The sequence below is a fragment of the Dipodomys merriami genome, unplaced genomic scaffold, assembly GCF_024711535.1.
Source record: "Dipodomys merriami isolate MVZ:Mamm:240054 unplaced genomic scaffold, mDipMer1.0.p SCAF_21, whole genome shotgun sequence".
In the NCBI taxonomy this organism is placed as follows: domain Eukaryota; kingdom Metazoa; phylum Chordata; class Mammalia; order Rodentia; family Heteromyidae; genus Dipodomys; species Dipodomys merriami.
Genome location: NW_027203493.1, coordinates 2,623,920 through 2,680,310, shown reverse-complemented (window position 1 = coordinate 2,680,310; position 56,391 = coordinate 2,623,920). Strand labels below are relative to the sequence as shown.

Below are 56,391 nucleotides of genomic sequence, written 5' to 3'. Positions count from 1 at the left end.
GAAATTCGATTGCCTGTATTTTGAGTCCTAGAACACATTAAGCACAAGCCTTCTAAGTTTGGATGCTTCCTAGACATGCTTCTGCATTTTCAAACCATGTAAATGAAAGATAATAGAATTGGTATATACATTTTAGTAGTGCACAACAGAAGTGCCCTGGTGTCTGAGTAGATGTAAAGGCTTGATCTCACTATTGAGAGTGGACAATGAGAGTAGGGAGGTTAGAACATTTCACTAACTGCTACTCTAAAGCCTGTAGGTGTGGCCGGTGTCTTCACTAAAATACTGGCATCAGTATGACTAAAATGTTCCAGTTTCCAGGATAGTTTAAAGTGGGAAAGAATAATTTGAAATCACTAGAATTTCACCCTTTTGAACTTGAGGGAAGCAGTAAATGCTTCCAGGAAAACTGCATAGGCATTCAGTATCGGAGCATGTAGGGCCTTGCTGAAGTCCAGTCACAGGTCCCAAATGAAGACATTTGAGATACTGTATGTTCCTTACAACTTGGGTCCTTGACCAAGTGAAAGAGATGTTATATGTGGCTTCAGTAAGGACACTGGTAGTTACTGAAGATGTTATGTTTGCATATATCTTTGGCCAGATGAAACATCAGGGCCTGAACAAAAACATCAACCTGGACTCAGTGGATGGTGTGCCAACGGCAAGTACTGATCAGTGGAGTGAGCTGACCGTAGCAGAGAGACTCCAAGATAACCTCCAAGCTTACCGTACCTTCCATGGTATGCTGGCCAAGGTTTTGGAAGACCAGAAGATACATTTTACCCCAACTGAAGGTGACTTCCATGAAGCAATACATACCCTGCTCCTCCAGGTTTCTGCCTTTGCCTACCAGCTAGAGGAGTTAATGGTGCTCCTTGAGCACAAGATCCCCCCAAATGATGGGATTCCTGTCACTGTTGGAGATGGCCTCTTTGAGAAGAAGCTGTGGGGCCTGAAGGTGCTTCAAGAGCTTTCACAGTGGACAGTGAGGTCCATTCATGACCTGCGTGTTGTTTCTTCTCATCAGATGGGAATTCCAGCACATGAGAACCGCTATGTGGCTAAGGACAAGAAAATGTAGCAGCTTTCTCCCTTTCTTTCTACTCTAAGGAAATACACATGGTTTTCTGGCGTTCATTTTCCCATCTGCAAGTTTTAAGATGACTACAAGTATTTTCATCACGTAGGGATGGAGATCTAGACAAATAGACATAAAGCTTAATCCCGTATATATGAGCATGTGTTGAGCATGAGGAACTGGCTACAAAAACATCAGCTTGGTACTGTAACCCTTCTACTCATTAAGCACCTTCGTTAACCATGTAACAGCCTTACAGACAAGAGGTAAACATTCTAACTGTAGTTTTGGATGACTTCTGAGAAGACTGAACCACTAAGTTGAAAATCATGGACTCTAGCCATTCAAATTCTTATGATAATAAAAATAATAGCTAACATTTATTGAGTATCTGCTATATTAAGGCATTGTGCCAGAGGTGTTCTGGGTATTACGGCTTTTATAACAACTTTGTACTGGTGGTAATGTTACTCCCCTCGGGAAAAGGAGAAAATAGGCTCATGGAGACTTGATTAAAGTTACACAGTAGCAAGTGGTTTGAATCCAAGTCCTTGCCTTAAGCCTGTGGCCCACCAATTGACAAGGATGATTGTGAACCCTATTATTGTGTCTATTTGCATCAAAAGGTTGGAAGATTATCCACTCCAGCCCCCATTATATGTCCTAATACGTCCAGCAGCAAACAACTGTTAAAAACATTATTTGATGGGGCACTAATAGCTCACACCTCTAAGCCTAGCTACTTAGGCGGCTGAAAACTGAGGATCATGGTTCAAAGCCAGCCTGATCAGGAAAGTCCATGAGATTTATCTCCAATTAACCACTTAAAAGCCACCTAAAGTGGAGCTGGGCTCAAAATGATAAGAGTGCTAGCCTTGAGCATAAAATCTCAGAGACAGCATCCAGGCCCTGAGTTCAAGCCCTATAACAGACACCCCCCCCCAAAAAAAAATGTTGCTCATACCTGGCAAAGAACATAGTACCTGCATTTAGAAGATAAGACCCATCAAACTTTCAAATCTTGGAAGCTGGGAAGGTGCAGTAATACAACATGGCCTCGGTGTATGCTAATGTCCTTAAAATACTGTATTGAGCATGGTTTTGATCAGGTGACCTCACATTTACCATAATCAGTAAATTTACATTCAGTGATAGAGACACTGTGACTAACACATTCAAGGATGGCCATGAGTGGAATACTACTCAGATTAAAAGTCACAGATCTCTTTATCACCTCACATTCTCTGGGTTTAGTCATGAGGAGAGGGTGAGGCTACACTGGTCCAGCTGGCACGGCCAGAGATTTTGAAACAATATGCAGTAAAGCCTCTGTCCTGCACACTCAACTGCAAGTAAGCTTGGAAGGTCAGGAAATGTGGATTTCCCTAAGGCCAAAACGTCGCTTAGTTTACACTTACCTTTCATTAAAACTCAAGATCTTAGAGGGCCTACATCAGAGTTGAATGAAGGCACTTTGAGTAAATGAGCCGTGAGTCACAGAGAGCCGAATCCCAAAGGTCGTATGAGGTGGGGATAGATAACATGACTGGAATTCCTGTAGTAGGTCATATCCAGGACTAGAGTCACTGTTACAACAGAACTGAGATGAATTGAGATAAGGTACTGCTTCCTGGGATGCTAGGATGCAGTTGTGAGATTTGATTGCATAAGAGGTCAGCTGTGGGTTGGAATCATAAAGTTGGGGTGTTGATACTTAAGAGATAATAAGGGCAAGAAAGAGTTTTGAGAGAGATGGGAATTATATGTGAGAAGTTGGCTGAGTACAGAATAGAGGGAAAAGGTACATGATAAGCATGTGGGCCAGCTACCATTAGAAGTGTATTGTTTATTTTTTAGTTTTGGAACAAATACATACTTTCCCGTTAAGCATTTAAGAGGCCTATTTTACTCATACTTGTCTGATTTATATTGTTTCTTCTGCTTCACAGGAGTATTTTGTTCATTAATCAGAGATTTCTGATTATTAATGTAAATAAAGCTCTTAGATTTATTAGGATAGTTCTGGTGTTCAATGGAGAAAGCTAGGATTGATTATAAGCTCACTGGACCTGAATTGAATGACCCCCAGTCCAGTGTCTAAATATTCCACAAATGTGGCAGCTCGGACACCTGTAGAAGTTTCAGAAATTAGTGGAGCCTGCTGTGAGCTTTGTTCAGCTGTATTTGAAGGCATATTCATGCATATGAGACAGGTTTAAGGCAGAAGCAGGAAATAGTACAAGCTCACTGAAGCAGCTAGTGCTAACACTGCTAAGAAGTGTATGCTAGTTTCTCCTTCAAGAAAGTAGCCATGTGCCTCAAAGTGGAAACTTAGACAAAGATAAAGGCAAAATGGTCATTTAGCCAGATAACAAAAACACCAACACATGTCAGACCTGAATGTGCAGACACTGCATCGTATTTTCCTGAAATGGACACATTGAATGAGAGACTGACAATGGGTCAGTGTTTAGCTATCTATCCTGATATGAATATGGTAATAGCAACACCACAGAAGTATATAACCTTGCTTGTACTTTGATGTTCTGCTTTTTTGAAGGCTAGAGATGGAACCCAGGCATTCACTTTATTTTGTTTTGTTCATTCTTCATTTGTTTGTGGTACTGGAGTTGTATCTCAGGACCTCACACATGCTAGGCAAATACTCTGCCACCTGAGCTATATCCCCAGCCTTTGGAAGTATATAAGTTTTAAGGGGACTGGGAGGGTGGCTCAGTGGTAGAGCACTTGCCTTGCATGCATGAGGCCCTGGGTTCGATTCCTCAGCACCACATAAGCAAAAAGAAAAAAAGCCGGAAGTGGCGCTGTGGCTCAAGTGGTAGAGCGCTAGCCTTGAGCTGAAGAGCTGAGGAACAGTTCCCAGGCCCAGAGTTCAGGCCCCACGACCGGACCAAATAAATAAATAAGTTTTAAGGATCCATGATCCAAAAGAGATATTTGTTCTTTAATTTTTTTTCTTTTTATATTTAGGTCTCCCATGGATAGAACATACAGGGAAATCATCTATTAACAGAGTCGTAAGAAGGTGCTTAAAGTTAAATGCCGGGCCTTTACCTTTACTTTGTTTTTTAAAAATGAATACTTTTATCCCACAGCTTCCAGGAAAGGTCTTTCTGATCTGTATAACTAATACAAGCTAATTTTTTAAACTTATTTTAAAAACTTCTCTCTACAGGAAGAGAGGTTCAGTTTTCTCAACTCTATCAAAGCATTGCATGGATGAGAGGTGAGAAACTTGTTTTGTTGGTTTTTCGTCTTTATAAGATGAATTGGAAAAGGCTGGCAAGTTAGTACAAATGTGAAGGGCAAGAATGGAAATTGAATTCGCTCCTAAGGGAATCAGGATTGAGGGAAGTCAGGGTTTTAGTGAAAATGGAAAGTGTAAAGTCATTGCCCTGGTATGGCTGTTATTTCAGACTGCCGTGGATCAAAGCCCAGAGGATGACTCATCGTTATGACCACTGGTCAAATAGAAAAGACAAGTGAATATTTCAGGGAGACACATGCAGGTTTAGAATAACTTGTCTGTGAATCCTCAGCTCCTTCTTGAACACTGAGGTCTCATCTCATACTTACCAGGAGTAAAATAATACTGCAAGAGCTGAGAGAGGTCAACCTGCCTGGCCAAGGGACCAGTAGAGAGGAAATAAGGAAGCAGAATGGGGATTTTGATTGATATACTGGAGGATGTCTATGTCGTGTTTAAGCCTAGGCAATTTTTTCAAAAAAAGAATTTGGCCTCCTGCCTTGTCCCACCCTCCACCTCGAGTGTCAGACCTAAGAATGAACCCTCTGACTGTTGGTGAATTTACAAACCAAAAAGTGATCTAACAAAAACTTGGAGCCGGGCAGCAGTGGCTCATGCCTGGAATCCTAGCTACTAAGGAGGCTGAGATCTGAGGATTGTGGTTCAAAGCCAGCCTGGGCAGAAAAGTCTATGAGACTCTTATCTCCAGTAAACCACTAGAAAACTGGAAGTGGCACTGTGGCTCAAGTGGTAGAGCACTCACCTTGAGCTGAAGAGCTGAGGGACAATGCCCAGGCCCAGAGTTCAAGCCCATGACCGACAACAACAACAACAAAAATTTGATCTCAGCACACAGTGTTTAAATAGGGTAGTAAAGACTAAAACTACAAAGATTAAAAAAAGAATTTAATCTTTTGATGAAATGTGTGAGGTATGAACATCTAAGGGCTTGAAATTCTTAACATAAAATATATTTTTTTAATCTAACTGTTTTGGACACCTAGAAAAATAAAAGATGCAAAAATGACTAACAAAGTTTTCAGCAAGACCACAAATGGCTTCCTTTGTTTTTGTGTCTCTGGATGAGCAGGGGGAATTTCAAGTGATTTCAGCAATTGGATGAAATGTAATCTCCCTAAGCCAGGACCAGGCTCAATCAAGCATGCTAGGTAAATCTCTGTGATGCCAGGCCACTGGGCAAAACTCCTAGGATCCATCTAGAAAATGTTGACTGCTTTGCCCTCTGTGTATGTAAGCCCTGCTAACTACCTGCAAGTGAGGATAATTTCTAGTTAGTTTGGAGGTAGAAATGAAGTCATGGAAAATCATTCATGAAAAATATGAAAACATACTAGGAGAGTTTATACTTCTACCCATACATTTAAGGTAGTATGAAAGAGAATAATGGATTTACATACTTAGCCTGTCAGACGAATCCATACCATTATAGATCACTTAATCCTTTGAGATTTTATCTCTTCTACAGATAAGCGAAGTGGCATTAACATTAGTTTGTCAAATTCATTACTCTAGCCTATGACAGTTTCAATTCTGGCCTCAAAACACTTTAGAACACCCATATCGTGGACATACTGTGAACACCCAATAATCAACATTATCTTATCCTGAAATCCATTCTCCATCTCTGTAATTCACATTCCTTCAACAAGCTAGTACAGACTTGTGCCAAACCTTTCTTCTAGCCAAACATATAAACTTCCAAATGAAGAAAACCCACTTTTCCTAAGCTTCCTTGTTTACGAAATAGAAATTATAACAACTAACTTTACAGGATTGTGATAGTTTAGACACATCAAATATATAAAAATACTTGTAAATCATGCGAACAGCAAGAACATCAAATGTCTCAAGGTAAGTTAGATTCATGCTAGTCTCTGGATTGAGTAGCAAGCCATGTAATATTTTATTTCCAAGCCTAGACCTCACTCTGTAGGACTTTAGCCACAAAAGGCCAACTTAAGTCTTACAACCTCCAGGAATAATCCATCTTTGTGTAGAGTAGAGGGTTGCTGTTCACTGCACCCAGATGATGGCTTGCACAGCTGACAGAGTCAGACAAGTCCTAGAGAAACCTAGCAGGTTCTCCAGGGAGCCAAAAAAACAGGGCACCACCCTGGATATGTTATAGCCTGCATTTAGACTTATAATCGTCCACCATATATCCACACCCTCCTTTTAACACAGGAAGAAACTCAACCTTCATTTAGTTCAAGCCCTTTGTTAAACATATAACACAAGGGACTCAAAAAAGTCCATTCAGAAATCTGCCCTGGGATTCCAGCTACAAAGTGAAAGAAAACTACAGCTTAAGTAAGTTCATGCGTGCATGCACGTGCGTGCATGCGCACGCGCGCCCATACACACACACACACAAGCATGCACGCACGCACGCACACTGCACCTGTCTGCGTCTCCATTAGACCAACCTCATTAGGAGACATCTGGTATTCCTGTATGGCACTAAGACCCCTCTTCTAATAATTATCTTCTTATCTTAATGGTCTCTTGATAAATAATGGTCTCTAAAGCTCCCTATTCTTGGGGAATCCATTGGAACTTTTGCAGCTTATGATCCTGATTTTTTCTGAGCCCTCAACCTCTACTATAATGGCCCTATGTCCCATCCATCCCATAATAAAAAAGAATTTAAGACTCGTTCTGGAGTAACTGCTAAATAAATTATAACAGCTGGAGTAACAGCTAAATAAATACTTGTGGATAACTCATTTAGAGAAGGGATCCAGGGAGGTTTTTTTCTTTTTTCTTTTATGATATTTTTATTAGTGTATGTTAATAGTAAAGTAGGTTTCCATGTGATATTTCCATACATACATACAGCATATCCCCTACACTTCCTCCCCTCTCCCACTCCCCCTCATTTTCCCTGTACTTTTCTCAAACAATTTCAACTGGGGTCATTGTTTTATTTTCATAGTTGCATAAAAATCCTTTGACCACATTCACCCTTCTCCATTCACTTTCCTCCCCCCTCCCACTGATGCTAAGTGAGCATTTGAAAAAAATCTCTTGTTATTGTAAAGGTGACCTATAGTTATATAAGTCAGGTAAAGAGTATATTTCTTTTTGGACAATGTCCCCCCTTACCTTGCTCTCTTCCAGCTTTTCCCCCCAATCCCCACCCACAGGTTGTATAGTTCATTTTCAACATCGTGTCTAGTTAGTATCACTAATGCATTTGTTCCCCACTATTTCTGTGCCCACCTTATGAACAAACAAGACAAAAGGAAAAGCAAACAAAACAACAAAGAAAAAAATCTCTTGTTTCCATTTCCTGGAGTTCATTTTGATAAATACTTTATATGATCAGATGCACATAGCTATTGTGCCTTTGTGATTTTCTCCTAAAAATATCCTCCTTTGGTCTTATTGTGGAAATGATTAGAGACTGATATAATTTATCATGTCCCCGTGTATTTTTTTCTTTTATGGTCCAGTTTATTTACTAGTAGATATAGACACATTCTAGTTACCACAAATGAGGGAGCATTTTTTATAAGTGACCAAACAGAGCCTATTTTCCTCTTCTATCATTTTTTTAAAAAAACATGGATTCATTATACCAAGGGTTTCATGGTGGTATTTCACATGTGCATTGTTTATATTTTAATCAGAATAATGACCTTTTTGTTTCCTTCCTATCCCCTACTGCCTGTCTTAATCAGCTTTAGTCAGATTTCTTAAGTCATCTTCATTCAATATTATTCACCTTCCATCATTCTCTTTTCCTCTTCCTTTCCCCTTTATCTTTTCCAAACATCTGGGTATGATTTTTTTCATTTTTCTTTTTCTTTCTCTTTTTCTTTCTTTTTTCTTTTTCTTTTTTTTTTTTTTTTTTTTTTGGTGTCAGTACTGGGGCTTGAAGTCAGGGTCTGAGTGCTGTCCCTGAACTCTTTTAAAGACAAGCACTCTACCGCTTGAGTCATAGCTCCACTTCCAGCCTTTTGTGGTTAATTGGAGGTAAGAGTCTCATGGACTATTCCTGAGCCTCAATGCTTGGGTCTCAGTCTACTGAGTAGCTAGGAGTACAGGCATGAGCCAGTAGTGCCCAACCCAGGGAAGATTTATAAAATAGTACACCCAGAGATGTTTCTTCAAATCAGATCATCATATATGGTCTAAGAGTAGTATATGGATATGATTTGTTTCTCTTCTCTTGCTCAACAATTCCTGATTTCTATTTCAAAAGGTTGGGATGGTTACAAATAAATAGGATGCTGGAGAAGATGCCAACATTGCCACCCTGTCCTGAGCTTGAAATTGTCTTCCTCCCTCCAATCTAATTCAACAGCAGTGTATACCAATAGCACTCTGGTCCTGTACAAAGGATACAGAAGTGAATAACAGTAACAGAAAACATGGCATTTACGGGGTATTCATTGTCATTGCTTTACACATATTTACCCATTTATTCTTTATAAGAACTCTGTGAGACAGGTGCAAATACTCTTACTTTACAATAGTTACTCAGGCTTGAAATAGTCATAAGCAGATACAGCCAACTATGCCAGAAGTCAGCTGTGGTTATCAGTTCACGCAGATAGCAATGATCTGTAAAAACATCAAGGGGAAAAGAGGACTGGAGAACTTTTGTTTTGGAAATTAGGCATTTTGGCTGTTAGGCACTGGAGAATGATTGGGGTTTTGCCATTAGGGAAAAACATGAAAGAAAGGGATGGGCAAAAATGTTACAGTTGGGTTGGGCACCAGTGGCTCATGCTACTCAGGAAGCTGAGGTCAGAGGATCCCAGTTTGAAACCAGCCTGGGCAGGAAAGTCTGTGAGACTCTTACCTCCAATTAACCACCAGAAAACTGGGAAATGGTGCTGTGACTCAAAGTGGTAGAGCAATAGCCTTGAGTGAAAAAGCTCAGGGAAAATACTCAGGCCCTGAGTTCAAACCGCACCCCCCTTCCCAAAAATGTTACAGTTAGAAGTAGCATTTGTTGGGGCTGGGAAGGTGGCTCAGTGGGAGAGCACTTGCCTAGCATGCATGAGGCCCTGGGTTTGATTCCTCAACACCACATAAGCAAAAAGAAAAAAGCCAGAAGTGGTGCTGTGGCTCAAGTGGTAGAGCGCTACTAGCCTTGAGCTGAAGAGCTGAGGGACAGCGCCCAGGCCCAGCATTCAGGCCCCACGACCGGATCCTCCCCCCCCCCCCAAAAAAAAAAGAAGTAGCATTTGTTAAGCAAGACTTGGCTCTTCTAGAACCTATGACTGAAGATTGGGTCTTTTTGAGAGTTAAAAAAGATGAGACTAGAGGAGGGAGGTGAGGACATCTTATAGAGAGAATCTATAAAAGCTTTTGAAGATAAGAAATGCTAGCATCAACCCTTTGCTTTAGAAAAGTAATTCAGGCAGCTCTGTTTCTATTGGAGATGGAGGTGGTTGAAGGCAAAGGAATCCGTTAGGAAGATGCTCATGGGAAGGCATATTGTAATTACTCATGGAAATGTTAAAGAAGAATTCGATAGGAAATCAAAAGGTCAGCAGGAAATGGAAGAGTGGGAAGGCCACAGGGAGGGGACCTCACCATTGATACCTGAACCATCAGCTGCTCAGCAACTTCTAGAAATATCCTAGTCCCTGAAAATCCACAGAGAAACGGGAAATGGAGAGATTTTTGTCTTCTGCAGTGTTCTCGTTGGTAAACAGCCTCAGTCTGAATTACAACCATGTGGCCCTGTGCATGGGTTTGTACATCATATCATGACTCTTCACCATTTTCAAAAAATCTTTGCCATTATTACGATCATTTTCATTCTCAAGGGGTTGCATTTCCTCTGCTCTAAATAATGACAAGGAGTTAAACGAACGTGGAGCTGAGTAGGGGAAAGATTCTGGTCAGCAGAGAACCCAAGGTGAGTGCACACTTCCTGTCTTGGAGGAAATGAAAGAAAGCCCATGGGCTGAAGCCAGGTGAGCAAAGGAGCAATGCCAGTGTCAAATCCAGACACCAGGAGAAACATCAGCTGCTAATCAATTGGGCTTCTCGTTTCAGAGAAAAGCCACATAGCAATGGGAGCTGTGGCATGTCTCAGTAAAAGCATAAGTTGCTTTATAAGATTTAAGCTATGAGGGGTAGGAGGATGGGAAGGGATGGGAAGGGGAAACAAAGGAGGAGGCTACAGTGCTTGATAAGAAATGTACTCATTATCTTGCCCATGTAATTGTAACCCCTCTGTGCAGTATTTTCACAATTAAAAAAAAAAAAAGATTTAAGCTGTGTTGCCAGGTGCCTGTAGCTTATGACTGCAATCCTAGCCATTCAGGAGGCTGAGGCCTGAGGACTGTGGCTTAAAGCCAGCCCAGGCAGAAAAGTCCATGAGACTCTTTTCTCCAATAAATTAACAGAAAAAAATGGAAGCGGAGCTGAGGTTCAAGTGGTAGAGCGCTAGCCTTAAGCAAAAGAAATTCAGAGACAGGTCTCAGGCCCTGAATCAAGCCCCAGCACTGGCAAAAGAAAAGAAGCTCTTTAAGCTGTGATGGATGGTTGATGAAGGGTTGAAGGGAGCAGAACTTTACTCTAGATTTAACATTGTCCTAAAGTGAGAGGAGCTCTTTCTCAGCCTCCACTGTTATGTAAAGACAGAGGTGGGTCACAACTGAGATTGGGCTTCAGCTATAGCCAACTTCCATAGCCCAGGAAGACACCACTGCCAGAGGTTGCCTGGACATGGTACTGTTTTCTGAGAGATACAGCACAGGACGGCCATCCTGGGCTACATAATGACCCTGTGTCTCAAAACAGAAGAAGATGCTAAAAGAATGAAGTAAAAGATGCTATGGACTGCCCAGGCCCCACCCACTGAACTTACAAGGATGTCAGGTCCTCAGATGATCACGGACACCATCTTTGTGTTCATACATACATCCAACCATGATGGATCCACAGGGTCAAGCTGGTGGCAGCCCTTTGTGCTGAGCACCAAATTAACCAAATTAAGGTTGGTGACAAGACCACAAGAAAAGAAAGGAATGGGTAGGCCTCTGTAAAGCTAAGAGGGAGAATTCTGTAAAGTGGTTGGCTGGGGCTGTGTAGTGGCTTCCAGGCTAATGATGTCATCAAAGAGTACTTCATATGCAAAAAAATAAAACAAACAAAATAAAAATATGGCTTATTTTCTCAAAAAGTACATGAAAGCCGGGTGCTAGTGGCTCATGCCTATAATCCCAGCTACTCAGGAGACTGAGATCTGAGGAACTCAGTTCAAAGCCAGTTCAGCGAAGGAAAGTCTGTGATACTCCTATCTCTAACAAATTACAAAAGAAGCTGGAAGTGGAGCTGTGGCACAAGTGGTAGAGGATTAGCCTTGAGCAAAATGTTCAGAGATAGCACCCAGGCCCTAAATTCAAGCCCCATAACCTATCCCTCCTCCAAAAAAAGGACATTAACAATAGTGAATGTTTTGCTTTTTATCTGTGTGTAGACAAACTTACGAAGTCACCTGTTCTATTTCACTTTGTCAGGGTCTCAGGATCATTACGAAGTTGTTACCCTATGAAAGTGTTTAGATTGCTCTGGTTCACTGTGAGCTCTGCCCAGCTTATCATAATATCACAGTCTGGAAGCGAACATCAGATCAATCCTGGATGTGAGGGGCTCCATTTTTCTCTCTTCCTAGTGACCAGGTAATGTATGTGCAGATGTGAAGATGTATTTCATCATAACTGCTGAGCACAAACAACAGGTATCATTGGCTCTGACAGAAATGTCAATGTGTGACTAGTACTGGATTGGTACTAATCCATCTGGATAATAAACAGCAATTCCTACAAAATAAAAAAAATTGTCCAGACACCAAACTGTAGAATCACTTTTTCTGTCTGACAATATCCAATGCAGGAAAACTCATGCTTATTGTGCCCTTCCTCAGATCCCAATCTTATAACAAAGACCTCACATGTCCTTATCGGGGTACCTCAAGCCTCATTGTAACAAACCAGGTATCCTGACTTGATTTGCATTCAAGCACTGGTCTGGTTATCTCTGCCTCAGAGGTCAACACCTCAGAGAGAAACATAATGTAGTGTAGGCTGTATTGGCAAAGTGAGCACTCAAGCTCCGACGGGTTTATGAGGCGAAAATGTGGAAGCAACAATTCATATGAGGAGAGCCTGAATTAAAATGTGACCATGGACTCAGGTGCTAGCCTCCCATAGCAAAGCAGTGCGTGCGCTCTCCTCAGGAGCCCAGGAGAGCCCCGAGAAGCCAGTGGAAAGGCCTGCACAGGGCCGAGAGGCCTGTGAAGAGTGGAGAGTACTGCAAAGAGCCGAGAGGCCTGCAAGAGGCCTGTGAAGAGCAGAGAGGCCTGCACAGAGGCCTATAAAGAGCAGAGGGTCCACAGAGAGCTGAGAGGCTTATCCAAAGCAGAGGCCTGTGGAGAGCAGAGAGGCCTGTGGAGAGTGTGGAGGCCTGTGGAGAGGAGAGAGGCCCGTGGAGAGGCCCATGGGAACGAGAAAAAAGGAAAAAGGAAAAAGAAAATTTGCCCCCTTGGAGATTGCAGCTGCTTCTAGTTCTGAGGTAACCCAGGACAGGGCAGTTGCAGACCAACTAATACAACTCCTTTGTCACCTTTAAGCCGGCCTCTGTGGATTTTCTCGCTCATAGGTCATTACAAGACCAGAATTCCATTGCTGCCCTTCCCGGCCATGGATCAAACTCTTGTCCTTACACAACTCTCTCTGTCTCTCTGTCTCTGTGTCTCTCTGTCTCTGCCTCTCTCTGTCTCTCTCTGTCTCTCTCTCTGTCTCTGTCTCTCTGTCTCTCTCTGTCTCCCTCTCTCTCTTTTAGGCTCAGCTGACACCTCCTCTTTTTCCCTCCAAGAAGCCTTTCTAGCTCTCCCAAAATGCACGCCTCTAGTTCATTCCCCACTCTTGCTTGAAGCTCTGTTGCCTCTTCACAATGAATATTTTGGAAACTTTTCTAGTTTGTGTGGATCTGCTGCTACTCAACTGTGAGCCCTGGTTAGACAGCTGTGGGTTCTTCAAGCGACCTGGAGCTCTGCTGCCTTTCATTGGGCACGTCGGCAGCAGCATGATCAAGGCAGCTCAAGGTGACCCAACTGGCATGTGAAAGGGATTTCCTTGCAGTATCCTGTTTAATCATGGCAGTAATCTTATGACATCAGCCTGATGACTAACCCCTTGGAGTTACTCACCTTTCTGTTACTATAACAAATACCTGACATAATCATCTTATGAAAAGGTTTATTTTGGGGGCCCCAGGTTTTAGAGGTTCTAGCCCTGTTGATTTGGGTGCACAGTACATCATGGTGGAAGTGAGTGGTAGAACAAAGTCAGATACCTGGTGGCAGGAAAGCATACAAAAGGGAGGGAAGGATAATAATGTCCCATAATCCTTGTCCAGAGCTCCCCATAGGACCTCTTATAAGATCCCACGTCTTAAAGCTTCCCCGAGACACAACATCAGCCTGGGGACCAAGCCCTTAACACTTGAACTTTTGAGACACAGTCCAGATCCAAGTATTCACACCCACTTACTTTGTACATGAGGTCAACTCTAAGAGCGTTGGGACAATTCACACATGGTCACAAAGCCAGGAAGCCATGGTGTTGCAATGGGGCCCAAGTCTGTGACTTGGCTCTTGGATTTTACTCTTAGCATAATGCTCAAAGGATCATAGATTTGAATGCCCACGTGGAGAACATCCAGATACTGTTTGTTTCATATCCATTAGCTCCTCGAATGTTCCCATATAACCTAAGAATTTGACACACTAAATCTATTTGCTAGAACAATGAATGAAGGTACAAGGAGTTATCAGAGATCTGTATTTGACTCAGCCTCTAGTGTTGCTCTGATGCTAAGCTGCATATCTGTCAATGCTGTATAATGTCTCTGAGCCTCTGATAAAAAAAAAAATAAAAAAGAATATTCTCGGTGCCTAACTACTAGAGTCATTTTTCATAGCATGTTGCAAAGTCATCCTTGCAAAAGTAAATCCTAAGTATTAAGTAGTAGGTATTATGATTGTTGATAGATAAGTAAGAACAATCTTTTTATTATGTGACTTTGGGCAAGCCAGTTAGCTTCTCTGGGCCTCAGTTTTCTTGTGTCTGCCATAAGAATTATTGTACTACTTTAGAGTTTGTGAAGATGATGAGGAAATACAATGGAGGAGGTGTCTATAGATAAAAATGATCTCGTTCCAAAACAAGTAAGGAGAGCACTCAGTTCTGTTGGTCTTAAATAGGGCTCAAGGATACATGCTCTTAATTGTCCGTGTGTTGTTTGATTTCAATGTTCTCTTCCTTTCAGTGTTCAGAATTTGCACTGATACCTGGCTGCCAGTATCCTGAGGAGAATCTTTGATACATTCTAATTTGTAGTTAGAGTAATTGAAATACTGAGAATGAGTTTCTTGTTTAGGGCCACGCAGAAGGTCAGGGAACTTGGATCAACCTTCCTCAGCCAGGCTTCTCCATCAGCAGCACTACAGCCTCTCCATGTGCTTCTAACCTGGCTCACAGCCAGGAACCAGTACCTCACACCTGTCATCCTAGCTACTCAGAAGGCTGAGATCTGAAGATCATGGTTTGAAGCCAGCCCACACAGAAAAGTCCATGAGACTCTTGTCATCAATATATGACCAAAAAGCCAGAAGTGGAGCTCTGGTTCGAGTGGTGGAGTGCCATTCTTGTCTGAAAAATTCTAAAGGACGGCACTTAGGCCCTAAGTTCAAACCCTAGCACTGGCACATGCGTGTACCACACACACACACACACACACACACACACACACACACACACACACACACACACACACACACACACACACACACACACACACACACAGCTCCAAATCACACATCTCCTGAACCCATTTGGACTAGGTCCTGCATACCTTGTGGTGTGATTCTAAGGTTGGGATTAAATGAGCTCCCCTCAGTCTATTCTGTGACAATTAGATTAGACTCAGGTTAAATTGTGATACACCTGAGTTCTAAGAACATAACTAAATGACTTCCCCCATAAACTCCTGCCTGTAGTTAGAAGATGCATTTTGGCGTACTCCTGATTTGACCTGGTTATAGCCATGTACTTGAACAGAAGGCTTTTCTGTCCCTCATGTTTGAAGAGAGGCACCTGGTTTTGAACTCTGTCTTGACTTCTGAAGGTCTAAACTAGAATCTGCGCTCTTTCACTGTGTGAGTCAAGCCTTCCAAGTCTTATGGTTTTACCTGAGCCTCACTCCCCCACTGTGTGTTACATCATGAGAACAATAAAAATCTCTTTAGGCTTGAACTTTTGGATGTGAAATACCCAGGAGGATGTTTGGTACAAAATGCTAGTATTTCAGTGAAGTGAGCTAATAATTAACTTGTTTTCTCCTTTCTTCCTTCCTTCCTTTCTTCCTTCCTTCCTTCCCTTCTTTCTTTCCTTCTTTCTTTCTTCCTTTCTTTCTTTCTTTCTTTCTTTCTTTCTTTCTTTCTTTCTTTCTTTCTTTCTTCCTTGCTTGCTTGCTTCCTTCCTTCCTTCCTTCCTTCCTTCCTTCCTTTTTTTTTTAATCAGTTGTGGGGCCTGAACTTTGGGCCTGGGTGCTATCCCTCAGCTCTTCAGCTCATGGCTAGCACTCTACCACTTGAGTTACAGCGCCACTTCCCGCTTTTTCTGCTTAAGTGGTGCTGAGGAATCAAACCAGGGCTTCATGCATGCAAGTCAAACACTACCACTGAGCCATCTTCACAGCCCAATAACTAACTTGTTTAAAATCTAGGTTTGTACCCAGATTTCTCTAAAACCTAGAGCCTACTACTTTTTTTTTAATGCCAGTCCTGGGGTTTGAATTCAGGAGAATTCTGTTGCTGCATTATTTTGTTTTTGTTGTTGTTGTTGTTTTGCTCAAGGCTAATGCTCTCTACTTAGGCTACATCTTCACTTCCAGGTTTTTGGTGGTTCACTGGAGACAACAGTCTCAAGGACTTTCCTGCCCAGGCTGACTTGGAACCATGATTGTCAGATCTCAGCCTCCTGAGTAACTAAGATTACAGGCGTGAGTCACTGATGTCTGGACTATGGTTCTTTAAGTCCAAAGCGTCCCTCCCACCTCTATTTTCACTAGAAGTGATTTAAAAGTGTGATTGCTTTATTCTAAGATACCTGTGACGGGTTGTTTCCTGTAGAGAGGGCTGCCATCTGGGGAAACAATAAAGCTTTCTCCTCCTTTCTTGGTGTTCCTTCCTATGACAAGGTCAAGGAATCATGCGGCTCCCCCATATCCTGCCTGCTCCCTAACCTAATGCTCTAGGAATAAGTATCACATGATCCTATACATCCAAAACAGTCTGGGAATTCTTTGTGTTTGCTATCGTTCTTTCCCAGGACCTGGGGCGAGCTTGTGGGCATACAAGAGAAAATAAATATGCTTCAGCTGAATGGTGGCTAAACATTTGCTGACTTGGATCAGATGCCAACAGGAGGAAGGGCAAACACAAATGTGAAGATGTTTTGTTACCAGCCCTGGGCAGCATTTGCTGAGGGTGGGAGACTAGGATGGAACAGCTGGTGCCCGGAACTCACATGGCCTAATTGTTCTAAGGTAGTTTAAGGGCCATGTGAGCTGGACGGCATTTAGAGTCAGATGCTAAAGCCCCAGATAATAAGTGGCACTTCCTCTTTTTTAAAAAAGGAACAGACAGGACTTTCAAGCTATTGACTATGAAAAGTGACAACAAATACTTGTTGTGAATTAGTAAAGACGTTATATAAAATGAAAAGGACCTCTTCCACCCAGCTGCCCCCACCCCCAGAAACCCTCCATGAACAAGTGGGTATATATCATGCAGGCTTGCATGCAGAGTTATACACCCAGTTCTAGACAAAGGTGGCACCTGGCTATGCAGTTTTATCTATAGAAAAACCAATTCCCAGAGAAAGGAAGGGATGTCTACAAGATCCTACCTAGATAGATCGTAGCAAGGCTGGGGCTGGACCTGGATCCCTTTGTACTCTGATTTTTTATCCATCCTTATGCTCCATTGCATCTTTTTATCTGTGCTCTACACTAACCTCCCAAATCACTCCCCAAATGACCACCTGTCCAAGATCAATACTCCCAAGATGGCCTGTCCTACAGCAAATCAGTGTTGGCTCTGTGACTCATTTTAGCCAATTCAAGATGGCAGACATAAAGCTGTCTCTACACCTAGGAAGGCCTGGGAACTTCCATTTCTGAGAATCTGAGTCATCCAGTGGCACTGCGGATACAGAGATAATAAAACTCTGGAGAGAAAGAGAGTTCAGTGTTGTGGTTTATGCCAGTCTTTGTGGTTTCCTCATAGACATGTGAGATTTGTAACAGAGCCATTTGACATTGGAACCCAGTTGGGTTCCTGGCCAGCATACCATAGAATAGAAGCGGTGGCCATCTAAGTCCAGTGAAACCACAAAATAGAGAGTAATAAAGGATTGTTTCAGTCCACCAATTTTTTCTTCCTTATTTATTTGTGTAGTGTTGGGGATATAACTGAGATCCTTCCACATAATAAGCATGTGCCTTACCATTCCCAATTCCTAGACCACCAAGTTGTGTGGTAGTTTGTTTGTGCAGCAATAGATAATCAAGTACCCAGGTTCAAAGGCTATCTAAAATCTATCCCTTTCGTGGATGTCCCATGATCCCTCTACTGTCCATTTCACAGCTAGAGGTGAGAAGTTCTTAGTTCCCTGCTGAAGTCCAACAGAAGACAGGCAAGTTCCTGAATGGAAATTTCCATCCCTTTCAGGCCTTACCATGAATAGTAAGTATTCTGCCAATTCAATGTGCTTTGTGGGCAATGGGTATTTAAAGATGAGCCTGGAAATTTAGAATTTCTTCTTTATCATCAAGGATATACATCTGCCTAACGTAGACACCAAATTTACTGCCTGCAGAGTTAAAACTACGTATAAATATTTGGTAACCCAGGTTATGGTTTATTTAGTAGACATGATGTAACTGTGAAGGAAACTGGAAAGTCTACTGGAAGGGAAAGTGGAAAGAAAGGAGTCTCTTCACCCTTCTTAGTTTACAGTTCAGCTTTTTTTTTTTTTCATTCATGGGTCTTGAATTCTGGACCTGGGCTCTGTCCTTGAGCTTTTCAGCTCAAGGCAAGTGCTCTACCACTTGAGCCACTTTGAGTTTTCTGGTGGTTTATTGGAGATAAGAGTCTCACCAGCCGGGCGCTGGTGGCTCACGCCTGTAATCCTAGCTACTCAGGAGGCTGAGATCTGAGGATCGCGGTTCAAAGCCAACCCGGGCAGGAGAGACCGTGAGACTCCTATCTCCAATAAACCACCAGAAAACCGGAAGTGGCGCTGTAGCTCAAGTGGTAGAGCGCTCGCCTTGAGCTGAAGAGCTGAGGGACAGCGCCCAGGCCCAGAGTTCGAGCCCCACGGCCGACCAAAAAAAAAAAAAAAAAGAGTCTCACCGACATTCCTGCCCAGGCTGGCTTTGTACCATGATCCTCAGATCTCAGCCTTCTGAGTAGCTAGGATTACAGGCGTGAGGCACCGGCGCCCAGCTACAGTGCAGCTTTTTGACTAAGTTATTAATAGTGACCATGCCCTTGCTTGCTTTAAAAAGGCATAAGAAGATAACACTAAAAGGCTCCCCTAGTGGCCAACAGTTGATTTTAGTCTAGAATCCAGGAGCTCCTCTCTGTGCTTCCCACACTGACCAGCAGAGGGCGGAGCAGACACAAAAGTTGCCCGAGAAGCTCCTTCCATAAAGCTTCCATAAAGCTCCATTAAGAGGCACACTTTGCTGGATGTTTTATGAGAGGCAAGGACTATTTTTGCCTCTAACATAAAATCCACACGGCTCAAGCCTCTTCTTCCTTGATAAGAGCACCTCTTGTCTGACATGCATTATGCATTTGTGAGAGGTATTCATGTGTCCCTTCAAACGCTTATAAGCAGGTGCTTCATACCTGGGGCCAATTAAAGGATGGGGAAGGAGCCATATAAGCAGCACACTCATTCACTGGGCAAAGCCCCAGTAAAGGGCAAACTAGTTCACTGCAAGAGCCAGGCTCTTCCTTTAATCCACTGACTCCATGTCTGGGAATCACTCACAAGGGATGATTCAAAGGGGGGAGGGGGGAAGATGCATTCAAAACATTTAGCCTGGTTTTAAGTGCAGTGCACTGCCATATGTCTTCCAAAGGAGACACTCACCTGAGGAAGGTCATCAATGGACAGCCTCCAGCTGCCATCCCTGCAAGACCAGCCACAGCATTTGCTCCCAGGAAGCGTCTGCAGAACTTGAAGAGGCCTTGGAAAAAAAGTGTTTCAACTTAAACCTGAAGGATGAATGAGACTTACTCAGCCAAGAAGTGCAGAGGGGTGTGTGCTCCTGAAGAAAGGTTAGTCATAAGATAGCCTAGGAGTAGAATTCCAGTTCCCTACCTCGAGCATCAAGACGTGTGCTCCCACTAAAACCATCTTTTTAACAAATGGTCCCCAAATGTCCATAAACCTTGAATCTGGAAATGTTATGTCCAGTTGATGGAGCTTGGAAGGCCAAGGTCCTATTGTAAATTCTCTGAATGTTGATGATGATGATGATGATGATGATGATGATGATGATGATGATGCCAGTTGTAGGCCATGAACTCAGGGCCTGGGTGCTGTCCCTGAACTCTTCTGTTCAAAGCTAGCACTCTACTACTTGAACCACAGCTCCCCTTCTAGGTTCCTGGTGGTTAATTGAAGATAAGAGTCTCATGGACTTTCCTGCCTGGACTGGCTTTGAACCGCAATCATGAGAACTCAGCCTCCAGAGTTGCTAGGATTACAGGTGTCAGCCACCAGCAGCATCTGGCTAATCCTTTGTATTATTACAGTAGACTTGTTTGGTGTTTGTATACTGAACAAGGCCACCTGTACTCTCCTGGATGAGTTGAAAAGGAAAAAGGTTCTCATTGAGTAATAAGTAATACCAAAAATATAATACATCCATGAGTGAAATAATATGGTCAAACTGTTTTGTGCCTTCAATATCCACACACTAGGCAAAAATGAATGATAGCAATGTATGAGGTTCTGTAGGTGAATTGCAGTGGGAAGGAAGAGGTCAAAGGAAAAAGGTGAAAGGTTGCAAATGTGATCAAGGTCTTTTATATGCAGGTGTGAAGATAGAACCATAAAACTAGTTGAAATTGTTTTGAGTACACTGATACGGTTCAATGATAGAGGAATTTGATTAGGAGACACGGTATATGAAAACATCATAATAAAACTCCCTTGTACAACCAATAGGTGCTGATAAAAAAAAAATGACAAGAAAGATCATTTGTTCTTTTCGTCTTTGGTGTAATTATGCCAGTCCAGACTGGAGGGCAGTCTTCCTGCTTGCACTTCTGGCCACCTTGATGACTGCTTACCTGTCCATGGGTACCTGAAGCTTCAGTGGGTTCCTTCCATGGGCACTGGAACCACAAATCAGTAGCAGCTCAAAAAACAGAGAGTATCGGAACATAGGGAGAAGGCAGTAGAATTGTTGGAATACACTCACATAGGTTCTGAGACCTGCCAAAGTTAGAGTCTGTATATTTTAGCACATTTGACCAAATGGCACCTACTTGAACAGTTTGAGTCAGAAGGATCTCAAAGAAAATCTAATTCTGCGCAGTAAAGCCTAGTCACAACAATGATTTCATGTTCTACTATCAGTTGGGGAATCAGTAAAAGTTCTTTCTTTTGTTTTCACCTGACAGAGCTTCAAGTGGTTGAAGAATATTTAATTAGAATCATCATCATCATTGTTACATGTGAAATTCCATTAGACATTTAGTGCTTAATGAAATCTTTACTACCATTAGGAGAAAGGTCTGACAGTTCTCATTGTAGAGTGAATGGCCCCTATTACATGCGAAATACCACAAGACATTTAAGTTATTAATTAAATCTTTACTATCATTAGGAGAAAGGTTCTACTGTTCTTATTTTAGAGCTAGCGATCCTGAGGCTGGGAGAAAATATAAAACCCATTAGTGAGTAGCAAATTGGGATTCCATCCAGAGTGTGCGAGCTTGTACTGCTCTGTCATTGCCCGCACATGTAGGATGATTAAAGTTGGAGAAAGGGGATGCTCAGGGAAAGATTCATGACATTAAAGAACACATGCTAAAGATGTTTTAGTTGGTGAGAAGATTTGAGGTTAAAAAAAATAATTGTGTTATGTTTGTAGTTGAACTTGACTTCTTCCTTCCAGTCTAGAAGGAGAAAGCTACTGAATTTAAAGGGAAGTGTGTGGAGGAAATGGTGACCTTGCCATGCAGGACTAAGCTCCTGATTGTTCTAGAAATAACACAGTTCTTTAAAGCCCCGTCTGGAGTTGGACCTCAGGGGTTAATCTTGGTTGGCCACCCAGGTATTAGCCAGAAGCCCTTAGGCAGCTTACTAAAACTCCTTTTGTCTCAATTTCCTGGTCTATAAAACGTGGAGCACAACAGTACTTCTTGTTATAGGCATTGAGATAATGCAATTAATTAATTGCATTCAGCACATGGTAAGCTCTCTATAAATGCCAACTGTCATTATTATGGCTCCAGTAGTAACAGAGCAGGTGGGATTGAGTTAGAAGCTATGATGAGTAGTGCCTCCATGAACAAGTACATACAAACATCACACTGAGACCTTTGCCAGTTCTTTGTGTTACACACCCAAGAGTGGTATAGCCAGATCATGTGCTAGTAATATTTTAAAGATTATTATTATTATTGTTTGGCATACTGAGGATTGAATCTAGAGCCTCTCAAATGATGGTCCATATTTATTACTTAAGTCATGCCTCCAGCCCTTTGTGTCTTTTTTTTTTAGGATGTAAGAGCATCCTAAATTTGCCCAGGATGCCCTTGAACTTGTGACCTTCTGCCTTTGCCTTTTGAGTTAGTGGGGTTATAGGCATGTGCCACCATACTTGGCTTATTTGGGGGGGCTCATGCTGGTATTGTTTTATTTGATTTTTTTTGTTTTGTTTTGTTTTTGTAATTCTGTACTGTTATCCATTTTGGCTAAAACATTTTTCATTTCTGTGTGGTACACAATGAATCCAGTTTCTGTATATTCTCAGCAATACTGGTCAATTTCTATTTTTTCTTTCTTTTTATTTTGGTCGGTCTGGGCCTGAACGCTGACCTTCAGCTCTTCAGCTCAAGGCAAGCACTCTACCGCTTGATCCATAGCACCACTTCCAGTTTCTATTTTTTCTGATAGAGTCTATACTGACGAGTATGAAATAAGACCTGACTGTGGTTTTTCCTTAATGATTAGGGATATTGAACATCTCTTTTTTTTCTTTTTTATTGTTTCTATAGAGGTGATGTACTGGGGGGAGGGTTACGCTTTTGTATGGTAAAAAGTATACATATTGTTTTCTTTTTTCTTTTGCTAGTCTTGGGGTTTGAACTCAGGGTCTGAGCACTGTCCTTGAGCTCATTTTGGTCAAGGGTAGCATTCTACCACTTGAGCTACAATGCCACTTCTGGCTTTTTCTGTGATTAATTGGACATAAGAGTCTCGTGGCGTTTCCTGCCCAGGCTGGCTTCAAACTGTGATCCTCAGACCTCAGCCTCCTGAGTAGCTAGGATTACAGGTGTGAACCACTGGTTTCCAGCAAGAGTACATTTCTTTTTGGACAAGGTTACCTCTTTCCTCACTCTCTCCCTAGAACATCTTTTTATGAGCTTTTTGATCACTTGTTTTTCTTGTTTTTGGAAGAAGGCCTATTCAATTGTATTGTACATTTTAAAATCAAGTTGTTAGATTTTTGTCACTGAATAGTTGGGGTCATATATATATATATATATATATATATATATATATATATATATATATATTCTTAATATTAACCCATTACCTGATATATGATGTGCAAATATTTTCTGACAGATTCCTCAGAAAATGGTTTCCAATAGAGGTCAAAGGGGCCGTCTTTCTTCTTGAAGTAGGGCATGGCAGAAATCTGTGATCTACTCTCTTCCTTACTTCACTCTCGATTATGGTGTCCTTTTCTGCAGGTGTGTGGCAGGGAGCAGGGGAATAGTCCTCAAAGAGTTCTGTCCTGTCCCGGTAATATGGCAACACCGCTGGTCCAGGACACTGTGCAGTACAGGGAGTCTCTCTGTTGTTCTCATCGGGATCATCATAAAGACTTCTGAACCAGGTCACTCCAGAAGGAGTGTGGAGAATTAGCCAAGCGAAGCGGGTATATGAACAAATAGAAGAAAATAGACTCGGAGGGAGGTTGACACCCAAGTCTTCCAGCTGAGCAGACAGAAGTTGGGAAAGGTCCGAATACATCGCTCGATGAACCTCTGGCTCCTCTCATTGCCACCGTAACTCCAGACTTTATTCACCAAGGCAGCATGGGTAACATCCAGTGAAGAGAGTTTAAACATCTCCGGATTGCTGTTGGAAACAAAGGAGAAGATCATCTCTAAACATGACACCTATCAAGGAATATTGTATTTGTTTTTTGTGTGCTGAGAAGAAAAGGAAGCACATCTAATGATGTCTACTCTGCTGCCACACTGCCTGCGTTCCTAGCAACCCTGTCACCATCATTTGAGGCTGGGTGAGCTCTTACTTTCTGAATTAAGCAGACCTGCCTTGAAGAACCATTGTGAGACTCGAACGGGACAGCTGTGGTAGGTGCTTAGAATTAGACTCTGCCATCGTCAGCACCACATAAAAATTATTTACATGTGCTGGGAAGGTGGCTCAGTGGTAGAGCGCTTGCCTTGCATGCATGAGGCCCTGGGTTCGATTCCTCAGCACCACCTAAGCAGAAAAAGCCGGAAGTGGTGCTGTGGCTCAAGTAGTAGAGTGCTTGCCTTGAGCTGAAGAGCTGAGGGACAGCGCCCAGGCCCAGAGTTCAAGTCCCACGACCGGACCCCCCCCCAAAATATTTACAGTTGTTTTAGTTTGCTTCCAGCATGAGTTCACAAGTCAGACAGCTCAAGTGTGATTGTTGGTGAATATTTTCAGTGTATGTGGAAGTACCACATTTCTTAGGGATGTAGCTGGGAAGGTAATCATGAAGCAATAGGGAATTGCCCTAGCCTTCTCTAATCAAGCTGAGATTTAGGGTCCTAGCATGCACTTCACCCCAAGAGAATGACAACCAGAAAAATGTAAACAGACAGAAAATTATAAGAGCAAAGAACTTCACACACAAGGATGGAAAACTTCCAAGTGCCTTTCCCCCCAACCCCCATCCTGCGCCCGCAGCACGGCTAAGCCTCGACAGTGGTCCGTGCCTGATGACGACCCAACCAGAGAGGCTGCAGCATCCCGACGCAGAAAGCTTTCACAGTGCTGCCATTCAGTCCAGACCAACGCCAGGAACTGTGTGTGCCCTGCCAGGGACACACTTCCCACGGGAGACCGAGAGCCCGGACCCCTCCCTCTCAGTTGAGAAGGAACACCATACTTGAAGAAGGGAAAGAGGCCAGACCCCTTCCTCATCTACCCCACCCCTGCTTCCAGAAGAAGGCCCCTGGGACCAACACTGGTTGGGCAGTAGCACTCTGTATCCTCCTAGCTGTGGAAAACCCTGATCTGCTAAGAGACAGCAGGGACAATGTCCACGCACCTGATAGAGCTCTACCCGGAGGTCTCAGCCCAGATGCCCCCTCTACCCCACATCAACCAGGGGCCAGGCGCGCACCAATCCACTGAACATGAGCCAGCCCAGGACCAAGAGTGCGCCAGTCCGGGGCCACAGCCCCTCACCTCGGGGGAAGTAGATGCTAGCCCCGACCAAGAAGGTTCCAAGCCGGGATTCCAGTAGGGACAATCTCCCATGCCATCTTGTGGGAGCCCATTGCCTCTGAGGCCCACACACTTGGGCAGGGTCGGCCTCCCCATCCCAGGGCTCAAATGAGACCCAGGCGCTGGAACGCTGCTCCTGGCGCCTCTGGAAATAGATGCTAGTCCAGGACTCATGCCAGAATGAGATCCTCCTTATTACTAGTAGAATTGGCCCCACCGCAGTCACAGAACAAGGCCAAGACTGCTGTGTGCCACATAATCTAAATCTAGACCAGAACACCAGAAAGCCCGCTCACCATAGAGCCCTAACAACTGACCCAGACGCATTACACTGTCTGTACCACCCAGAGTTAAGATTGCCAGATGCAAAGACCAACAGAGATCTATCCAGTGAGCCACACTCCACCACCACACTTCACCAAAACCTGAATGACCTTGACAAGCCCTGAGCTCAAACGCATAAATCACAACTGAAGTTATAAGATTCATGAACAATTAAGACAACAAACCAAATCCAAAAGCCGACAACAATCCAGGGAAGGATCTAAAGGAGAGTGAAGAAGAGATGGAAGACGAAAGAACCATCAAAGAAATAGTAACAAAACTGTCTGTCAAAATAAAAGGGGATAGCCAAAAACAAATAGAAGAATGCAAGGAGGACATGAGAAAGAATACATAGGTTTCCCCAAAAGATATGGAGAGAAAAACACATTTCATTAAAAGATGAAATTAAGATCATGAGAACTGACCTCAAAAAAGAACTTGGAAGCTAAAAGTTCAATTTCTCTATTTCAAATCACAGTGGAAAGCCTAAACAATAGAATTAATGAAACTGAAAATAGAGTATCAGGAGTTGAGGCTAAAAACAGGAATAGAACAAAAAAGCAAAGTCATGGAATAAACAATGAGAACATAGCAAAGGGAAATCCAAGTACTTACAGACTCAATCAAAAGATCAAATTTATGCATACTTGGGATGGATGAGGGGGAAGAATTCAATACTAAAGACATTGCAAACCTATTCAATAAACTAATAACAAAAAACTTCCCCAATCTTAACAGGTAAAATCTACAAACTTCCAGTTCAACTCACTATTACACTAAATGTTACTAGTTTAGAACTAAATTAGTTCTAAATGTAAATGACAGAAGATTTGTAATTTGCTCAAATGTTTTGTTGAAGAATTGTTCTGTGAATTCATCAGCCACATATATATTAGACACACACTGTACGTTAGGCATGATTTTTAACTCTTCAGAGAATCTATTGGGAATAAAAGAGAGAGGATTACTTGAAATATTATTGGGTGAGGATGCAACCACTCAAAAAGAAAATCAAAATAAACTAATTTCACATCACCAAAAGTGTGAAGAATGACTTGGGACTGACCTTAGGTGTGGTGGTTAATCATTGAGTCTGATAATGCAACATTGGACAGAAAGAAATCAAGAAATCGAGTATGTGAAAATTGTGTAGGGTAGCAGGTGAGATATTTCAGGCAAAGGTGAGTTAATCCGAGAGTCCTGAGCTTGTCATAGGAAGACAGGAAGAATGTCAAGTAACATTGCAGAAGATGTAATATACAGGTGCAAGGAAAAGAGAGAAAGTAGGGATAGAAGAGAGCAAGGAAGATTATACATAATCAAGTGATAGTGTATAGATGCATGCAGGGAAAATGTCATGGGGAACCATTTACTACATGCAAGTAATATACAACAATTAAAGCATTGCACGAAAGCATTGTTGTGGACCAAGATTTGCACATCACACAAGCATACCATACTGAACGTCAAAATGGAAGTCCTAATACTAAAGTTCCAGTTCATTAAACTGAAAATGAATTGTCCTCTGACCTTTGGAGGAGGCAGAGGAGTAAGTATTTTCTAGCTTTCTGAAACAGCTCAGTTCCAATGACATCATAAAGAAACTGCCTCTACTTTCATCTGTACAAAAAGCAATGTGAAGTAACCTGGTGTTAGTAAATCAGTTCCTTCTTGTTAACTGCTCTATATTTATCTTCCTACCTTATCAAAAAATAACTATGATGTCTGGGACAAGCAGAAAAGGTCAAAAGCTATGTACATATGACCAGATAAGATGATGTTAAGCGAAATGAACCCCAAGGTAGGTACACAAGTGGTTTTTTTCTTTCTCGCTATTGTTCCTAATGTATTTATAATGTATCATGTGATTTTTTTGTTTCTTTGTATGTTCCTCCCCCATGGTATAATCCCTGTTTTCACTGTATTTGATGTCGGTCCCCTGCATCTTGTATATACACTTCTCTAGCATGGGGAAGGGAAGGGAAAAAACAAAATGCTTAAATAGGGATACAGGTTGATCCATTGTAACAATGAGAGGTACAAGACACTATGTTGAAAAAGGAACTTCACAATTTAGGCGGGGAGGGGGGAGTGTAGTTGTGGAGGTGGGAGGGAAAGAAGGGTAGGGAAAAAATGAAGAGGTAACAATATTTGATAGGAAACGTATTCATTACCTCGCTCATGTAACTATAACCACTCTGTACAGTAGTTTTACAATAAAAACGTATTTTTTTAAAAAAAGAAATGACAAATCTGCTTTTTTTGTTTTTGCTTTCATTAGTCATTCTGTATCTATAAGACCAACTTCAATGTTTACTCTATCATAAAATGTATTCTGCTTTATATAATAAGTAGTTGTCTAATTCTAGAATCATGAATAAAAGTCAATTAAAACTGAGCACCGGATTGCATGACTGTAATCCTTAGAGGATGATATCTGGTTTGTAACCAGCCTTGGCAGAAAAGTCTATGAGACTCTAGCTCTAAAATAACCAGCAAATAGGCAGGCTAGAGGCCTAGTTCAAGTGATAGCGTTCCAGCCAATCAAGCCGAGGAAGTATGAGCCCTTTAGTTCAAACACTGATAGCTCACACACACACAAAGCCTGTCAACAAAACTGACCATTTTGTTTTTAACTAGAAAACCAGGATTGTGGATAAGAATGTGCAAGAGAAGAAATAAGTTCTAAAAGGTAGGTGGAGTCTGGTTTGACAAGAAATGTACTCATTATCTTACTTATGTAACCGTAACCCCTTTGTACATCAGTTTTCCAATAAATTTTTAAAATAGAGAATAAAGAATAAAAAAAGAAGTTCAGAAGCATTTCAAGGTGAGATGGAATGAACTACATTTTTTAAGCAGGAGAAGAATATAATTTAAGTTAAAAGTTAAAGTTTGCTCAGACTGCTTTGTGCAAAATAGATCATAGGGAGGTTAGAGCAAAAGCAAAGAGAGAAGGTAGGAGGTATAGCAGGTTAATGATAGCCCCTCAATAAGACACACTTGTACAAATGTTCTTGTTTAGAAAAAAGGGTCTGCATAAAACTGGGAAAAGTAAAGGAAGGAGTGACATTGTCCAAAAGAGAAACACACAGATTGCCTGAATTGTGAAATGGTACCCTGTATGTATGACACCTTACTAATGACATTAAAATATGTGTGTGACGGGCTGGGAAGGTGGCTCAGTGGTAGAGCGCTTGCCTTGCATGCTCGAGGCTCTGGGTTCGATTCCTCAGCACCACATAAGCAAAAAGGAAAAAGCCGGAAGTGGCGCTGTGGCTCAAGTGGTAGAGCACTAGCCTTGAGCTGAAGAGCTGAGGGACAGCGCCCAGGCCCAGAGTTCAGGCCCCACGACCGGACCCCCCCAAAAAAAATAAAATAAAATAAAATATGTGTGTGAATATATATATAAAAGCTCCAGGACCTGGAGCTGTCCGTGAGGCTTTTTTTTTTTTTTTATTGTAAAGATACTATACAGAGGGTTACAGTTACATGAGTGAGGTAATGAGTACACTTCCTCTTGAACATTGTTACCCCCTCCATTGTTTTCCCCCTACCATCCCCTCCCTCCCTCCCTTCCCCGAGGTTCTTTTTTTTTTTTTTTTTATTGTGATTAAGTGATTACTTAATTTCCGGAAATTCACAGTATTGTGGAATAATGATGCTCATTTAAAGTCACAAGTTCATTCTAACTTTCCTGGAGCAAATTGTCTATCACAGTCTGTAATATATAATGGTGCTCCCGTGAGCCTTTTTTGTGCACGAGGCTAGCTCTCTACCACTTGAACCACAGCTCCACATCTAGTTTTTGAGTGGTTAGTTGGAGATAGGAGTCTTAAGGGGATTTTCTGCCTGGACTGGTTTCAAACTGTGATCCGTAGCTCTCAGCTTCCTGAGTAGCTAGGACGATAGACATGAACCACTGGCACCCAGTTTAAAATTGTATTTTAAAAGAAGGGTCTGCATCTACAATAATCCTTAAGGAGCTCAATGTAAAATTGTTTTGGTTATCTTGTGAATCTTAAGATCCAGGTATTTAGAGGGGATACAAGTGAATGATGCAGCAAAGGAGGCACCAGAAGTGGGAAGAAGGAAGAAAGATTCCCCTCTCTAGGCTTCAGAGGCAAAATGGTTCTGCTGCTCTCTTGATTCTGGATTTCTAGATTCCAAAACTAATTAAATGATTGAAAACAACATCATAATTGTATCAGCTCTTTCCTAATACAGGAGGCAACATCATTATTGAGAAGTGTGATTAGGACAGATTGGATATTATACGTACATCGACTTTGGTTTGAAATGCTTGAGTGAGAAGTTTCCCCCAACCAAGGAACCAATTTCATTACTGTGCCAAATCTCATGTACAGAATGCATTGTGTATGCTTGACTTTGCCCAAATTATCTGCCACAAGATTTTCTATCACCTTATCCAGACTGGACTGGGAACCTAGATGAGGAAAATGAGGAAACAAATGAGATACCCTTGCTCATTTTAACACTTTTGGAAAGCTCCCCAGTGGAGACAGAAGTGCATGCACACAATCATCTAAACTTGTATTTAGTCATGGTAACTACTGCATTACTACATTTTGGAAAAATTTGGATAATAACATCTTTCCTGTATATATCAAATTACACTTATGACTGTCAGTGGAAATACAGTTTAGACATAGTAACTTATTAGACATTAAAATTCATTAGACTCTGTATGCAGCTGCTGGCTATTACAGCCATATCTTCAGCTCCAGAAGCACTCTATTCCAGTTGTGAATATTTCAATTAGCTGATGTTGGAATTTTTAGCTATCAGAAGCCTCAGTGAACTCTGGATAATGCTACTAACCCTGAACCTATTCTCACTGGAGGGGAGGGAAAGACTTTCTCTGGTGATCCACTAGAAGGTCAGTGATTGTTGGAAAGAACAGTCTATTTGCATGGTCTTCTGTGATTGATGCAGACAACTTGGGTTAGCATGTTGCACTGTGATATTGCATCATCAGGCCCAGCAGGTTGCTTCTCATGAATGGAATTTTGTGCCTACTTTTGATCTTTATCAGTAGTAGAGTAGGCTGAGCGGGCAATAGGAGGAGAAGATAGTGAAGAGTGAAACAACTCCAACCTGGTGGAATTTAGCCACAACTATGACAAGTAGCAGTTGAGAGGGCAGCTGAAGAATTCCAGAGAGTGACTTGGGCAGAAACAAAAGGAAGCAGAGATGGCAGAGACAAGCAAAGATGGTGGAAACAGAGAAAGCCAAAGAGAGCAAAGAGCTGAGGCGAAAGAAAGTCAGAAGGCTGAAAAGAACCAGGGAAAAGAAACTTGGCCCTGGGTACTGGAAGAGCTCCAGGGAAGCCACACCAAGAAAGAAATCTAGAGATCTAACAGTAGCCACTGTCAAGGTCTAAGTGTTTAGATATTCTGGGCCTGACACCTGTAGCACGGGATGCTATATAGCTGGCAATGGAAGCAACTGAAGACTGCGTAGGAGCTCTAACACTCGTGAATGCCCTGCTGTTGCTGCTGTCCATACTGCTCTTCACTGCTGCTGGAAGCTGAGAATTTAGCATAGCACCAAGTGCCAAGGTCATCATAATTGAAGGCTAGAGTGATAAACCTCCAAACTAAGTTCCTAGATGCATTAATCTCTGGTTTCTAAAGCCAGAACAGTAGAACTCCTACCTCTCAGGGATTTGAGCTGTAAGTCTTTACATTTACCAGTGAAGTTTCTAGGATCTTAGCATGCTCTGCTCTTTTAATCTCCCCTGGTTCCTACCTGGTAAGCAAAAAGACTGTGACAATCTGATTGGTAATACTTTGAGATGCTTTGCAGACATGACGGATAAAATCAAGGTAGCAATTTCCATATGTCTCATTTAACCTTTAAGGACTCAGTGTTAGAGGACTACTATAATCATTTTTATGATACTGACAGCCAGGAATATTATTTGTCCTAGATCGTACAGCTAGTAACAGGCCCAACAAGGTTGCATTTTATGAGGCCTGACTCCAGAGGATACATTCCCATTTGCTGAAAGGCTCCTTTGTAAATTTAACAGAGATGGGATGGATGAGCATTGCTCTCCTATGTACTTCAGTAGATCATTACATGTCAGAGGATAAATCATGAGTCCTCGGCTTCCAAGAAATTGTATCCCATGTTGCTTTGTAAATCTTACACAGTGAAAACAGTTCACTATGGTGGAGGCGTTTGCCGAGACAAGAAATGGACAGCAGCTGGCTGAGTGGAGCTGAGAACTGAACCATGTGGAGGTCTAAGGCTTAGCAGAAAAGGAGAGTGACTGGCAAAGGACACAGAAGATCCCTACCTGCCCCCCACGCATCCAAGTTCTCTTACTTTGAATCTGCAAATGGTGTTTCCAGTTAATGACTTCTGGTATGCCAAGGAATTCCTGGCATTTCTTAAGATCCTGGGTGAAGATTAGGTATGTATTAGTGTAATGGTCCAAGTCATCTGACATTTCCTGTTTGGGTTAAGAAAGAGAAGCAACTAAAATGTTTGCTGATGCTAATAGTTATACTAGTCTTCAGTATCCCATTGTACTATTATATTTTAAGATATGAAAAATAATAGTATTTTCTGCTGGCTTTTTATTTAACCTTTTCATAAAAATTATTTACATTGTAAAGTCAAACACTTCTTTATTCAGTTCAAAATGTAAAAATATCCCGAGAAAAACCTATCCCTAATTCAGCTGCTGCATTTAAATGTCAGAAACAAACCCATTTAAAATCATTATTCTGTACTTCAAAAAAAAAAAAACCATACAAGTAAAAAACATCAAATATCAACTGTAAAGCAAAAGCTTCGGCCAAATCAATGTTCTCCTCTGGCCTCTGAGTGGTTTGTGATTAAAATCCATAGGGAAGAGGATTCGAGTATGCATTGCAGATAATGAAATCAAAGAAAAAGCTGATGAAGTAGCCATTTCTTTACATAAAATTATAGAGCATGAACTATACTTGCAGTTAAATGAACTATAATTCTATCAAGAAAATGAACTTATTGATACATACACATACATATGCTCTTACTATAGCAAAATTTCAGGATCTTTAATTGGCATGCCCTTTATTGATTGCTTCTAATTCTCATAAACTAAATATAAGAAATTACACTCCCTTCCCACCCCATCCCCCCAAAAAAGAAGTTTGATATTCAGCATTATCAAATCCTAGCTGAGGAGAACAATGTTAAAACAACAACAACAAAGCTGGGAGCTGGTGGCTCACGCCTGTAATCCTAGCTACTCAGGAGGCTGAGATCTGAGGATCCAGGTTTAAAGCCAGCCAGGCAGGAAAGTCCATGAGACTCTTATCTCCAATAAACCACTAGAAAACCAGAAGTGGAGCAGTGGCCCAAGTGGTAGAATGCTAGCCTTGAGCTAAAAAGCTGAGGGACAGCGCCCAGGCCCAGAGTTCAAGCCCCATGACCGACAAAAAATAAAAAATAAAATAAAATAAAATGAGTGTGAAATGTTCCCCATATACTTTTAATCAAGTTTCTGTATGCACTACTGGCATGTCATGTTTATGCTTCTGTTCCTGCACGTTTCAAACCACGCTGTAATTTATCTGTAGATTTCTCTGCATTCTTCTTCCCACCCTGAGAAAATGGAGGACAGGGTCTTGTCAGCATCATGATGCTTCATGTATGTTTCCCTGGGATCTACCATGATGCCAGGCACATAGCAGACACATAGCAGACATGAACAGAGAGGAATATTTATTCATTCCACCTTTGGCAACTGACCTGATCCTGAGGACAAATAATCACTGTGCTAAAATCAGGCCACTTGTCCACCAGGTCCTTGAGCTTGAATGGATTTCCTTGTTTCATGTGGAAGAGGGTACCATAAACCTGTAACATTTCAATAAAACGGGAGGGTCAGCACTGAGCAGAGATGGAAAAGCGCTTTGAATTTGACCATGGTTAGGGTCACATCTATGAAATGATGGTCCTAAACAATCCTTAATCCTAACATTTTGTCTTTGAAAAGTATTAACTCTCAGTTGAAATAATGGAGAAAAATGACATCTGGAGGCTGGTAGGGTAGTAGATGCCTGTAACCCCAACACTCAGGAAACTGAGGCAGAAGGATCACCACACCAGCTTTGGCCCTGTCCTCAAAAGTCTTGTGTTTCCTTGGTTTTGTTTTTTTAGTGGAGTAAAAAAGTACAGCCTAAAAACCATTTGACATTGACATAGACTAGATAACCTACTTTCATAAAAATTTTCATAATTCAAAGGCTCATGGGTTAAAGCCTAGGGTGTCAGCTGGTGGTACTATTTGGAAGCAGCTCTGGAAACTTTTGGGGGTGAGTCTTCCCTGGAAGAAATAGTTTACTGGGGGGAGGCCCTCATCCTTGGCCCCTCCCTGTCTCCCTCTTGATGTCCTGACCATCAAAGCACGGAGTGTCCCTCTCCCGTGTTTTTTTTTTCAGTCCTGGAATCAAACAAAAACAGAAACACCGCATTTTGAAATATGTAAACTAGAAGAAATATTGTACTAAGAGGGATATCTTTTTAATCAGTCCTTGGGCTTGACCTCAGTAAGCACTGTCCCGGGGATTTTTTTGCTCAAGGCTAGCTTTCTACTATTTGATCCTCACTTCTGGCTTTTTGAAGATAAGAGTCTCAGGGATTTTCCAGCCCAAACTGGCTTCAATTTTCAATCCTCAGATCTCAGCTTCCTGAGTAACTAGAATTTTGGCAACCATTACAGTGCCCAGCCTAAGTGAATTTTATAATATTAAGTACCTACATTGAAAAAAGAGAGAGAACTTGATAATTTAATAATGTATGTCAAGGTTTTAGGGGAAAAACAGTAGCCTAACTGAAAATGAATAGGAGTAGGAATATAAAAATGATCAGAGAAAAATAAATAAATAAAAATAGAGGCAATAAAAGAATAATACAAAGGATAAAGAGAACTAAAAGGTGGCCCTCTGAAAAGAAATGGAACAAGAAAAGTAAATAAGAAAGAAAAGATAAATGAAAAGATAGTAAAAAAATATACAACTATTTTTGTAGTGAACTACTGAATAATATATAATCATTTTCAGGTCTACCTTTTATATAACACACAATCTCTTACGAGCTTTTGGTGAAATACGAGTAGATTGCTTACATGGTTTGAGCAGTTCCATGGCACAGATACCTGGTACAACTGTTTAAAAATTAACTTGTAGTTAAACATCCATTCAAAGGGAAATCTGGGAGAAATCCAATGTCATTGTGAAACTTTCTTTGAAAGCAAAGAATGCCATGCACTGATGAGTCAGCAAGACTTTTCCATTTCTTAATACTAGGCAAATGGCATTGCTAAGGTATGTTTTCTTTGGGGAGACATGAACATACGGTGCTTCCGTTCAAATAAGTGATGTGGACAAAATGAGATGAAGCCTGAGTAAGTTCCCAACACAGCATAGGTGCTCAGTAAAAGACATTTCCTTTCGCTCCGCTGGCACAGGAAGACACAGAGGCCTTTGTTTCACCTTGATGGATTCAGGGATGTGCTTTCTCAAGGAGTTCTCCAGCATCTGCAGCTTCTGGGAACTCTGCAAGTGGAACATCTTGGCAGGCACCTTAATGTGATGACAAAGGCTTAAGAGTGGGAAGGGACTCATCATAGTCTGTTTGGATTGACATAACGCAATACCAGGAATGGATGTAGGACAAGCAATAGGCACTTATTTATCACAGTTCTGGAGACTGAGAAATCCAAGATCAACAGACCTTTAAGATGACTGCTGTGAAGTTTTTGGATCAGACAGTTTATGGTTATCAGTTTTTGTGATACATCAGTTGATGGAGCTTTATTAGCTTCATTTGGTGGCATCATGCCTTTCTGGGTTTTTAGAGATCTTTATGGGTTTGCACTGGTGTCTGTGCATTTGAGGATAAGGGGAAAAGTGATTTTGAGGCCAACCTTGTGAATGACTATAATATCTGCAAATCATATAAGGTGAGACCAACCATGAGTGAGCATGCACACACACGTACACACAGGGGAAAAAAGCTTTTTAAAGAAGAAAGCACACACACATACACATAGCAAAAAATACAAGCTATAAGGAAACATGATGCCAGAATGATAGAGTCTTTTGAAAGTGAAGAATCTGCACAAATAGGAGGCTCCTACATGGTGAATGGGCCAAGTGCTTTGTGGATTTTGGATACTTTAGACCCAGTTCCTGGAAATGTATCCAGGGAAAACAGTTCCATGAACATAAAATTTATAACAAAAACTTGATATCTGCTTCAAAAATGTGATTGTATAATTATGAAGTAACTGTCTCAACTATAAGGAATTTTTTTACCTAGTAAGTATGATACATATACATGTAAAAGAGCATTGAAATAAAAGAAGAAAATTAAACAGTACATCGTTTGACTAGATAATAGATACCATTGTTTCCACAAGTATGGAAAATGGAAGGACATAGAAACATCAGGTTAGAAGGAGAAAAAAATACCTACAATTTATGAAGTACCAGATTATAGCATTGTTGATAAAAATCACTTAAGCTTTTCCAGGCAATCTAATAGAACAACAAATCTAATCTATATTATTATTCCTATTTTTCTATATAATTTGTCTTGTTAGAATAAGATATTTCACTTTCCCAGGTAACAATTACCCAGCCTTTCTTAGAGTATCACCTCAAGGAGCAGAGAGAACATTATTTGCACATCATCTGCACTGAATAAATATTACCCAGGTCAGCATTCTTCTTTGCACATGTTATCACCTCTCAAGCACCAGACAACTTCCCAAATCTCCCTCTTCTGCTTAGCTGTTTAGAATAGAAACCTGACTCAGTCCTTCCAAGACCTCTCCCAGGATGCATACCGAGGTACAAGTATGTTTTCAGTTCAATAAACTCCCCTTCCCAGAGCCTAAGTCTCTATTACAAAGCTCAGCACTTTCTGTCTAAAACCAACGTGTTATTTTTTCCTACCTTGCTGAGTGAGAGAAAGGATAGAGTCACAAAACCGGGTTTTCCACCTACAAGACAGGACTTGTCCTTTCTTGGAACTGTCCACAGCCATTCCGAGGAGAAAATCACAAACCAGAAACTGCACGAAGACGTAATTGTCTCTTTAGTCAGATATATAGAACTAGGATTGCTGTAATGAGAGATATCTGTAATTTTTACAGATATCCCTAAGTGCAAGGTATTTATGTAGACCTTGCTCTTCTAAACTACAAAACAACAAAACAAAACAAAAAAATCTGCTGGCTAGTGTTGGATTCGTTGGCACCTGTACCTTCCCCGAGGGCATGTGGTTTAAGGAGCAGAATATGCACATTTGGGAAGCTGCTTGTACACTCTTAGTCCTTCTTTCCACACCATCAGTTTGTTCTGGCTTCTGTCTGCAGAAGAACAGCAGACTGAGAACAGGAAGGGAGATGTTGTTGTGTAGGGAATACATCTTCTTTCCTTCCTTCCTTCCTTCCTTCCTTCCTTCCTTCCTTCCTTCCTTCCTTCCTTCCTTCCTTCCTTCCTTTTTTCCTTCCTTCCCTCCTTCCTATTTATTCACCCATCCATTTAAACATCTACCCATCCATCCATGCACCTACTCATCTACCCATCACCCTTCCTTCCTCCCTCCCTTCCTTCCTTCCTCCCTCCCTCCCTCCCTCCCTCCCTCCCTTCCTTCCTTCCTTCCTTCCTTCCTTCCTTCCTTCCTTCCTTCCTTCCTTCCTTCCTAACTTCCTTCCTTCCTTCCTTCCTTCCTTCTTCCTTCCTTCCCTTCCTTCCTTCCTTCCTTCCTTCCTTCCTTTCTTCCTTCTTTCCTTCCTTCCTTTCTTCCTAGTTACCTGTTGTAGGAGCAAGATGGAAACCAGAGGCACTGAGTAAAATTCATTTCTGTAAATCTATATATAATATGTAAATATATAATGTATCAAAAATTTTCTATATAAACCTATATATGAGATAATGTAATTAATATAATATGATATATATTAATAATATAATGTATAATGTAATATAGTTTATAATGTAATATTAAAATATATAACAACACAATTAACATTATATGATATAAATAATATTATATAAACTAATTATTATAATACAATAATTAATATATTGTTAATATTATGTAACAACATGTTATGTTATAAACATGTTATAAATTTATTATATATTTATAAATTTATAAAAAATTATTAGAATATAATTATGTATTATATATCATAAATATATTACATATAGTTAGTCCATATTATAATATTTGATTTAATTTAAAATATCAATATAACATTGTTATATAACTTTGTGTATTAATGATAATATATAATACTATATAATAAATATAATACTTCATATAGAGAGAGAGAGAAAGAGAGAGAGAGAGCAAAATGATTACTACATAGAAGGTTTCCACCCCATTTCTACCATGCATTCTTTCCCTTATTTCTGTGCGCCTAGTTTAAATGGCACAAGGGCACGGGCTGACCAGGAGCTGGTCATCCACCTGCCTCAGTTGTCTGAGTACAGGGATACAGGTATGCACCACCATTCGAGGCTCATGCCACTCTCTTACTAGCTCAGGACACTGCAGCTGAGAGTCGGCGAGTGTGCGCTGCTTGATAGCATAGCATCCTCTATTTATAGGGGGAGACAGGGTTTCGACTCAGAGGGCTGTCATGCATTAAATTGCTCACACTCACTCCTCCACCCTCAGCCAAAGAATGCACTTTCCTCTCTGCAGTGGATGAGTTAACGGAAAAGTATCTTCTGTCACCATTCTTGATATTTTTTTTAATACCAAGAAGGAATTGTTCCTGTCAGGACTTTGAATATCTCAATTCGTTTTTGGGGATTTACATATTATTTAGTAATCTCATGATGGGTAGAAGAATAAGAACCCAATTGTGATTACATAGAGTGGCCAAACACAATGTTCTGGAAAGTTTTTTTTTCCTTCTAGATTTAGCTTTGTCTCTACAACTGTTGTAAGCCAAGTACAATATGTTTCTGTAAATAAAGCTTTTTTTAAAATAATCACATCATCTATCTATATATTGTCTATACTGGCTTTTCACATGGCTGGTTTGACCCACCAGCCTAAAACATTTACGCCTTTGATCTTGCCCCCAAAAAATCACTTTCTAACTATACAACTAGTGAGCAGGGAGAAACTGGGAGACAGTGAAGGAAAGGGTGACATTGTCCAAAAAGAAATGTCCTCATTACCTGACTTAGGATATGGTCATCCTTCTATAAAACACCTTAATAATAACAATAACTTATATTAAAAAAATAAAAAACAAAATTAAGAAGAGTGAGGGAAGGGTGAACAGGGAAGGGATTGGTGAGAATGTTGAAAGGTATGGTGTTAATAAAGATATATCGTATTTGTAAACTTTGTTAAATGGCAAGTCCTTTGGACAACTACTTAACGACAGTTAAAAAAATCATTTTCTTAATTCTGCCCTAAAATTTACCTCCTGTAGCTCAAACCATCTTGTGGATTCACCTCAGACAAAGAACACAGAAACATCCCCTCCAGCGCAGAAGGCAGAACTCCTATGGGAGGTGGGCACAGTTCCTGGTTTCAACAGAGCCTCTGTGACATAAAAAGCTGATTCTGGGCAACAGATGGAAGTCATGGCAGTCCCTCTCTCTGGGACACCTGCCTCTCACTCCTTCACACACTAACCTACAAGAGTCTCAGTCATCACCTGGAGAAAGCCCATGGGTCTGTCGGTGGCTAGGTTGACTTTTACTCCTCTTTAGATGATGATGGTTTCAGATATCTTTGGTGTGAAACCATGAACGTTTGGATGTGGTTGCCTTATCATAGATTCCCACAGGTGAGATCAGGGAGGGAAAATACCACACACAAGACCAATCCATTACTCTAAAACTGTGAAAGTCAAAAACTATAAATGTGTTGGATGTGACTATTCAGATTGAAGAGCTGTGTTTTATGTTATCCAATGGGATAGACAAAGATAGATGGCCAACAGGAGTCCCTCAGAGAGAGCTGACACACCCAGACAGCCAGGCAGACTAGCCTTCAGCTGTCCTTGATCCTTTCAAATGCTCTTAAAAAGACACATAGCCTTTTGAAGAATCAGGATGCTCCCCTGGAATTACCTAAATAGAATCCCCACAGTATTAACCTGGCCACTGAGGAACTTTACTCTTCTATATCATAAGAGGCAAGGGAGTACTTAGGGTGAGACTAAATTCCCTGATGCTATGTTTTCAGGTAAAACTTTCAGGAAAAAAATTTCATTTTTTTTCATGAAAAATTTTACTGGGTCATGGGAATATTGATAAATACAGGGACATTTTTGGTCTTTTGTTAAATATGTGTACTGTGTTTCAATTCAATTTGCAAGTCCAATGTTATTTTATTTTAAGTGACTGGGAAAAAATATTGTTAGGGTAAGTTTTGTATGACATATCTTTAGAAGCCCTTTTCTCTAGGCTACAGATGTGGGATCGTCTATTGTTTTATGGACAATGACAAAAGACTTCTAGTGTTGGGCTTCTGAGATTTGATTGGTAGTACTACTGCAAAGAAAATACCTGTTATTCATTGGCAGAGTGCTAGAATGGCTGAACTTGAATGGGTTATATGATCGGGTTAATGAATAAGATTTTATAACAAGCTAACTAAGATGTTATTGAAAAGATGTGACAAAAGTATTGTTCAGCCAACTCCATGAATTTCTATCAAACCTACCTAAAGGTGCACTGCTAACTAGAATTACCATGAAAAATAATAATAATCTTACTAGTCTCAACTGAACAGATAGCCATTCTAGTACTGAAGAGCTGATTTTTTTAATACAGAATACACTCACAATTCAAAGTACCACCTGCATTTTAAAAGTCACCTTAAAATTTTTATTTCAGTTTTGAATTTTAGTAATATAAGTCTCTTGGTACTTAGTATATATTGATAATGGTACCTTTTGGTAGCAAACCCATTTGGTGCATAATAACAGTTATTTCAGTACATGAGTTCATGTATCTATGGCCCTATTGAAGGACTCTTGGGTTCTTTCTAATTTTATGTCATTGTGAATGAAGTTGGGTTTTTTCTTCTTTTTAAAAAAAACTTTATTTTTTTATTGTAAAGATACTGCACCAGAGGGGTTACAGTTACATGAGTAAGGTGATGAGTACATTTCCTATTGAGCATTGTTACCCCCTCCTTTGTTTTTCCCCTACCATCCTTTCCCTCCCCATCACCCCAACTCCTCCCTCCCACAGAAGTTATAAAGTTCATTTTCAACATAATGTCTTATACATCTCATTGTTACAATTGGTCAACCTGTATCCTTATTTCAGCATTTTGTTATTTTCCTTCCCCTCCCCAAATTAGAATATATATATATGTGTGTATGTATATATATATGTGTATGTATATATATATGTATATGTATATATATGTATATGTATATATATGTATATGTATATGTATATGTATGTATGTGTATATATATATATATATATATATATATATATATAAATCAAATACAGTGAACACAGGGGTTATACCATAGGGGAAGAACATACAAAAGAAACAAAAAAAATCACATAGTACATTATAAGTACATTTTAAAACAATAGAAAGACAAAACCTCTTGTGTCCCTATCTTGGGGTTCATTTCACTTAACATCGTCTTATATTGTCATATGTACATAGCTTTTGAACTATTTTGCTTGTCATAGACATATACTAGTTATTGCAAATAAGGGAAACCATGGTACCTATGTTTCTTTGGGCCTGGCTTACTTCACTTAATATAATTTTTTCCAAGTGTTTCTATTTCCTAACAAATGGGGCAATGTCATTCTTTCTGATAGAGACATGGACTTCCAGTGTGTGGTGTGTGTGTGTGTGTGTGTGTGTGTGTGTGTGTGTGTGTGCCTGCACACGCACGCACGCGTGTGTGTACCACATTTTCTTGATCCATTCATTTACTGAAGGGCATCTGGGTTGGTTCCATATCTTAGCTATGGTGAATGATGCTGTGATAAACATAGTTGTGCTGGCAGCTTTAGGATGGCCTTGTTTGTGATCATTCGGGTAAATGCCCAGAAGTGGGATTGCTCTATGTGGAGTCTTTTGAGGAACCTCCATACTGCTTTCTAAAGTGATTGAACAAGTTTGCACTCCCACCAACAATGCAGTAGGGTCCCTTTTTGGCCACATTCCCTCCAGCATCTGTTGTTATTATATTTCTTGATTATAGCCATTCTAACTGGGGTGAGGTAGAATCTCAATGTTGTTTTGACTTGCATTTCTTTTGTGGCTAGAGAAGTTGAGCATTTCTTCATGTGTCTATTGGCCATGAAGCTGTTTTTATCATGAATTCACAAATATATGAATCTTTGTGTGGTCAAACATGAATCTTCTTTGTCTCATAAGCATGAGTTCAACAGTTAACCCCCAATGATAAATGAAAAGAAAATTGGTATGTAACAATTGTTGGTCAATTATCTTGTCATGTTTTAGCATGAGATGAATCAGAATGAAATACCTTGTTAAGCACCGTTGCCAAGAAAAGGCTGAATGCACAGAAAAATGTTCTTTGTTGGAGGACATAGTGCCATCCTGCCCTTCATGAATGGTTAACTAAACTGTTCAGTTTCACTGGTTAGCTAACCTGTTCAACTTCACTGGTTCTCAGGGCAAAGATTCTCTTACCAAATTCAAATTCAGTTGAACTTTAACACACAATCAACCTGAATCAGAGCTGGAATATAGAGAAATCCACTGTATCATAAAGAAGGAAAGGTAGATACTTCCCTACTTTTACTTTTCCTCTCCATTTCTCAGGTGTCATTTGATATTATGGTCTGAAAACTCTCCTTACTGAAATAGCCTGTCCATTCCCTATGCAAGAGTTCCTTCTTCCATCTTTCCATAATCTTTTCTTTTTCTTTTTCTTTTTCTTTTTTTTTCTGGTTGTGGGACCTGAATTTTAGGCCTGGATGCTGTCCCTGAGCTCTTCAGCTCAAGGCGAGCACTCCCACTTGAGCCACAACACCACTCCCGGCTTTTTCTGCTTATGTGGTGCTGAAAAATCGAACCCAGGGCCTCATGTATGCAAGGCAAGCACTCTACCACTGAGCCACCTTCCCAGTCCTCCATAATCTTTTAAATAAAACTCCCCCTTTCTAAATCAGGGGTGGTTTCATCGTTAAAAATATTTTGAACCTTGGCATACCTATGGCTCATGCTTGTAGTGCTAGCTACTCAGGAGACTGAGATCTGAAGATCACAGTTTGAACCCAGCCAGGGCAGGAAAGTCTATGAGACTCTTACCTCCAATTAACTACCAAAAGAACCGAAAGTGGGTCTGCGGTTCAAGTGGTAGAGTGCTAACCTTGAGTAAAACAGTTCAGGGACAAGTACAGGCCCTCAGTTCAAGCCCAAGACAGAATGTATATATATATACATACATATGTGTGTTTATATATGTATGTATCTGTATGTATGTATGTATGTATATACTGCTCCACACCAAATTTCTAGTTCTTTAATGCCTAGGGAACTAAACCTCAGCCACTATTTTGGGAGTTGATGAGAATTAGCTGGGATTTTCTCTCTAATTCCATAGCTTCATTGCAGCTTTTGGGTCAAACATAATGGGACATGTTTTAAACACAGGTCTCAACCTTCCTTCATTCCAGAACAATCCAGACATCCCCATGTTGATGAGGAGTGCTGTTTCTCTGGCAGTGTTGGGACAGAAGGCTGTCCTAGCAGACCTGTTCCACCCTAAAATATCTCTCCTGTTGCTCTCACCACCAACAAACACCTTCACGACACAAGCATCTGAACTTTACAGAGCCTGAGACTTCTGAAGCATATGGCAGAGGCCATGAGGCCTTCTTCCCTGTACTCTGCCCCTCAGAACTGTCCTCTCTCTGGGTCTAGGTGCTTTCATTTTCTACTCTCCACATGCCCACCCTGAGTTCTCCCAATCTACACTGCTCAGCATGTGCTGGTATGATCAAGCCCCAAACTTGACTGCTGCGAAGCTTCAAGGGATTAGGAGATTCAGCCTTTTGAAGCAACATACAAGATCCTTTTCCCTGGTGTGGGAGCTAGGAAAGAACTAGTATCGTCCATTTGTCTTTTCTTTTTCCTAGTTAACTGTCCTTGTTATGTCATGTAAATTCTGTTTCATCTAATATCCCCAATAATTTATGTATTTAGCATGCTGACAAAGCAGCAGATCAAGCAGAAGCTCCTCTTAAAGACCTAATGAGGACAGAACCCCTGCTGATCTCTAAAAAGATCCCTGGGCTAGGTGCTCCAGGGAAGTAATTAGGCACATTTAGTAGTCGATGAAGGAATGTAGTAGAAATCCTAGAAGGACAGGATCTAGGCCAGATTCAAGTGTTTAGGTACCATCTTAACCATTGCTGCTAAGGGAAATTCAGCAGCCGTCTAAACGCAGAGATCAAGAGGTTCCATTTACACGGCTAAACCCAATCCCAAACAGCATCCACTCCTTTGCTAATGATTCCATTTATTTCACTCCTCCAGTGACACGCCCAGGCATAATGCCTTGTGCCTAAAGACAGCGTCACAGAGGAGAGCAGACCCACTGGTTCCAGTGACAGGGCATGAGGATATGGTGTAGAGCGTCGCTCATTTTTTGCATAGCTTTGTTTTTCCTGTCTGTGTGAGAATAACCCGGGAAGCCGAGTTTGTTCATAGTCTGCACCTGTGAATAGACAGCATAGGAGACCAGACCCTGGGCCCGATACTCAGTCAGAGTGCCTCCCATTCGTATCTCTCCAGTCTGGTCCATTAATGTCCAGGATACAGGGGTTCCCTCAGGTCCCAAGACACAGGAGCTTGGGAAGCTCCGTAAACATCGCGCGATGAACTTCTGGCTCTTCTCATTGCCGCCATAAGACCAAAATTTATCCACCATGGCAGCATGAGTCTCATCCAAGGAGGAGAGTTTAAACATGTCTTGATTGCTATGGAAAGAAAGAAAGGAAAATATAGGAGCGGAAGGGTGTGTATTTTCTCTTACCTCTATTAGCTTGAATGAAAAGAATAGGGTACCCAGCAAATGTTCAGTCCTGGAGTATGGAGTAGCAGATGATGATAAAGGAACGTAAAGTTGTGGGTGAAGTAAGTGAACAGGAATAAATATGGCTGATGTCAAGACAGAGTGGTTTGTTTCTGATGAGAAGGAAGGTGGTGAAGGCTTTTAAGTAGACAGGAGCATGGTCTGAATTTTATCCTTTAAAAAAAACATGCCAGTCCTGAAGCTTGAACTCAAAACCTCACACTCTCATCTGGCTTTTTCCTCTCAAGGCTGGTGCTTACTTGAGCTATTTTGGCCTTTTCTTGGTTAACTGGAATTAAGAGTTTTATAGACTTTTATGCCCAGGCTGGCTTCAAAAGGCAATCCTCAGATCTCAGCCTTCTGACTAGCTAAGGTTGTAAGTGTGAATTATCAGAGCTCTGGCTCTGAGTTATACTTTTCAAAAAGATTATTCTAAGCTGGGCACCGGTGGCTCAGGCCTATAATCCTAACTACTCAGGAAGCTGAGATCTGATGACGATGGTTCAGAGCCTTCCTGAGCAGTAAAGTCCACAAGACTCGTATCTCCAATAAACTACGCAGGAAAAGCTAGAAGTGGCACTGTGGCTCAAGTGGTAGAGCATACTAGCCTTGAGTACAAAGAGACGCAGGGACAGAACCAAGGCCCTGAGTTCAAGCCCCAGGAATGGTCTTTCTCTCTCTCTCTTTCTCTGTATGTGTGTATTGTGTATGTGTATGCATGTATGCATAATTAATTCTAATTGTTTTATATTCTTGTTAAAAAGCCAGATTGAAATTCGGTAGTGGGAGTTCAGTGAGGAGGGGTGAGTAGTACTGAATGGATTTCATCACACTCACATGGCCTTTGGCTTGCCACCAGTGGGTGGTAAATTCTTTGTGTCCATCAGAGAAGGAATCAGTTTGTTGACTGTCTCCGACGTCATATATAGAAGGTTATTTGAATAGGTGACTTTGAAAGATTTAATGGTTGCAAAGTTTTGTATCACTTCATCCAGGCTGGACTGCGTACCTAGATGGATTTATAAGGCAACGCATTATGAGTTCATAAGAAGTCACATAAGGGTTTAAATACATTCCAGGGAGGAGCTTTCCAGTGGAGGAGAAAGTGTCATTAGATTTAAGTGAGAAAACCTTATGGTCACATAGTTGGGGTTTATGTAATTTTCCTGTCATGCATAAATTTAAACACACACACACACACACACACACACACACACACACACACACACACACACACACACACACACACACACACACACACACACACACACCAGCTGGGCACCAGTGGCTCAAACCTATAATACTAGCTACTCCTGAGGCTGAGATCTGAGGATCACAGTTCAATACCAGTCCAGGCGGGAAAGTCTGTGAGACTCTTATCTCCAATTAATCATCAAAAAACCAGAAGTGGTGCTAGGGCTCAAATGGTAAACTGCTCATTTTGAGCTGAAGAGTTCAGGGACAGTGCCCAGGCCCAGAGTTCAAGCCCCATGACTAACCAAAAAAAAAAAAAAAGCAAGAAAATTACATCAAAAACACATCATTCAGAATCATGTTTTTAGTGACCATTCAAAGGCTAGCACTGAGGTTTCTGGACTACACAAACGTGTCATTTTGAACATCAAAGATGATGTGTTATAAAAAAAAAAAATAGTAGCGAGTATCTACTGAGCCCAATTCTCTGAGTGATAGATTGTTGCAGTAATGAGTCACAATGTAACCATATTCCTTATAGCCACTCCCTGGATACATCTTTGCATTGCATCTGACCTGGGCTGTGTGACTTGCATTCACCAGTGCCAAGAGTAATTGCAATTCAGGGAGAGCCTTAAAAGTGTTGTCTCTTGGAACTTTCCCTGTTTTTCCGTTTGGTAATCTTGAGACCTGCATTACAAACATGGACCTAAGCTAGCATGCTGGAGACACAGGTCATCATCATGTTTTCATCACTGCCAACAACTAGCCTTGACTGACAGTCTGGACCACCATTCAGATGTGTGACTGAGGCCACCACAAAGCAATCAGGGTTGAGTCTATCAACTGCCTACGTATATCCTGAGTTACCAGCCGAGAAACTGCGTATGGAGCCCGATAGATTGATACAGTTAATGATGATGTGTGCTATGCAAGAGTTACTAACTGGAACCTCCCAATTAGCAGACACTAAACTCTTCCTCCTCACATCATTTAATTTGCCACTTGACTTTGCTTTTTAGGCATTGTGCTAGTGACATTATAACCCTTGATTTTTACACAGGTCACCTCAATAAAGTCGTACATATAGATGGTGTCTTAGAGAGCATGCTTGTAATCTTGACAATAAGTATGATCTGGGAGGTGATCTGGGACACAATGAGCTGTCATTCTTACTCTGGAATGGGAGGACAGTGGAGAATCACTCTTCTAGCACTCAATCATCCTATGGATTCTGGATATAGTTGAAAAGCAGGCCATTAACTCTTGGCAATGGGGCCAGGCGCCGGTGGCTCACGCCTGTAATCCTAGCTACTCAGGAGGCTGAGATCTGAGGATCATGGTTCAAAGCCAGTCCAGGCAGGAAAGTCCATGAGACTCTTATCTCCAATAAACCATTCGAAAACTGGAAGTAGCACTGTGGCTCAAGCAGTAGAGCGCTAGCCTTGAGCTGAAGAGCGCAGGGACAGCGCCCAGGCCCAGAGTTCAAGTCCCACAACCAACCAAAAAAAGAAAAAAAAAAAAACAACTCTTGGCAATGGGAATTTTTGTGCCTCTGTATGAAACCCATTCTGTGCAGTATTTGAAGATTCTACAGGCACACATATACACACACACACACACACACTTTGTAGACAGAGATGAAGCTGAAACTGAACATGGACTGCGAGTTATGGATCCAGAGCTTAGCAGAAAGAAATAACGCAGAGAGGCCACCAGGCTACATCAAGTGAGCTAGTTTCATCTTGTTCCCCCTTACTTACTTTGAATCTGAAAGTGCTGTCTCCAATTGATGACGTCTGGAGAGTCCAGGAATTCCTGACAGTTTTGAGGGTGCTTGGAGTAGATCTGGTAAGTATTGGTGTAGTGATCATGGTCATCTGTCATCGCCTGCAATCATTTGGAAAGGGAGTATAAAACGCCTTCCTTTTAATTTCTGATTGTATCGCTATATGGTTGGACATTGTACATCATGTAACAAAAATACTGGGACTTCCATTGGTGGAGCAGAATTCTTTTGGAGTCATAAATCATGAGCTGAGAGATCTGAGCATCCAACAAGATTATCCACTATGCATTTATTACATAAGCATTGCAAATCAAAGTCACAGCTATATGTTAATCATCCTCAATGGGAAGAAAAGTAGCTGATGAAGGAAAATTTCTGTTGCACGTAAAAAAAGTTTATAATTCAAATGCTTGAAGAACACATGAACTATGTTCACGATGGTATTAAATTTGATACATATAACTGAATTAAAATCTGTAGCTATGTATAATAAAAACCAAAGATGAAAACCAATTAGAAAAGCTTTCTTTGAAAACTGTGTGAATTATACTTGAGGAAAGGAAACATAATATTCAAAGAATACATTCAACGTATTAAATTCTAGATAAAATTATTCTGCCAAAAGAAGTAGAAACAAATGGTGCCATCACTAAGATAGAAATGTAATTCTTTTTGAAGATCATTGTGAAATGCTGCACAAAAATATAATCCCAAGTCAGCAGTGTATTTTCTTGGTCAAGATCATTTATGAAAGATCAAATCATTTTATTTCAGTGAAAGTTTGACCATGAAGGTGAATTTACTTAATCCGTTCTTCAGTGTAGTGATTTTTCAGTGTCTTGAATTCATATTAGTTATAATACCATATTTGTATTTTATGTTCTACTCGTTTTTATTTTATACCTTTTTAAAGTTTATAATTGACTTTTTTCAAGTCATAGACAAAGTTGAAAGTATTCATCATCTACACATTTTAAAATATAGTGCTGCATTTTTAAACAGTGAAAATGTGTTTTGAGAAATGAGTAAAGTGATTTGCCACATCACACAATATCACATGTTGTGTTTATACAAAATCAAATAGATCCCACGTCACTAGTTAATATGTTCTGATGGGACCACTGGATGTGGCCCATCATTGACTGAAAAGTCATTATGCAACTCAAAGCTGTTCATGTACATTGTGGAATATATAAGTCTAGCTCTAAGTAGTTTATACTTTTCTGCACAGTTAGGAATTTTCTGAAGAGAATATTTTATTATATCCACTCCATATTTTCCAAGAACAAAACACCTCTTAACTACAGTCACCACACTATACTGCATGTGTGTCTTAATCCTGTGACTCTTATTGAACTGTAATTTTTTTCCTTGTTGGTTGTGGGGCTTGCACTCAAGGATGGGGCGCTGTCCCTGTGTTTTTCGCTCAAGGCTAGTCGCAGTGCCATTTCCAGTTTTCTGGTGCTTAATTGGAGATGAGTCTCACAGACTCTTACCCTGGTTGGCTTAGAACTATGATCCTCACATCTCAGTCTCCTGAGTAGCTAAGATTACAGACACAAGCCACCAAGGCTCTAACTGTAATTTTGTATCCTAACATGATTCCAGTCTTCCACAAATGCTCCAACCTCTGATAACTTCCATATTCTCTCTGCTTCTGTGGGATCCCAGTGAGTACCAATGCCCTTTAATGCCATTAACACACACTAAAATTAAAACTGAATAAATGGCAAATCAGCTGTCTTCAGAGGCAGTGTGAAGAGGAAGGGCCGATGGGAAGGGTGAAGGAGGGTGAATGTGTTTGAAATACTTTCTTGGCATATGTGAAAACAGAACAATGGAACCTGTTGAAATCATTTTAGAAAGGAGAGAGAAGGTAGAGTGATAGAAGGGGTGGGTTTGATCTGGACACAGGCATGCATGTCACAATGAAATTAGCCCTTGTACAACTAACGTGTGCCAGTTTGTTTTCAATCCTTAAAAACAAGATCATGACGTTTTATCTGTGAATAATTGTATTAACTACATAGCTTCATCAATTTTAAGTCTTTCTCCTTGTTGCGTTTGGAAATTCCAGCCTTGTAGCTCAGCCCTTTGTTGCAGCCTTGCTCTGTGTTCTTTTTGCTCTTTCCAGGATCTCCCATTTGAAGGTACACATCCCCCTGCCGGTCTCACAAAAATAACTTTACCTGAGAGACAAAGCTTGGATGGAATCTCTACCAAGAAAAGCCTGGGACATTATCCTGAGACCTCTACCCCTAGCTTTCTACCGCTTAATCCTCTTTTCATTGGACTAATGTTCTCTACCTTGTATAGATCCATTCCTTCCTACATCAAGTTGGCATTCATCTGTCTTTTCCTCTAGGATGTAGGGAAGACAGGACCTTTTTGCCACTATGGTGATTCATGTTTGTGTCCACAAGTTTTGCCATCTCACCAGACATGTGGTAGGCTCATAGCACACATGAACACAGAAACATACGTGTTCCACATTTGGCACTTACCTGCTCCTGAGGGCGGATGACCACTGTATTAAAATCAGGCCATTTGTCTACAAGGGCCGTTAGCTTGAATGGGTTTCCATGGTTTATGTGGAAGACAGTACCATACACCTGCCGGACCCCAAGGAAGGGGACAAGGTAAGTTTATGCAGAAGGAATGTCAAAGTGCGCTGTTCAATGAGAAGAAATGTTTCTATGAAATTGCTGCATTTTGTGATAGAAAAGAGCTATCTTGATTATCTAAATCCAACAATCTGCATGTACTACTTTCCTTTTTCAACCTGAATTTGATGGACACTTTCTCCATCAAATGTGACTCATAATGCAAGGAGTAAAGACTCCAATATAATCAATCTTACTTTATTGTAGGATTTAATATTGTTTCCAGTCCTTTTCTTTCTAAGCTTTCTCCTATTCATACCCGGAGGCATACAACTAACTTTAAAAAAAAATCAAATTACCAAGATATGTTATTTTTCCCCATTTTATAGAATATGTGGTATAGAATAATACAAATCCAGAAATGGTTTTCTTTTAAATACACATACCACCCAGAGAGTTATACCTAGATTTCACCAGTATGGGCATGCCCTTTTTTATTGTTGATGAAAAATAAGAGCAAGAATTTGAATCTACTTAGAGTGTTTCTTGCCTAGTTGAGGATATAAGCATTTATGTTATTTATTGTACTCAACCCAAAGATTTCCAAACAATTGCAATGAGGTTAAGAAATGTACTAACAGCCTGCTTCCCACAGCAGCCCAATACATATTAAGGTTGGAGCAATTGGGCAATTGCAGTAAAAACAGAAAGCAAGCTAAAGTCAAGGGCACTAGTATGATGGTTAACCTCTCACCTGGCAAGTGGTCCGTTGGAATAAACACATTAAATGATAATATGTACCCTCAATTGATTTTGAAGAAAATCTCTGGGCAAAGTTCAAGGCTATTAAGGACTTGAAAGAGAACAAGGGAAGGATTTCTTTGGTCATCACCCAGACCAAAAAAAAAAAAAAAAAAAAGCAGGTGATCATATCATTCCTCTACACCTCATTATTGGTGGGATATTTATCAAATAACTCCGCATCCTTCTCTTTCTTTTTCCTTTCTTGGGGCTTGAATGCTGGGTCTGGGCACTCTCCCTGGGCTTTGGGCGCTCAAGGCTAACACCCTGCCACTTGAATCACTGTACCACTTCCTACTTTTTGGAAGTTCGTTGGAGAGAAGAGTCTCATGGACTTTCCTGCTTGGGCTGGCTTTGAACCATGATCCCTAGATCTCAGCCTCCTCATAGCTAGGATTATGGGGGTGAGCCACTGGGGCCCAACAGCATCCATTATGTGGTCTTTTTTTAATCAATGACAAGGACTTCATACCAAATATTAAGTAGAGATTTCTGCAAATTCAAGGGGAGTAACTATGGGATGGTTCCTGACATCAATGTGAATCTTTTTCACAGCAAGTTTCCCTGGGGTTCCCTCAGCATTTCGTTCTTATTGTCACCTTCAAGGACTCGGGGAGGCTCTTCACCAGAGCTTTCTCCAGCATCTGCAACATCTGGGCACCTTGCAACAACAACATGGTGGAAGAAAATGCCTTTGCCTAGAGATGACCAAGGAACATCCAGGAATGAGAAGAGCTGGAGTGAATTCAGCGACCAAAGTAGCAAGTGCTGTATTATGAGCCAAGTCCTCCTTTACTGGGTCTTCCTGGACATCCTCATCGACTCTGAAGAAAGACAAGATGGGGTAGAGGGAGCAGAAAGCACAAAGATCTCTTTCTACATTTCTCTCAGCCCATGCTTACTCTTGAAGGAATTCCAGCTGGTTAGTTTTCACTTCAGATTCACCTGTCTACTTTAAAGACATGTGTCTCCTGAATGTTAGTTGGTGTGGGTGATTATCCTAGCTCCTTTAGGAACAAGCTGTGTAACCCTGGGAACACTGCTTAGCCTGTCTGTGCTATGTTTTCATCAAAGGTAAATGGGATAATAGCACTGACTTCATAGAATTTTCATGAGCAATACATGGAGGGCCTACATACAAGATGCTCAGGGAAGCTTTAGCTATATAGAAAGCACTGATGACATTGTTTGTTCCATTACTATGATTACTCTCCTCCTCCTGTTCCTTCTTCTTTTCCTCACTTGGGTTAAAATGCTGAGTATTGTTTAGATGAGCCTTGTTTTTGCTCTTTCGGTACTGAGGAGTAACCCCAACCTTGTACCGTCTAGATAAGCACTCTGTCACTTGAGCTACATTTTCAAGATAGATTATCAATGACTTTGTCCAGTCCGGCCTCAACTTGGAATCCTCTTACTTCTGCATTTTGGGTTACTCAGATTACAGGTATGCACCACCATGCCCATTTTATGCAATGTCTTCACGTTAGGGCATTTGAACATATTCTAAACATAGATAAAGGCCCTTCCTTAAAATTATTACTAAATTATTACAAAAGCTGCTGCTTTTGTCCTGCCACTAAGGCTGGCTTCATTTTTCAGCCCAACATCATCTCTTAGCCTCATTTTTGGATCTGTGATGCATATTGTAGAAATTAGTAGGGAATAGGCAAACAATGCTTTCAGTTATTTTAGGTGAGGATAGGGCCTTGCACATATGCCTGGGCCGGCCTACACTAAGATCCTAAGAGCTGGGATCTTGTCATAGTTGGGCTGACAGGAGGAAGCACAATGCTGGGTGGTTGTTTGAAATGAGGGTCTCACCAACTTGTTGCCTGTGTTGGCTTTGAACTATGATCTTCCTGTCCTCTACCTCCTGAATAGCAAAGATTATAGAAATAAGTCATTCTACCAGCCTTAACTTTGCTGACCCTTGCTCTTTTCTTCTTGTATAACAAAATTCTAGTATCTAGAAATAAGAAGAGATCATGTAAAATATAACCACTAATAGGGCAATGCAACCTTTAACACATTCATGTCAAACACGTAGGCATAGTACATAGTACGTATGGACATTTGATAAAGCATTAGAGATGGAAAATACAGGACCTAAAATGCAACATATAGAGTCTAAGTACAATTCAAAAGAGAACATAGGTAAACACAAATATGATGAAGCTGGAATTACAGGTTAAAAAGTTACATCATAAAATGAGCTTGTATGATGTAAATGAACAATTAATCTGGTCTGTTTTCTGTTACTTCTTCTCTGACTTTGAGCTTAACTATCTTCTCACCAGTCATGCAAAGAAATAAAACAATGCATACCATATGATGTAACCAGAAAAATTAATTATAATATTTACAGCATCTCTACATAGTCGTTTCTCCATTTTCCCACTTGTTCCCAGAAAGTCTCAATCCTTCTTCATTTATATACTAGTTCAGGCCCAGACATACATTTCTTAAATTATATTTGCTCTTTTCCCTGTGCCCACACATTCTAACCATAAATAACTAAATGTGAATATTCTGAGTTGAGTCCTTTGTCAATCCAGGGGCTTGAACTCAGGGCCTGGGTGCTTTGGACTTAAGGCTAACGCTCTACCTCTTGAGCACAGCTCAACTTCTGACTTTTTGTGGCTAATTGGAGAGAAAAGTCTCAGACTTTTCTGCCCGGCGCTGGCTTTAAACAGCAATCCTCAGATCTTAGCCTCCAGAGTAGCTGGGATTATACCAGCTCCTGGCTCAATGACTATCTTTTATTCTTAAAAAAAAAAAAAATGCTAGGATGTTTCTTTCAAGTATACCACATGATTTTAAATGAGCATAAAAGTGAGTTCCCAAAGTGAAACCAATCAATACCGGTTTCATGTATTTGTTTGCGTGGGGATATTTGGGTTTGCTTACTTGTTTTTGTCAGAACAGCCAAAATCTGTTCACTTAGCGTGAATCCTACACACAAAACAATTTCAATGCCTGGGTCTCTCGCGTCATCCATTTGACCCTCAGTCCTGTCTATGACCCACACCTCTGCTGCTTTACGACATCACCTGAAAAGCTGCAGCCACACCAGTCTCCAAGGACGTCCCTGGGATCCCACGTCTAGGAAAAAAGATTCCCTTCCAGTGAGATCAGTTCAGCAGCCACGGGAGAATGAGAATGAGGAGTCGTGGTGTGCGTCCTCCCGGGTCTCTGAGCTGAGGCTTGCAATCCGGACTTTGCACGGAGCTGGAAGGATGTCTGGAGATCAGCTCCAATGGCAGCGAGTCAAGCTCCTATTTATTGCAGGAGTCGGCTCTACAAAGCCAGGACGCTGCCACGGGCCCTTTGAATTTCTCTCCCAAACACTGCCCTGCTCTTTGTCCCCACTGTGCAAACCAAAGCTGTATGAAACCGGCATCTGGACACTGCAAGGAGGATCCGGTTGAACTGGCCCTGTCTGCTCCCTCCCCTTCCTGTTCTCAAGCGTCTCAGTGGCAGGGTTTGTTGATTGGAACGAGGTCTGATTTGCATGGTTCCCTACTGACTCTTTTCTCTTACAAACAGACAAAAGAGGAAAGTATTTGCTTGGAGCTACTGATGCTGTTAAGATCTTTTGTTGTTGTTGTTGTTATTAATTATTGTATTATCTTTTTTTGTTGGTTGTGGGGCTTGAACTCAGCACCTGGGCACTGAGGTCCCTGAACCTTTTTGTGTTCAAGGCTAGCACTCTATCCCTTGAGCCACAGCACCGCTTTTGGTTTTCAAATGGTTTGTTGGAGATTAAGAGTCTCATAGGGACTTTTCTGCCTGGGTTGGCTTTGAACCTCAGATCTCAGCCTCCTGAGTAGCTAGGTTGATAGGCATGAGCCACTGGCGCCGGCTAATTATTTTATTATCTTTAAGTAGTAGCTGTACAGAGGGGTTTCAATTCAACATGGCAGTTTGTGAACTCAAGGCCTCTTCCTCAGTGTCAACCCTTTCATCATTCTCCCCCATCTCTTCCAACCTAGCCCTTCCCCTCAACTTTCCTAGCTCCATTTTCACGTATATATTTAATAGGATGACTGCATTCTCACCTCTTTTTTTTCTTCATTTATCTACTTCTCCCCCCCCCCATTCCCCTTGACCTTATCCAGCTTCCTGGTATCATTTTGTTAGGCTGAAGGCTGGTCAAAGGAGTTACATGATTGAAATTCTTCCCTGCACATATCACACATACTTAATACATTTGTGCACATATGCCTGTGGCCCTCTATACGCTTACTTACATGTTTGTAAATTAGATCTAACTTCCACATCGAAGAAACACACATCTTCTGTCTCTCTGGGCCTGGGTGACTTCACTTAACATCTTTTTTTTTTTTTTTCAGATCCATCTATTTTTTTGCAAATGGTGAAATGCCATTCTTCTTCATGGATGAGTAAAACTCTGTTGTATATCTGTACCACATTTTCTTGATCCATTTGTCTACTATAGGGTATCTGGGATATTTCTATATGGTGCTTATGGTGAATAGTATAGCAATGATCATGGTTGTGCAAGTAACTTTATTGCATCCTAATCTGATATTTGGATAAATGGGTAAAGGGGTATCACTGGACCATACGGTAGGTCTTCTATGTTTGTTTGTTTTAAGGAATCTCCAAACTGATTTCCATCGTGAGCACACCAGCTTACATTCCCATCAACAGTGTATTAGGGTTCCTTTTCCTCCATATCCATACCAGTATCTATTTTTTCTATTTTTTTTGAATTATAATAATATTTATTTGAAAGAGATGGAGTTTTAAATTAGATTGACAAAAAAGTCAATATATTCAGTTTTGCTCATGAATTGAAAAAGCAATTTATTTCTGAGAGCTAAATTAATATTCAATTTTGTATACATTGCTGTGTGCATACTGAAATGCATGCACATATACATACATAAACAGCTGAAATCATTATATATATGGAATATCTTATTGTATCTGTTCATCTACCATTATATCTTCACATTATAACCAGATGGTTTTCTCATTCTTTGTATTCTTGATGGTGGCCATTCTTACTGGGGTGAGATGGAATCTCAGTGTTGTTTTCATTTTTATTTCCTTTATGGCCAGGGATGTTAAGTGAAGATCCTTCTTTCTTTTAGAATAAGCTAGTTCCTCTCTCCTGCTAACTTGGAAAATTCAGTTAGCAATAATTTGGTGAGAAGACCTGTTCATCTCACTTTTATAAAGAAAGAAACTGAGGTTAGTGTGGTGAAGTTAGAAGTACTTAAGTCCTGAGCATGTTCATTCTTCAATTTTTTAAATTATAAAATGTAGGGAGCTTCTTTCTTCAGTTTTTATTAGATTACATCAATTATACAGAGGAAGATTTCATTGTTCAATTTCCACATGTTTACAATATGTTCCCAACAACTTCACCTCTCCATGAATTCCTTAGGTT

The 56,391-nt window shown here is 40.8% G+C and overlaps 3 protein-coding genes across 5 annotated transcripts in view; 1 reads left to right on the top strand and 2 right to left on the bottom strand.

The window, feature by feature from the left end:
* The window catches only part of Cntf (ciliary neurotrophic factor), a 2,083-nt gene extending 623 nt beyond the window's left edge, over positions 1 to 1,460 (top strand). Inside the window, exon 2 of the mRNA XM_070032272.1 lies at positions 605 to 1,460. Within this exon, the coding sequence (XP_069888373.1) occupies positions 605 to 1,084 (480 nt within the window). The 3' untranslated portion in view covers positions 1,085 to 1,460. The remainder of the gene's footprint in view (positions 1 to 604) is intronic.
* Positions 1,461 to 23,689: 22,229 nt separating this feature from the next.
* LOC138834115 (glycine N-acyltransferase-like protein Keg1) lies at positions 23,690 to 38,272 on the bottom strand. The gene is made up of 6 exons (XM_070032883.1): positions 38,196 to 38,272; positions 36,475 to 36,592; positions 33,263 to 33,370; positions 31,847 to 31,973; positions 29,775 to 29,939; positions 23,690 to 23,803 (listed from the first exon to the last, which is right to left on the bottom strand). Exons 1-6 carry the CDS (start codon positions 38,270 to 38,272, stop codon positions 23,748 to 23,750), a joined length of 651 nt encoding a protein of 216 aa, XP_069888984.1. The 3' UTR covers positions 23,690 to 23,747.
* A 5,741-nt stretch (positions 38,273 to 44,013) lies between these two features.
* Positions 44,014 to 54,349, bottom strand: LOC138833869 (glycine N-acyltransferase-like). Of its 3 annotated transcripts, none has more exons than XM_070032264.1 (6): positions 54,023 to 54,349; positions 51,572 to 51,796; positions 50,073 to 50,180; positions 47,543 to 47,669; positions 45,423 to 45,594; positions 44,014 to 44,490 (listed from the first exon to the last, which is right to left on the bottom strand). In XM_070032264.1, exons 2-6 carry the CDS (start codon positions 51,647 to 51,649, stop codon positions 44,088 to 44,090), a joined length of 888 nt encoding a protein of 295 aa, XP_069888365.1. In that variant the 5' UTR covers positions 51,650 to 51,796; positions 54,023 to 54,349; the 3' UTR covers positions 44,014 to 44,087. The 3 variants fall into 3 exon arrangements, with proteins under 3 accessions (XP_069888365.1, XP_069888367.1, XP_069888366.1); XM_070032266.1 differs by having other exon boundaries at positions 51,572 to 51,670; XM_070032265.1 differs by lacking the exon at positions 54,023 to 54,349 and having other exon boundaries at positions 51,572 to 54,006.
* Positions 54,350 to 56,391: the final 2,042 nt, after the last annotated feature.

What these genes read in the sequence shown, in the direction of transcription:
- LOC138834115 (XM_070032883.1), bottom strand. Translation starts at nt 38,272, where the DNA reads ATGGTGACAGAAGATACTTTTCCGTTAACTCATCCACTGCAGAGAGGA. An exon ending in TTATTTGTCCTCAGGATCAG is followed by an intron (nt 31,974 to 33,262) that starts GTCAGTTGCCAA and finishes TAACCCAAACAG; the next exon opens with GAAATGTCAGATGACTTGGA. An exon ending in CATTTCAAACCAAAGTCGAT is followed by an intron (nt 23,804 to 29,774) that starts GTACGTATAATA and finishes TGTTTCCAACAG; the next exon opens with CAATCCGGAGATGTTTAAAC.
- LOC138833869 (XM_070032264.1), bottom strand. Translation starts at nt 51,649, where the DNA reads ATGTTGTTGTTGCAAGGTGCCCAGATGTTGCAGATGCTGGAGAAAGCT. An exon ending in TCATCCGCCCTCAGGAGCAG is followed by an intron (nt 47,670 to 50,072) that starts GTAAGTGCCAAA and finishes AAATGATTGCAG; the next exon opens with GCGATGACAGATGACCATGA. An exon ending in ACAGCACTTTCAGATTCAAA is followed by an intron (nt 45,595 to 47,542) that starts GTAAGTAAGGGG and finishes AAATCCATCTAG; the next exon opens with GTACGCAGTCCAGCCTGGAT.